General features: G+C 54.3%; 1 protein-coding gene across 3 annotated transcripts; it reads right to left on the bottom strand.

The window, feature by feature from the left end:
• Window positions 1–2411: 2411 nt before the first annotated feature.
• On the bottom strand, window positions 2412–58565 carry DGKZ (diacylglycerol kinase zeta). Of its 3 annotated transcripts, none has more exons than XM_027705827.1 (32): window positions 57413–58565; window positions 54115–57376; window positions 26597–26705; window positions 25796–25891; window positions 24930–25007; window positions 24553–24609; window positions 22383–22451; window positions 21877–21948; window positions 21453–21569; window positions 21289–21360; window positions 20902–20997; window positions 20540–20622; window positions 20006–20066; window positions 19516–19629; window positions 18990–19130; window positions 18409–18487; window positions 18065–18120; window positions 16979–17041; window positions 16663–16736; window positions 16440–16551; window positions 15936–16135; window positions 15535–15635; window positions 15319–15398; window positions 13847–13916; window positions 9028–9068; window positions 8248–8438; window positions 7683–7714; window positions 6872–6915; window positions 6367–6487; window positions 5805–5841; window positions 5416–5515; window positions 2412–3077 (listed from the first exon to the last, which is right to left on the bottom strand). In XM_027705827.1, the coding sequence occupies exons 2-32, from the start codon at window positions 54462–54464 to the stop codon at window positions 2961–2963; spliced, it is 3033 nt and encodes a 1010-aa protein (XP_027561628.1). In that variant the 5' UTR covers window positions 54465–57376; window positions 57413–58565; the 3' UTR covers window positions 2412–2960. The 3 variants fall into 3 exon arrangements, with proteins under 3 accessions (XP_027561628.1, XP_027561619.1, XP_027561636.1); XM_027705818.1 differs by lacking the exons at window positions 54115–57376; window positions 57413–58565 and adding exons at window positions 14204–14248; window positions 27529–28508; XM_027705835.1 differs by lacking the exons at window positions 54115–57376; window positions 57413–58565 and adding an exon at window positions 46913–47136.
• Window positions 58566–59222: the final 657 nt, after the last annotated feature.

Below are 59222 nucleotides of genomic sequence, written 5' to 3' on the forward strand. Positions count from 1 at the left end.
CTGGCCACAGTCATCCTTGTGAGTCTGGGGCTGGAAGCAGAAGTGTCCCTAATCCTCTGCTTTTGTAATTGGAGAGCAGTCCTCCCACCAGAGTGGCAGAGATAATCCCTGCCCTCAGTGCTCAGCACCAGCCACAGGACCAGCAGGAAAACAATAGAAATAGCCCCTGGCAGGCTCATCTCCTGCAGAGCAGCATGGCTAGGGACAGCTCACCACAAAAAAAGGCCAACAAATGGTTTTAAATTGGAGGCTGGATGCCACTGTATTTACCCACCACCCACTGATTGCTGTGGGTTGCACAGGGCAGGGCAGGGCAGCTGCTGGGGCTGCTGCCTTTGCCCCGGGGAGCAAGAGCAGGCTGCCATCTCCTAACTCACAATTCCAAGCCCTTCTGGATCACTTAGGATGGCAGTGCGCTTTCTCCCCCTTCCATGTTACACTGAGTATACAGCGTTACACAGAATGGGGGAGAAGGTCCCTAGGGACAAAGACCCCATATCCAGCAGAGTTCCAGAGGGATGCTGTGCAGGGAAGTGGACAAGGACCTGGGCCCACAGGGAACGCCCAAGAGTACCCCCAGGTTAGGATGGGGGTAGGGGCCTTGGGGTATGACCTTGTTTGAGCTGTGCAGAGCATCACTGGTGCAGTACCCACTGCATTCTTGTGGATGCAGCAGGAGACAGGAACTAAAACATCAATCTCTTTATTTCAATGGCAAGAAACAACAACATCCAAACAGTCAAAGTTGAAAAGCAATAGGAACACAGGCTCATGCCAGGCCCTGGGCCTGCTGGAGCCAGCATCCTCACAGAGTTACAAAAATACAATCCTACAACAGCGTCTAGGAAACACAGACCCAGGTATTGCACAGAACCCCTGCCCTCAGTGAGCAGGGCAACCAACGCCCCCTCCGTCTTCAAAATACCAGCAGGCTTGGAATTGCACAGCAACTCAGCTCACGCATGCACGGAGGGGCCAGGCGGGGAGGGGGACAGTGTGTCTCTCAACTACCTGTACAAAAACTATAAGGGAGAAAGGGAGAAGCTGGCGCTGTAGATGCCTCTGAGCCAAGCTGGGCGTCCCATCTGGGGGAGCAGTAGTGTGGACCTCTGAGAAGATGACAGTGCCTTGTTTGTCACTGGCCTGCCAGCAGTGCTGATAGGAACTCTGGGCACTGCTGGAGCATCCCAACTCTGAACGCATTAAGATGCTATCGTTATTAACTGCCAGTACTGCCACAAGCCCCTGCCACTCTGCACTGCCCTCTGCCTCTGTTCCCCACTACAGTATCCCCCATCCTCAAAGGGAACTCTGCCCCTGGCCAAAAAACCTGAAGAGTATTTTGGTTCTCTGGGGTATAATTACCTTTTTTTGGTATTGGTATTAGGAGAGATTCAAATGGTGCCATCTGGCACTACCCAGTGGGCGCAGCTGGGTGTAAGCGCAGAGGGACTGTACAGACCCCACGCGGCAGCAGCAGTATCCTCTCCCAGCATCCAAGCTGTGAACAGCAACCCACTTCACTGCTCACCTGAAAGTGCCAAGCAGGTTTGCCAGGCCCAGAGCTATCAGCTTTCCTCCTCTGCTGGCACCTCCTGGTCTCAGAGAATGCCAGTTCTCTAAAAGCCTTGCTGAAGGGCTGGCTTGATGCCTCTGCATCAAGTGTCCACTGCAGGGGAGATGGGTTGTGGTGCCTTATGCTCCACGGCAGGCCCCCCTGCAGGCGTGACTCAGGGCTGGGAGCCCATATGCTTCCCAGGTTCCTTGTTCTGCTAAAACTGGAGATAGTGAGCTGGTGGCCTGCCCAGGGACTTTGTGCCTTGGCTGGGTGAGCTCCAAAGTTTTCCCTGCAAAGTCCTGTGCCCAGTATAGGGAATGGCAGGAGTTAGACTCAGAAGATGCATGTTGCCAGGTTGAGGGGCATGGGGGGGAATCCCTGAGAGCAGCACTGACCCCAGCATTGCCCCTCCAGCCCCATGCACAGACTAGCATTGAAGGGGAAACTGAACCAGGGAGGGCAGCTGAATCCAAGTCAGCATTTGGGAAATATAACAGGCTTCACCACAAGCACTACTCAGGGTCAAGTGCAGCTCTCCACCATGGCTACATGCTGCAGTAGGCTCACAAAGAGATGCCCAGCAGACACTGGGTGTGCAAGCTGTCCCACCCAGCTCTGTGGAGGGAAGGATGGTGTGACGGCTTGGTAGCCTTCCTCTGTGCCATCCATACCCTGAGCCAGACTGCTGACTGGCTGAGCACTAAAGGCAATCAGGAGGGCACCAGCTGCCCTGCTTCCAGCTGCACCAGTCCCAGATGCTCTGAGGAAAGGCTGGGTGTGACTTCCCTCCTGCTGCAGAAGGCTCTGGGTAGGGCAACACAGAGAGCTGGGGCAGACCCAGGAGCAAGGAAGAGGCAGGGGCAGTAAGTTGTGCTGCTTCCCTTGCAGCAAAATCTGAGGCTCATGGCCTCTGCTGTCTGCCTGCAGAACCTGTGCCTCCTGCAGCTGTGCCAGACAGGAGAGGAGGAACAGGACATGAACCTAGCCAAGCACCTAAAAGAGGGGCACTGCCAGCAGAGAGAGGGTCTGAGGAATGATATCCCACAAGGATCATAGGCAGGAGCCTGCAGAGGGGGCACTGGCATTACTCCCGAGCACAAGAGTGACTGGGGGATTCAGCCTGGCTTGCCTCAATATGGCCAGGGGATAGAGCCCATCTAGGGCAGGGAATGTGGTGAATGAGAGGTGAAGGAGTGGACACACAAAGAATCAGGCTTCAAGTCCGAAATACCCACTGTCCTCATAAACAGAGTCCCAGCCCAGCCTGGGGCAGAACTCTGCTGTATCCATCTCCAAGGACCAGGCTGACATCTAGGGAGAGTTGGGCCAGATTCATAGCTCTGCCAGTTGGCATTGTCCTCTTGTCCTGCCCAAGCTGGCTTGGGCTAAGGCACGCCAAGCACTACACAGCTGTCTCCTGGTCCTCCCGCTGGATCATCTGGTAGTGCTGTCGGTTCTCGAGGTAGGCAGCTAAGTCAGGGTCATTGGCTTTCTCAGCACGGTGCTTTGGGGTGTCTCCCTGCATAGGGGAGGCAAGAATTCAGTGCTAAACACTGCCTAAATACTGCCTTGGCACCCAAAGGTGCCCCCATTCCCCCATGCAACTGGGTCCAGCAGAGCCTGCAGCCAAGCCCCAAGGCAGGTGGTAGCCAAATGCCCATGTGCTCACCATGGGATGAGAGTGTGGTCCTGAGGAGCCTGACTGCTGCAGGACTGGAAACTGTCCCCTGAAGGGCCATCAGCTCCAGGCATGGCTAGGACAGAGACTGACCCTGGCCATCACCAGCCACCCAAGAGGAGACAAAGGCTGTTCCCCAGGACCTGCTCTTTCCCTACACTGGGGAGGCAGGAGGGAAAGGGTGAGGAATGAGGGGTATGTCTGGGGAATGCCCAGGAATACCAACCCCCCTTCCCTCTCTCAGCCTGGCTAGCGCTCCTGCTCGCTCCTGCTCCCGGAGGAGGATCACATTTCACCAGCTTATTGCAGCCATCTGGACTGTGTCCACTAATGAACTCCCGCACTCCATAAAAAGCAAATCTGTTAACAGCTCCCAGCTCCATCTCCACTCCCTCCCCTTGCTCCTCCTCACCAAGTGCCCAGGCTCTGCCTCACCACTGAGAAAAGCCACAGAAACCTGGCACTCTGCCACTGCCATTGAAAACCAAGGCTGAAAGGGACACCCGGCCTGCCCCACTCATCCCCTGGTGCCCAGCAGACCACGGGCAGCTGCAGCAGGGTGCTTGGTCCTCCAGAGCAGCCCACAGCCACATTTCTCCATCAGGAACAATGATCAGACATGTGGAACCTCCACTGGGCCTGGATAGGAATGCCCACAGAAGCCCACCCGTGGCTGCAGAGGTGTCATGCACCAAGAAATCCCCTCTTTCGCATGTGCGCCCCAAGACTGGGCACACCCCATGGTCCTGCACACATCCCCCAGCAGCCACACCATCAGGGGGACGGAGACCACTCTGTGCTTCGGTGCTGGCTCTCCTCAGGGACCTCCTCCCCACAGCCCCTGAATGCGATTTTAATCGCTCATTTAACAGAGGAGGAATTGAGCTGCTTTCCTGTCCCCCTGCAGAAGCCCCTCTGCAATGCTGCCTGCAGCCTGAAACCAGAGCTGCCAGGGCCTCTCTGCCCGGCTGGACTCAGGCATGCCAACTGATAAGGCTCAGCCTCCCTCACCACTGCAGGGAGTGGGATCAGCCCACTCTGAACCTGTGCTACAGGTCTCACGCCGGGGTTTCTAATGAGGTGGGTCCTGCCTGTGCAGGCAGGCTGTGACCCAGAGCCCATGTGAGGTCAGTGCAGCGGCGCAGAGGGGTCTCCAGACAGCTACAAACCCTGACATGCACAGGCAGGCAGCATGCCTGAGTGAGGCTCCCTTTTGTGCTGGCAGGCTGGGGGCTGTTCCCCTCCTTCAGGCAAATGAGGGGGCTGGGGACAGAGAGGGGCTGTGGCCCCAGATCTGCTGTCTCCTCATGTCTCTGCCAGCCAAGTCTCCATCCAGCCTAGCCCCACTCTGGGTGCAAAGCCTAAGCCTTAGACAGGACCAAGGAATAGCGATGGGGAGCCAGAGATTATCTGTACAGCATCTCCCTGGCAACTGGCAAACTGGGATTGTCTAAATTTGAACCCCACGCTCCACCAGCTCCAACAAGTTTGCACCCCTCAGCTGGGCTCTGAACCTGTGCCCCAGACCTGTCCAGACTGGACCTTCTTGGCTTGTTCTACATCTCTTCTCTTACAGCCCATCACTACAAGTCTCCATCAGACAGATCTGACCACATTCCCTCTGCTGCATGCCAGCCCTAGGAACCTCCTGTACCAAAATATGGCCTCAAGCCCCCCATTCTGCGGCATCTCTGCCAGGGCTGGCACAATTCTCTGATGCCAAGGCACAGCTCAATTAACACAGCATGTAAGGGAAAGTGCTGCCACTGCCTGCTCCTGCTCCCCATGGGCCAGCTTCACCCGCTGAGAGGAGCTCCCAGCTCTCCCATCATGACTGCCTGTGGGGGAGAGTGGGGGGAGTCCTGCAGCTGGGAAGGAGCCTGCAGAGAGAATGTCCTTGCTCTGACCCCGGAGGGTGGGAAGGGGGAGACAGGGATGAGACATTCCAGCCCCTTGCTTCTAATTTAATAAAACAACAGGGAGAGAAGTGCAGCGAGGAGAGGGATTTAACCCCTCTGTAGCTGGACCCTGCTGGGCAAGCATGTGTGCTCCATGTCAGCTCCTCTCTGGCTGGCAAACACCCACCCAAAGCACCCTTGCTCTGCTCTCCTGCTGGCCCTGCTCCTGCCAGCCCTCTGGTTACCCCAGAAAGCCCCAATGCCACCCCCTCCACTGTCACCTGCAGGTCTGTCTTCATGAGCGAAGCCCCGGCCTCCACGATGTAGTGGCAGATAGTGCGCTGGCGTAAGGCTGCAGCCTGGTGCAAGCTGGTTTCACCGCTGGGGAGGAGAAAGCGGGAGATGTGAGATGTCCCCCCAAATGGGGACAAGCAGCACATGCGGGTGGCAGCGAGAGACAGCAATTCAGCGGCAGCAGAAGCTGATGATGGGTTGTGTGCTTGTCCAGGAAGCCCTTGCAGAAGAGGGGGTGATACACAGGGGCAGTCAGTCCAAAACGGACTGGGAATCGTGGCTGGTAATTAGAGCACGGGCAGCTGAAATGCCCAAATGACTGGTCACCTCGCAGAGGGTCTGGCCAACAGGTAACGCAAGTCGGTCAGCAACTTACTTCTCCTCCTCTGTAGCATCAAGGATTTCTGAAGGGGCTGCGGAAAGAAAGAGTGCAGGGTGAGTGAGACCCGCTGCAGGGCACAGACAGACCTACCTACTCCCTAGTCACATTCTGCATTGTTCCATAGAGGCTGCTATTTTCATGCTGCCTGACAAAGTCCCAACTCCAAAGCACTCAAGTCAGCAACAGCATCCGAGCCCAGCTGATCCCAGGGAAGAAGTGTTGGTTGTGGACTCATTATAGAGAAATATCTAAATAAAGCAGCCTGTATTTCAGTGGGAGCTGAAAAAATTGGGAGCTGCCAAAAACAACAGGTCAGCTGCCCCGATGGCAGAAGCAGGACACTGAGAAATGTTTCTCAGAGACATGCTGGGTCCTGCCAGGATGCAGCAACAACCGTGGGGACACCCCAGTACTGGCAAACAGATGCCAGAAGGGTGATGTAGCAAACTCGGAGGGAAGGGATCTAAGACCAGGAGGACTCCCTCTGAGCAGAGGGTTGGGCTTTTTTGGCTGCCAGGCTCGTTTGCTAAAGGTGGCACTCTTGTCCCCAGCTCACCGTTCTCGATGATGTATCTGACGATGTCCTTGCTCCCTGATTTGACGGCATGGTGGAGGACAGTCTGGCCTGAGGAGTCTCGCACCATCAGGTCTCTTCCAGCTCGATGCAGCTCTTGGAACTACAAGATGCCCAGATTGCTCAGGATGAGTTGCCTTTCCCAGCTCCAAGACCCAAGCCCTGGCACTGTGTCCCTAAAGTGCCTGACAGGTTGTATGGATATTTGAGGCTGGTGGGGAGCTTTGTCCAGCTCAGCAGTGCTGCCAAGTCCCTTCCCTATGCGTCCCCCAGGAACAGAACACAGCTTCTTGCCAGAAGCCTGCCTGTTTTCCAGTCACCACTCCTGAAGGAAGGCCCTTGACAGGAGCTGCTTCAGGGCAACTGGGGTTCGCATGGCTGGTAGGGCTTCCCTTAGCCTGAGAGGCATGCCAGCTGAGACGGCTGCAGGGAGACTGCCCAGAGCCAGCCCTGGCTGCTCATCACAGCAGGCTGTGGGAGCACCTACCTTGCTGAAGTTGCCACCCTTGGCAGCTTCTATTAGAAGATCATCTGCAAAGAAGGGAGATGTGTCAGTGTCAGAAAAGTCAAGCTGTAACACCATTTACCTAATGCTGGAGACAAGGGTTAGGCACCAGAGGTGTGGAGCAGTCTGCTGAGGGTACAGCACAAGATTCTCCAGGTGCTAATCCCTTGGTCAGACATGGCTCCTCCACCTTCAGGAATGTAAGGGACAAGTCAGGGGAAAGAAGGAGAGATCACATAACTGGGGGTGCAGCGAGACTGCAGCCCCTGTGAGGTGTGTGTGCAGGGGGAGTAGTCTCTGCCCATGGGCAGGATAACTTGTGATGGAAGTGGGGAGCAGATCTCCCGGGCATCAGCCAGCGGCCAAGATACTCCTCACCAATGACTCACTCACACTTCCAGGCTCTGATCAAGCTTTGGGAAACTCCTTCCATTTGCTCAGCTTGGTGAGGCCCCTGTCCTAGTGTTCCCACCTCCCCAGTTGCCCCGTGGAGACAGCCTCCCAACCCAGCCTAGAGTGCTCAGCTCTGCAGGTGGGAGATACACCCCTTGCCACACCATTTCCTGCACAGTGGAGCCAGGAAGGTGCCTGGCTGGGCTGCTCCACTAATCACTGTCAGGTGTCTCCTGCCCACCTCTGGGGTCACCTGCCCACAGGGCTCCCTGCTCCCACTAGCACAGGGCAGCAGGGCTCCTACCTGCTCACCAGGGAAAGAACAGGCCAAAAAAAACATGGCAGGAAAACAAAAAAGCACGACCTGAGAGGGTGTGACAGGAGCTGGGACACAACTCACCTCTGTGTGGGAGGCAGCGCTCAGGCTCAGTGCTGGAAGGGAAGAAGGAAAGGTGTAACTAACTCTGCCAGTCTTGGCAGCAGATAACCCAGAAGTACACAACATGGGTGTGGAGAAACCTGCCTGTGGCACTCCTTCAGCAGGTAGGAGGAGAAGCAGACCAAGAGACTGCTCTTTGGCCATGCCATCTACTTCTTCCCTGATCTGGGTTCTTCCCCATCCCCACTCCCATTTCTACTGCTGCTCCTAGCTCCATTGCTCTTCCATACCTGAGGCTGGCCTTAGCTGGACTGAAAGACACCCATGTCTTTTGCCCCATGGGCCAGGTGCTGGAGCTTTACCCCATGCCTCAGCCACCTGGTGATGTTCCACTGCTTATAGCAGCACTGGCAGAAGAACAAGGAAGACAGGATGGCATCTCACCCTTTGGTTTAATTCAGCACTGAATTCCTGCTCATTTCCCAGGAGCCCCTCTGTAATCTGGCCCAGGGATCAATGTTGTGAAGCCAACCCTGCTTCTCTCATCACTGCCCATCCTTCCTGAGGTAACCCATTCCAGACTCACCTGGGGGCAGGAGAAGAGGGTGGAGAGGAGGAAGAGGAGGGGAATGCAAAGTGGTGCCCAGGGGGTGTGGCAGATGAGTCCACGAGGTCGGGCATGGCAGGAGAGGTGCTCACAGTCTGGGTGATCACTAGCTCTGGGTCCAACACATAGAGCTCATCCTGAGAGATCTCTGTCACGTAGTTGAGGTGCTCCTGAAAGACACAAGTCAGGCCTCCTCAGAAGCAAGACCGCATTCTGCATAGCTCCATTCCCTCACATCCCATGCCTTGCAGCCCACCCACTTGCTCAGCAAAGCGGTGGCTTGAAGAGTCCTGTGCCTGGGAACCTTCACATCTCCTTGTCCTTTTCAGGCTTCCTATCGCCTTGCCAACTTATCAACGCTGTAAACCCCATCTCCATATCCTCTTCTCCAGATCACTGGGGAAAGCATCTAATATTGGTGAAGATGACCCCAGTCAGTGAGTTCCCTGACCAGTCTTGCTATGTTTGCTATTCCTTACCCACTCCAATCCAGGGCCCTGTGGGCAGCTTCCAAGCCAAGGCTCTGTGCTACCAGCCACACTTTCTCCCTTTTCTCCAGGAACCTGGAGGTGTTAGGGCTGGTCCTGAACCAGGCATGTCATGCCATCCCTTGGGGGATGCCACAGGGCAGGGCAGCAGTGCAAGACCTGCGTGACCCCAAGTCTATGCCTGCCTGTTGGTCTGCATGAAGGTGGGACACCCAAGCACCTTTCCAGCAGACGCCAGGGGGATGATGGTGGAGGACGAGGCTGCACTCACCTGTGCACGGTCTATCCTGTAGAACCGATTGGCTGTGGTTGCTGTAAGACAGGGACAGAACGAGACAGGGTGATTCTTGGTGTGAGACAAGGGAGACAGCCACTTTCCACCACTGAGTGACAGTGAGCTATCCAGCCACTTCATGGCTTGCACAGAGGGCACAGCAAAGCAAACAGCACTCCCTGACCAGGAGCTAACAACTTCCCTTTGTGACTCTGCTGCTTTCTTTCCCCAAGAGGCAGCTCCTTGGGCCTCTGTGACCATCATGCCCCTGTGAAACATGCCTTTGCTTGCTATGCCCCCCTCAATGACTCCTGGCAGGGAGCCACAGGAAAGGCAAGAACACATCTAGCTGGTACCATGGCCTTTCTGGTGGCTTTTGCGAGCTCCACCATTATCCTAAGCAGATGAAGCTCAGGGCTGTGCAGTGCACATCTCAGCATTCACTTACACCAGGTGAGGAACTGCTCTGATTAACATGGTGCACCTTGTCGCACAGTGCTCAGAAGTGGGGGCACTACGGGGGGCTGGGAGAAGGGGGAGCTCAGCCTCCTGCTGATTTGACTGAGTAAGGTCCCACAGACTTCCATGAGGCCATGCAGAGCATGTGACTGCAGGCACAACCACCAGCTGTAGATCCAAGACCCCGTCTCCTAGGACGGCAGGAGAGCTTCAAACCAGCCTCCAGCCTATCTGAGTGGAGCCCTCTTCCTTAGAGAAGAGATCACCACAGGGGGAGAGGAGGTCCTAGAGAGCAAGTGGCTATGCTAGAGCCAGACGCATGCAGCCACCACTGCTGGGGGAGCAAGGCGGGGTTGGACTCACCAAGGACATCACCAAGGGAGAGCAGGACAGGTAAGAGCACAGTGCCAAGACAACTGGGTTCCCATGCAGGGTGTCAAGCATTTCCCCTATGTCCTGCCAGGCTGCTAGTGTCAGTCCAGGAGAGGTTGCTGCCATGGGACCCTTGGGGCCCCAAGGAAGTCTTTCTGCAAACAGTCAGGATGCACCAGAGCAGATGAGAGAAATGAAAGAGCCCCGTTTATCCTGTCCTCGCTGGAGATTTACAGCCAGGGAGCTACTGTTCAAGGCCTATAATTTAGCCACTCGAATGAGCCTGTGCTGCGTTGAATGAGGCTCTGGCCTCTGACATATCATCCAAAGCTCAGAACCTACTGCTGGGAGACTAGCAGGAGAAGAGGAAGTGGCCCTGGTACAGCAGTCCCGGTAGTCACACGTGGGAGCAGCAGCACCAGCAACCCCACATGCAGGGCTGGAACCTCAAAGGGAGAAATTGCATCCTCTCTGCCTAGTACGAGGCTTACCAGGCCCACCTTTCAACCCATGGCTGTGCTCTGCTGTGCTCTACGCCCTGCTGCTGGGAAGTCAGGGACATGAAGTGCCACCAATGGGCATTTCTCTCAGCCAGCTTCCAGGTACAGAGGGAGCCTCTTGGTCAGTGAAGGCAAAGGGAGAGGAGAAAGCTACTTTCTGGCAGGGAGGAAGAAGCAGCTGGAGCTCAGCAGGGAGCCTGATCCCCTAAAGCACTGGGATGCTGATGGTGAGCCTGGCTCCCAGCATGCAGAGCAGGGGGGCCCCCTGCCTGCATGACACAGGAGAGCAGCCCTAGCAGAACACAGGCTGCCAAGCTGCCTTCAGGTCCGGGGGTAGGAGACCAGCAGACATCCCTTGTTCACTCCTGGTCAGCAGCCAGAGACATGGCTTGGGGCAAAGCACTGCTGTGCTCGACCCCAACATCCATAGGTTCCAAGCATCACATGGCTCCCTGTGGCTTGTCACTGAGTATCTGTCCTCTCATCCCCCAGATTCACAGAATCATCAAATTGTTTAGGTTGGAAAAGACCCTTAAGATCATTGAGTCCCACTGTTAAACCAACACTGCCAAGTCCACCACTAAACCATGTCCCTAAGTGCCACATTTACACATCTTTTAAATACCTTTAGGGATGGTGACTCATCTACTTTCCTGGGCAGACTGTTCCAATGCTTGACCACCCTTTCAGTGAAAAAATTCCTCCTAATATCCAATCTAAACCTCCCCTGGCACAACTTGAGGCCATTTCCTTTTACCCTGTCACTTGTTACTTGGGAGAACAGGCTGAACCCCAACTGGCTACAACCTCCTTTCAGGCAGTTGAAGAGAGAGATAAGCCTTAGCCTCCTTTTTTCCAGGCTAAACAACCCTAGTTCCCTCAGCCATTCCTCCTATGGCTTGTGCTCCAGAACCTTCACAAGCTCCATTGCCCCTCTCTGGACATGTTCCAGCACCTCAATGTTCTTCTTGTAGCAAAGGACCCAAAACTGAACACAGGATTCAAGGTGTGCCCTCACAGTGCTAAGTACAGGAAGACAATCACTGCCCAAGTCCTGCTGGCCACACTATTTCTGACACAAGACAGGATGCCATTGGCCTTCTTGGCCACCTGGACACAATGCTGGCCCATATTCAGCCAACTGTTGAAACAGCACCCCCAGATCCTTTTGGCTGGGCACTTTTCCAGCCACTCTTCCCCCAGCCTGTAGCAATCCCTGAAGTTGTTGTGACCCAAATGCAGGACCTGGCACTTTGCCTTGTAGAACCTCATATTGCTGGCCTCGATCCATCAATCCAGCCTGTCTAGATCTCTCTGCAGAGCCTTCCTATCCCCCAGATCAACACTCCTGCCCAACTTGGTGTTGTCTGCAAACTGACTGAGGGGGCACTTGATCCCCTTGTTCAAATAATTGATAAAGCTAATAAACAGGACTGACCCCAATACTGAGCCCAGGGACTGGCCACCAGCTGTGTTTAACTCCATCCACCCCCACTCTCTGGGCCTGGCCATCTGGCCAGTTTTCTACCCAGTGAACAGTGCAGCTGTCCAAGCCACGAGCAGCCAGTTTCCTCAGGAGAATGCTGTGGGAAACGGTGTCAAAGGCTTTACTGAAGTCTAAGTAGACAACATCCACAACCTTTCCTTCTTCCACTAAGCAGGTCAACTTGACAAAGGAAGAGATCAGGTTAGTCAAGGAGGGCCTGCCTTTTGTAAACCCATGCTGGTTGGGCCTGATCCCCTGTGTTGCATGATGACACTCAGGATGATCTGCTCCATGACTTTTCATGGCATGAAAAAGGCCTGTTGGGCTGACAGGCCTGTAGCTCCCCAGATCCTGCTTCTGGCCCTTCTTATAGATGGGCATCATATTTGCTAACTTTCAGTCAACTGGGACCTCGTTAGCCAGGACTCCTGGTAATTGATTGAAAGTGGCTCAGTAAGCACTTCTGCCAGCTCCCTCAGTACCCCTGGGTGGACCCACCCAGTCCCACAGACTTGTGTGTGTCTAAATGGTGTAGCAGGTCACTAACCACTTCCCCTTGGGTTATAGGGATTTCATTCTAGTCCCTGTGTCTGTGTTCCAGCTCAGGGGGCTGTGTATCCTGAGAACAACTGGTCTTACTATTAAAGACTGACGCAAAGCAGGCATTAAGTACCTGAGCCTTTTCCTCATCCTTTATAACTATGTCTCCCCCTTCATCCAAAAAAGGATGGAGATTCTCCTTAGCCCTCCTTTTGTTGTGTATGTATTTGTAAAAACATTTTTTGTTGTCTTTCATGGCAGTAGCCGGATTAAGTTCTCATTGGGCTTTGGTCTTTCTAATTTTCTCCCTGCATAAGCTCATGACATCCTTGTAATCCTCCAGAGTTGTCTGCCCCCTTTCCCTTCTCCTGAGTTCCAACCAAAGCTCTGTCTTCAGCCAGCTTGGTCTTCTTCCCTGCCAGCTCATCTTTTGGTACATGGGGATGTACTTCTACTGAGCCTCTAGAATTTCCTTCTCAAAGCATGTTCAGCCTTCCTTGACTCCTTTGCCCCTTTAGGACTGACTCCCAAGAGACTCCATCAGCCGTCTCCTAAACAGGCCAAAATCTGCCCTGCAGAAGTTCAAGATGGCAGTTCTGTTGGCACCCCTCCTTAAGTCGCCACAAATCAAAAACTATCGTTTTGTGATCATGATGCCCAAGGTGGCTTCCAACTGTCACATCACCCACCAGCCCTTTCCTGTTCACAAACAGCAAGTTCAGCAGGCCACCTTCCCTAGTTGGGAAGGTATGTCAGGAAGCTACCTTCCACACACTCCAAAAACTTCCTAGACTGCTTCATCTCTGCTGTGTTGTATTTCCAGCAATCATATGGTAAGTTGAAGTCTCCCACAAGAACAAGGGCTGGTGATGGTGAGACTTCTCCCAGATGCTTACAGAATACTTCATCTGTCTCTTTATCCTGGCTGGAGTCTATAACAGATTCCCACCAGGATATCTGCCCTGTTGGTCCTTCCCCTGATTTTTACCCATAAATACTTAACCCTACTGTCACCATCACTAAGCCCTAGACAACTGAAACACTCCCTAAGATGCAGGGCTACCCCACTGCCTCCTTTCTTGCCTGTCTCTTCTGAAGAGTTTATAGCCATCCATTGCAGCCTGGTTGCGTGACTTGTCCCACCATGTCTCCATGATGGCAACTATGGCAGTTTCCTGCTGCACCATGTCTTTTCAGATCCTCCTGTTTTCTGCCCATGCTGCATGCACTAGTGGAGATGCACTTCAGTTGGGCTACTGATTCCACCACCTTTTCCACCACCCTAATTCCTATGCCCTAATTCTCAGGTGCCTCTGTGATTTCTAACCCACCAATAACCTTTGCATCTTTGCTGCCACATGGATCTCCCTCCTCTACTTCCACTGAGATGGCAGACCAAAGGACCTTGCTAATGCATCATCAGACACAGTCAACACTCCCAGGGAAGGATGATACTCACAGTCCAGGAAGCACCACTTGGGTGAAAGCTTCTGGAATGACAGTGTCTTCGGCTTGGCTCCATCTCCCTCCTGCATAAAAAAAGAGAGGACGAAGTTGTATCTTTTGGCCTCCCCATTTCTCTTCACAGCATCCCTCCTGCTTTGGGAGGTTCCTGCAGACACAGAGGACCACAGGTGCTTGGATGTAAAGGAGAACTTGAACACAGGCACAGCACAGAGCGACGGGGAGCAGAACGGGACAGAATGGAGCCAACGTGCACCAGCCCGCTGTGGAGAGGTGTCACAAGACGAGCCCATGAGACTGGCACAGTGGACATAACAGATGGGCCCAGTGGACAGAGTGAGGCCATACACACCTGAAAGAGCAGGCGCTCTAAAGCAGAGGGCTGTGTAGGGAAATCCTGCAGAAAGGCAAGGTGTGCTGTTACAGCCTGTGTCTGGCTGGCCCCCCAGCCCCTCTCTCATCCCATTGGAATTGCTTAATGTGCTGACATTCTGGCTTTACACACTGCCTGGCCAAGGTGCCTGGTCCCTGCCTGGCTTTAAGGTCAGAGCACAGTGGATGTCCAAGGAGAGAGAAGAGGTAAACCGTGAGGTGACCAAGGAACACCACCCTCAGTGCACAGTTTTAGAGATGCAGGAGGTTGCAGAGGCATCAGTCTACCACATTGACACTATAGGAAAGTGTTACCCTCTGAGCCCAGGAGCCATGTGCCTGCCTGTGTGTCTTCACCAGTGCCTGTGCACATGGTGGGCAGGGGACAGACATGCAGAGCAGGCAGAAAAAGAGGCAGATGACAGCGTGCCAGCCCAGGCAAGCAGCTCCACAACTCAGCCCTGCAGGACACTACGTACACGCTGGACAGGATTCCCTCAGGCACAAGAGCCAGCTAACTGGGGACTGAGCAATGTCCCTTCAATCTTCTGGGTGAGAATCAGATTGAGCAGTGCAGCATCAGAAGCCACACTATGGACTCAGAAGGCATTGCTCACCAGGAGCAAGAGTTACACAGTCTGTGTACAGGTCATGGACATGTGCTAGTGCATTGGCAAGACCACAAAAGTTAGCACTTTCAAATGAAAAGAGTTGGAGGGGTTAGAAACCTAATCCAGGCACCTGGAGAGGGCAGAGCTGTGCCAGGAAGCACAGAACCTGCAGAGGATTGAAGGGTGATAGGCCCCCACAGGATGGGTGTCTTTCCACTACTCCATAAATTTTCTGTGTCACTGACACTGGGCTTGGAGAACACAGTCAGAAGAGCAATGTCGAGAAAGAAGCTGCCAAACAGCAGGGAGCTACAAGCCATCCAGCTTGGGATCCTGCCTCCACCACATGGTGAAGGCAAACCACGACCTGAAGCAAGAGTGTGTGTGTGTGGGTGCATGAAAGTCAAGAAAGTTTAAAAATCCTTTCCCTGAACCCCTCCATTCTTGGCATCCAGCCACAACCACTTCCCACACAGAGACTCACCTCCTGCAGCTTCTCGATTTGTGTCCGGCACAACTCCAGGTCACTGTCTCCTGGAACCACGATGATCCCCAGTGGCACAGCTGCATGACAGGGCACAGACACAACTCAGGGAGCAGCCCGTGCCCCATCCCCAGCACCTCGTGCAATTTAACTACAGGCTTTGCCAGATTCGGGTACTGAAGCTCCCGCCCCTTGGTCACTCAGCTGGTCACTCACAGGCTTCCTTGAGCTTTTCCTTGTCATAGTTCAGTGCCTCATAGTCACGCATGCTGATTCGGCTCACCCGGATCCGCAGCCGCTCGGGCACTGGCTGCTGGCTGTGTGCAGGGGAGAAGGAGACGGAAGAGATCAGGAGGTGACAGACCACTCTCTCCTTATCTCCCTCATTCCTCCAAAACAAGCAAGAGCACAGTGTTCTACAGACTGGGTGGGGAGCTTGGCATCAGCAGCTTCTCCACCACCACGGTCTGGCCATATTTCTGTGACTTGATCCCTTCCCAGACCCTCTACAAAAAAGAGGATTGAAACACCTCCATGAGCCATGGACCAGTCCATCCCTTCCCCCTCCAACCCTTCTTCCCTGGAGAGAAGCTGGCAGATCGATCTGAGGAACCTACTCATTGAGCAGAGGCATGGAGTTGCGCCGCTTGGTCTTCTGCACCATGTTTGCTTGGTTGCGCAGGGAGATGTGGATGCAGGAAGCTGCCAGCTTGCAAGGTTCTCCATCCACCTGCATGGGGATGGCCTTGGATGTGGTGAGAACCACCTGCCGGCACTGACAGAGCCGCTCCCCATGGCCACCGACCTGCAAGGCAGCCTGTGAAAGGGTCCATTGTGAGAGCAGAGCATGGACTGAGGGGTGGATGAGGGGAGCACCCACTAGGAGCTAGATGTTTTAAGTGAACCAAGTTCTGAGGGTCTCAGGCCTGATTTCAGAGAGAAGGGACCCACAGAGGCCAGGGCATGACAGCACCTCACCTAAATGTCAGAGAGCAGACGCTGTCACACAGGCCAGCACCACAGCTTCTCCAGAGAGGATCTGTGGAGCTGGCTGACACCTGGTCAATGGGACCAGTCACTTCCTTAGTTGTTAGCTACAACTGGCAAAAGCACTGACTTACCAGGGATGTCATGGTGAAGCCAATAACTTCAATGCAACCATCATCATGGCGCTGAGGCTCGAAGTCGTGGTGCTCTCCAGGGTTGCCCCAGGGCATGGTGCCTGCACAGTACCTGTGAAAAGATGGTAAGAGATGCACAGACAGGCACCCCAAACCCAGGCAGGGATCTGCAGCACATGGGTGAGAAGGCCAGCATATGAAGACAGGTCCTGGGACTGCTCACCTTGGGATATTCAGGAAGACCAGGCACTGGGGCTTCAGGTCCTGAATCTTGGAGGTCAGGTCTGTCCCATCACACTGGAGACAATACAGAGGTGTTCAGGCTGCTTTAAGGGGGAGCCTGGTCCATCCTACCCACTTTGGAAGAAATGGCCTCCCTCCTCTGCTCCCTACAGTGACTGTCCTCCAAGTCAGAGGAAGCTGATGTCCCAGGAACATATCCACTCCCCAACACTGAGATACTCAGTGTGCCAAGGGACCTCTCCTCACATCTCCACAGCTCACCCCTTCACTGCACCAGAGCACCCCAGCATACTCACAACCAGCCTGACATGCTTTGCCAAGTCCTTGGAACTCCCAGTGAGGAAGTCAGAGAAGGCTGTCTGCCAAGGTAAGAGCCAGTGTTAGTGTCCAGATATTCACCGAAAAGGGCAGCCAGGAAGCCTGCCACTGACCTGCAGATCTCAGCTGCTGAAAACCACAAATCCCCTTTTCATGCACTGGCAGAAGCCCTCTGCTCTTCCTGTCCCAAAATGACCCGATACATTCCACTTGCTGTATTGCCTTCCAGAAACCCTGGGGCACCTTCAGTAACATGCCTCAGTATTCCCTTGCCAGCCCAGTCCTGGCTTCAGGGAAGAGCTGGCAAGGTGGGTCTCTGCTAGTGAAAGGCTCAAGTCACAAGAGACAAATTCAGTCTCAAGTTGTAAGGAAGCATCACAAACCAGAGCTGATGTGACACCATCTAGAGATACCAGGAGGGACAGTATGGGTCCCCTTTGGGTTTAACTGTACAGACAGGAAGAGAGATGCAAGCAGGCCAGATGTGAGATGATACAGAGCAGCATTTGGCCTTTAGTATGCTCAAGTACCAGCCACCCAGACACCTGGGTGGAAGGTATATTGAGGATGGGGAGACAGAGGAATAAAGGCAATGCTGAGACGCAATCTAGAGGTGAGATACAAGAAGGTGGTATAATTAGCCAGGGAGCTGTAACTGGCCCAAGATATAAAATAAAAGAACGAAGTAGTGTGGGGACTCTATGGAAAGGCTTCCTGTTCCTCTGCAGGGGGGACAGCCTGCCTCCCCACAGCTCTGGGGAGGTCCTGCCTGGGTGACCAACTGTCAGCCAGAGAACAAGAACAATAGTGGCAGGAGATCAAGACAGCAACTGTACTGCAGGCCATAGAGCAAGCTGTACTGCCAGCAGCACTCACAGCCAAAGAGGAGCTGTGACTCCCAGCGCTGCAGCCTTTCTCCAGCAATTCTCCAGCTTCAGGATGGGTGAAGGTCCATGTAACTTGGATGAGTGAGTTTAGGGGGCAGACAGGAGGCAGGTCCATGCCTGTGCTCCAGATGTTAAGGCTGCTATGAAGGCATGCTCAGATATCCTCCACACACTCACCCCAGCATAGAACATTTTATTCCGAAACCGGCTGTTGAACTTCTCTGGGTTGGCCTCTAGGGAAAGGAGAAAAAAGTTCAGGTCATTGGCCTGCACATGGAAATATTTCACTTGCCAGCTCTCCCCAGACATAGTTCTCCAGGCAGCCTTGGCCAGGAGTCAGACCCCAGCTCTCTTCCTGTGCAGGCAACCCCTCTTGCCGCTCTGCAGCCTCGAACTGCTCCTCATGTTTAACGTTCAGGCCTGTCTCTGGGGAAATCCTCTTGTTCACTTTCCTGAGGAACCCAAAAACAAGAACGGGTCCATCCCACAGACCCTGCCCAAGCCCTGCCACTGCCCTGTACCTCGGGATTCGTGAAACTCCAGCGTCACCCGTGCATCAAAGCCAAGGCTGAAGTAGTTATTAAAGACATCCAAAGGGAGCTGAAATGGAAAGGAGGAATAAGGATGAGACTGCCACTGTGTGGCCGTGGCAAAGATGAGGTCAGGTTACAGCAGAGCCACGTACAGTGCTCATGAGGCTGAGGGAGCCTGCTTGTCTTCTCCCCAGGAAAATACAGAGGTCACCAGCATGAGATGATGGATTGGTCCCTGGCTCCTAGGCCCAAGGGAACACACTCTGCTGTCTGAGATATCTGCAAATACCCATGTATCTGCTAAAGAAACAGTCTCAGAGGGGACTGGGTTTATACTTGTTGCAAGCTATGGTTAAAAACCTCTGGTAGACATTTAGTTCTGAACTCTACATGCCTTGCCATGAGCGCTGTGACTCAGAGCCATGATGAGAGCAGTGAAATTGCAGGAGGGAGAGAGAAACACCAACCCAACACTCTAGCCACAGGTGCTAGGGCTGCCTGAGCCAGTGGGAGAAAGGAGAATGCAGACCCCCAGCACAGGAAACAAATATGGAGAGGAGGTGTCCCACCTTGTCAGTGGCTGCCTCATCCTTTTCCTCAGGGTTTGTGTCAGGGTTTGGCTCCACATGGAGGTTCCAGCGATCAAGCTGCACTATGTTCCCATCTTCTACGTGAGATAGGATCTTGGACAGAGGCTCATCCGTGTAACCCTAGTGAAGAGAAGGACTTGCTGAGTCTCATGCCTGCCTCTCACAGAGATGCCCCAGAGACAGCAGGCTTTGGTAAGACATCAACTCTACTTGAATGCACAACAAAGTGGGACTTTAAATTTAAAACAATATATCTTCCTTCTAAAAATCTCCTGAAGTTTGAAATAGTGATTGCTTTTGTTAACATTCTACTAGACTATTATCTAATGCAGAACAATTCAAATGTTGGAAGAATGGTAACATCCAAATGGCACTTATTTGTTGATCTGTTTTTAAGGGAAGTCAAAACAGTAGCCCATGCAAAATCCCACCCATGTGTCTGGAAGAGGAGTTGAAGTGCTCAGCCCTTCTCTGTCAGCAGCGGGCTATTGTGCCCGTCACTTACCCCACCCCAATTCAGTGTTCTGGCCAAGTCATTCCCTGTTCCCAAAGGTAGAATGGCCACAGGAGGAGGTGGGTTGATCCGTAACTGGTCCAGAATGGAGAGTATCCAGCCCACCTGCTCAAGCAAGAGAGTGCAAAGAAGCGGTTACTTCAGGGACCAGCAAGCAGGCAGAGGTGGCTCAGAGCACTAGCGATGGCAGAGATGGGGTCCCCTTAGCCACCACCAAGGCTATTCACAGTCTTTAATGCTCCAAACAGGTGATGTAGGAGATACTAGTAACCCCAGTGAAGATATTGGCTTCCCAAAGGGCTACAAATCCAGATGTTACAGACTATCACTCCCTGAAGCAGTGCATGAGGGTACCCACAGTATCCAGTGCCAGAGTGCAGAGTTTGCCCCATTCTGGATTACAATAAGGAAGGGCTGCTTCCTGCACTGGAAGGGCATGAGGCAAAGGGCACCACAGGCACCAAGGGCCTGGGGGACTCACCGTGCCATCTCCCCCACACGCCAGGATCCGGAGGTTGTGGACTTTGCGGTACAGCTCCAGCCTGCAGGGAACGGGGAGGTTAAGGAGGGAGGGAAGAAGTACTGAAGGTGTTATGCAGCAGCTGCCTCACAGAGCCCTTGGCATTCGCAAAGTGTCTCCCTTCCCATTGCCACAGGTGTTCTCAACAGTGGGCAAAGCCACAGTAACTTTGGTTTCACCAGCTCTTGCATAGGAAGAGTGGGGTGTCCACAGGCTGCACACACATAGATAACCCAAGCAAGGAGACAAGACTCACACAATGTTAATTAAATATAAGGAACTAAATCTGGGAACCTCACCCCATAGATAGTCTCTTTGCCACTAGCCTTAAGACTAGACCAGCCCTCCAGCAGGAATCACCGACGGACCACAAGCTATCCTAGAGAGGCCTCTCAAAATATTGGAGGTCTCTTTGCAGGTGGGAGCTATGGAGCATCAAGCAATCTCTGGGGCAGGGATGGAGGAGAGAAAGATGCTGCCTCCATCAGTACTCACGCCTCCTTGGGTCCACCTTGGCTGAGGTCAAAAACTTGCCGTGGATTGAGATACCACATGAAGGACTGGATGATCTTGGCTCCCTATGGGGAGAAGAAAGACAGCAGGTAACAGAGAGTTCCCAGTGGACAGTGGAAGAAGGCATCTGGTCCTGGGGACAGCCCAAGACAACATCATTCTGAGAGGCACAGAGGCAAAGCCTGGCCTAGGTAGGAGCTGCTGGGCAGAAAACTGGCATTGTGATGATTGCCGTGCCTTTTCTGCAGCTGAGACATCACCAAAACCATGATGAGACCTTGGCAGTCAAATGGCAATGCCCTCACGGAGGTGCCTTCTCAGGGAGATACTGGGCAAGGCCATACCTGATTCCCACCGCTCTTGGGGTTCACAAACACCAGTAAGGGCTTCATAAGAGGAGCTGGCATGGGCTTGATGACAAAGGGTTTCCACCTCCCTTCCTGCAAGAGACACCATAGGTCCTTCAACAAACCTGGGAAAATGCAAACTCCCACCTCCAGCTGAGCCCTAACATCACACAGGTCAGAAGGGTGAGGAAGAGAACATCCCAGTCACCCCATAAGCCTCATAGCTGGAATATACCCTACCAGGAGGCATCCTCCCTCCAGCTCAACTTCCTTAACCTCAGCACAGACGCAGCAAAGCCCCCTTTGTTTCCCAGCCCTGCTCCTCACTGTTCAATCCCTCTGCCCTTCCAAGACAAGGTTATTCCTTGTCCCCTGATCTCTTACCTCGGCCCCCTTTTTGCTGGATTTCCGCTTGAATGATGTCCTCTTCTTCTTCTTACTAGATTTTAGTGGATTCTAGAGACAAAAGAAATAAACATAGCAACTCTGTAAGGAGCCACTGGGCAAGTGGGAGTTGTGAGAGAGCCACAAGAGCCAAGATGACTTACCTGGGGCCGTCGGACCCGCAGAATCCAGGTGGGAGGAACGACGACAGCAGCATGAGCCCCCAGCGAGCAGGGCTCTTCAATGTGTTGCAGCATGAAACATGACACTTTGCTGTGATACTGGGGAATGAGAAGACAGAGAGAAAACTCAGCTGCTCAGTTTTCTGGGGACAGCCACTATCTCCTCCCAGCTCCCACAAGCCAATACAAGGAGTGCTGAAGGAAACCATACAGAAATTTTGTAATGGGAAGGCAATGAAGAGAAAGTTTCTAGAAGGAGTTCACAAATACCACAGTACAGCCTCAGTCAGCAGGAGGAGCTGTTAAGGGTAGGCTGCAGAGAAGCAGCCTGGGGAGTCTCAGCAGAAAGCAGAGGTCATTAGGTGCAGAACAAGCTGGTCAGGCATTCTATGGGGGCTTTGCTCACCGCTTGCTTGCACCAGGAACAGCTGATGGCTACAATCTCTTTACTGTGGAAGGCAAACTTCTGCTGAAAACCCTGTGGAAGAAAGGATAAGAGGCTTAGGGAATTCCCTCAGGGTTTTCTACCTTCCAACAGGACTTTCCCACCACTAAGAGAGACATTAACAAAGAGAGCATGTCTGCAGCTGGAGCCCTCTAGATCCCTGTCAGATAGCCCCAACCACCACTATGGCACCAGGGAGGTCACTGTGCTCCGCAGGGGTGTCCTTAATGCTCAAAGAAAGCATGACAGGAAGACAGTCTCCTCCAGGATTGATTGGGCCCAGGGGGAAAACTACTCTATGTGGGAAGCACTTATGTAGTGCTTCACTGAGCAAAACAGAGCACGTGCCTTGGTTTTACTGCCAAACAAGAATGGTGGGATGTCCCTGGTTCCCAGCCCTGTTCTTGTCTCTCATTTGACCTTAGATTTCCTGAGGCTGAGAAAAACACCCCAAGATACCCTCTCACCTTGCCACACTGCCGGCATTTCCCTTCCTGCCGCCTCCGGTGCACCCAGTGATGCCGGACAACGATGGGCTAAAAGGGAAAACAAAAAAAGAAAAGAAAAAAAAAGGGGAATGAAAGGCCCAGCATGTGAAGGAATGCAGGAACAGGCAGAAATAATGAATCCAAGCCACCCAGGACCACTGGTCTTGCAGCAAACCCACTGCTTACAGGCACCAGCCCCAACCCTCTGAGAAAAGGCAAAGCCAAAGAATTGGGGGCATGAGGCCAAATTAAGATGCTCAGAGAAAAGGGAATCAAACCAAGAAGAAACAGGAAGGAGGAGAGGGAAATTGAAGACTGAGAATCACAGAAAGCAGACCCAAGAGACAGGGGGCAAGCAGTAGCACATCTCAGTCCCTTAATGTCTCTGTCAAGATGCCCCTAGTGCCAGGTGAAAAACCTGCTGGTGGAAGGTGTGAAAATCCCCAGGGAGACACAGTTTGTTGCCATAGAAAGACAGAAGTGCTTGGAGCTAAGCAGAGAACCTATCTTCCTCTAGGACAGCGGCAGACCCAAAGCCCCCCACACCCACTTCTCCCTGCTCTTTGCCCCAGGGCAATCCTGCAGCCTGCCTCAGCCCCAGGGTGGGCAGCAAGCAGGCACCTCCACCCTGCCTGCAGGCTCATGGTGGGAGAGGGCTGGGACTTGCAGGAGTCACTTGCAGTGAGGGACTCAGAAGTTTTGTAAGGAAGCACCACATATCCTAAATCCCACCCTACTCTTCCAGCCCTGGATTAGGAATGGCACTGCAGAGAGTAGCAAAAACAGAAGAGGGAGTGAAAATTCACAGGCTGTGGCAGGGCCCAACATCCTGCTCCTGACAGCTTTTGGGATCATGATGATAGAGGTACAAACTGGCAGGAGATTTGGGTCAGCTCCAGTGTTGCCTGCTCTGAGTGCAGCACACTGGAGAGGACAGAGAGACCTGTTGGCTTTAGCAGACATGAATCTAGTAGGAGCAGAAGGGGGGCTATGCCTTGAGCTCAACTTTAAGTCCCAGCAGGCACATCTAGGGGAAGGGCTGACCCCGAATGAGATCCCTGGCACCACAAAGGCCAGAAGAGCACACTTCTAGGGAAATGGGAAGGAAGAGGCCTTGAAGGAACTGAGAAGCATTAGAAAGACAGGATGGAGAAGCAGAGTTTGAGAGAAAAAAAGAAAAACCAAGAAAGGGGAGAGAAAATTTGTAGTGTTTGGACAGAAGAAAAATAGAGACAGAAGATCGAGCAGAGGCAGACAGCTGTCAGCAGAGCCCCACAAATAAGTGAAGCACAAATAGGTGAGCTAGGCTAAGAGTGATATGGGAAGGAGATACGGCAGGAAGAGCAAAGCAAGAAAGGAAGGTTTAAAGTGATGCTGAAAGCTTTGCTTTCTGATGTCACACTGGCATTTGAAAGCAGGCAGCCCTGTGTTTGAATACTCTTCCCCTACTGCATCTGCTGTGCCAGCACAAACACAGTGTGGGGGCAGCTGTGTTACCATTATGGGCCATGACTGAGCCATCCACACCCACTCCAGAGCACTGCATGGGCTACACTGGCTCCATAGGCTGGAGGGTGAAACATGAAGGCTGACAGTTGCTTCCATCAGTGCAGCTCAGCAGACAGGTCCCAGGCCACCTCTTACACCCAGTACCTTAAAACATGGGCTAAAGTGGTCTGATAGCACCACTGCAGGCATCTTCCACTGCTACCTGCAGTACCTGTGACACTCCAGTCAGGGCTGAGTGACAAAGCAAGAAATGAGCCCACACTGCTTCCTTCCAAATTGCAGACTTGGGAACCTGCTCTTTGCAATAGCCCTGTCTATTGTGCCTGGGGACCAACATGAGGGCGAAAGTTTATTCCAGAAAACAGTCTGCAGGTTCTCCCCATGCAGGTTCAGGAACTTCAGAACATGCAAGTCATCATATGCTTTACATTCGTTGTCTGCAAGCTCCCCACTCCTCACACTCAGTCTGCACTGCTGCCTTGCAAAGAAACATTCCTTTTACTGCACCACCCCCATGGAGCAGGAGGCAGCATGATGCCTGAACTCTGATGGGCAAGATGCTGGCAGCATCTGGTGTCTTTGTCACCACACTGGAAAGGGCAGAGGTAGAAGTGGGCAGTGTCCGAGGCACATCTCTCACCTCTCGTATGTTCCGGGATCCTGACTCCCTGAAGGAAGGTTTGCAGCGGAAATTTATCTGTAGATTGAACACACATGAGAGGAATCAGTAAAACCATCATACCTCTGGCAATCTACTGGAGTTTACTATACTACAGCAAGGCCCAGAACTTCTAGAGCTGTTTGGTACTTGCTGCAAAACCCTCACATATCTCTGTTACTGAACAAAATGGGGCCAAGGGTCCCAATCGTGTCACTCCTTTTGGTACTGTCTCCTCAGAAGACCCCTCTTTGCAATTACACACTGCAGTTTCCCAATCTTCTTGTGTTTTATTGCCAAAAAGGAAGGGCTGTTACAGTTTTGTGAGCTGCAGAGAGGGCTCAACAGGCTCTACTCACTTTCTCCAGCTGTTCGATGCAGGGTGTATGCACTACAATCTTGCAGGCTGCGCACTTACGCCTGGAGAGCGGTTTTTGCTGCAGGATAAGAAAAGGGGAAGAAAAACATGCATGTGAGTGAAAACACGCAGTGTTCTGAGGCTGGCAAACTCAGCCTCCCATCATACCTCCTTCATATATATTGGGATACAGAACACTCCCCATAGTAAAGTTAGACACAGCCTAGACTCCTTGCAAGTGAAGGGATCTAAGCACGTGCCTACAGAAGATGCTCTCAAGCCTGGCACAGAACAGAGAGGTATTTTCCCCACTGTCCTGTCCTGCAGTTCTTGGCCTCTTCTGACACTGCCTGAGAGCACCATGGCAGCTGGTTTGGGAGGCACCTGCAGGGCTCCCCCAGTAAACCCCATGGGCAGGCACAGTCACATCACCGCTCCATCCTACATCATAAGTAGGACTGAACCTGCAAGCTGGGAGGGAGGACTGCAGCAACCCTGTAAGAACAGCGCTGCCTGCAGGGGCCTGGGTCTCCAGCACACATTTTTCTCCTCTATTGAAAGGTCTTGGATTCAGATTATCCTTATAAGGGTGTGGGATCCTAACACCCTCTCCCTGGAATACTCTGGGCAAGTGGCAGCCCTGCATCAGGTTCCTATTGCAAACTGAGCACCAGCACTGGCAGAAACTACAGACTCAGCCCTCCAGTGTGCAGAGGCAGGAGGGCACACTGCCTGCCTTGGCAGCTCCCCAGACCTCTGCATGTCCCCCAGCAGCAGCAGTACAGACTCTATTGTCACTCATCACACGACAGCCCAGCCTGCATCTTCAGCCTTTACTGGGGAGGTGGGTGATCCCAGGTGACTCACCAACAGCTTTGCCATGCAGTTCTGCTCCCCAACGTAGCAGAAGTCCCCAGAGACACTGGTCTCAAACCAGATGTGCTCCCCATATATCGCAGTCTCCTGAAAGGCACAAGACAACACATTTCTCTGAGAGCACCCCCAGACAGGCAACCGAGCCCCTAAAATGCTTTATGCAAGGGACAAGATACTAGACAATGCTAGGGGGTAGGAGGTTGGAGCTAGGGGTAGGCCAGGAGACAAGATGCACACAACAGAGAGGGACACCATCTGGACAGAGGAAACCTCACAAAGCTGCTGCCATGGCCAATTTGTTGGAAATGAGAGGGCCCCAGGAAACTAACTCCTACATCCCGGTTGCAGTGTCCTGCACAGGGGAGCTGATTCATCACCCCCTGAGAGGAGGCATCGAGACAAATTCAGTGCAGGGAACTCTCCTGAACCAGCTTCTGCTCTACAACCTCAGGATGCAGCTTAAAGCCAGCCGGGCTTTGCCTGCAAAGGAGCAGGGACTTGCTCCTTGTTGCTTGGCCCCAGCCATCAGATCTCAGCTGTCAGAAGCAGAAGAACTGGCAGTGGAGTAATTATGTCATACTCCCAGGAACCACTTGTGTCTGCACAGCTTCTCCTTGCAGCATCAAGCAGTGCTGCCAGCAGCACAGACATCGGCACCAGCTGGTGGCAATGGCAGAGGCCACAAATGTGTCAAAGTCAGTCACCTGGGAAGCCTCAACCTGGGAAGAGCCTTCTGCTTCTTGGCTGGGAGCCTATTCCATGCAATGCCCAGCAAGACGAGCTACAACTTACGCTCCAGTCCACAGTGCTGCGTATCTGCCTCTCCGAGTCGCTCCTCAGGGCTAGTGCAGGGTTTGGCTGGGCTATCATGTGCTGGAGGCTGGATTTGGCAATAGCTTTCCTGGAAGACACAAGGAGGCTGGCTATTAAATCAAGGTAGGAGGAATAACAATCTGCTTCTAAGATGCAATGTCAGGCTGGAGCAGACAAGCTTCCTCAAGACCAAGTGGCAGGAAATGAGGCGCATCTTGAGCACAGCTGGCTGAGGAGTGCCTGTTCCTATGAGACAGCTCTGTGGGATGAAGAGGTGCTGCCCACGTTGCTGACAGCTCAGCTAAAGACACCTTGTACCCAGCAAAAGGCACAGCCCGGGCCTGCTGGGTCAATGCCCTTGGGGATGACAGTTCCATTGCAAAACACCCTGGGAGTCTCCAACAAGCTGTGGTGGTAAGGCTGCCTTTGCAGGGACAATCCAGAGCCCCTGGCCCACAGAGGCTCCCCGTAGCTCTCCCATACTAAGGCACCTCAGAGTCTGGGGTTCTTGCCTGGACCAGCACAACCAGCCAGAATAAAAGCTGCTGTTTGTTTGGGGCTAGCGAGCTTCTCCCAGATGCGCTACGGTGGAGGAAAGGAGCAGGTGATCCAGCTAGCAGGAGAAAGTGTGCACCTCCAGCCCACAATCAGGCCTGCCATCTCCCTCTGGCCCCAGTCTGGCAGGAGAGGACAACTGCAAGCTCCAGGGGCTGCACTGAAAGCATCAGCAGCAGCACTGGCCCGAGTGGAAGATGCTCAAGGTATGCCAGCAGCACTGCAAAACACCAGTGGTAACCAGGGCCAAAGGCACTGAGTCCCTTCCCTCCTTCCCCACCAAGCCTGAGTCTGCATCCAATTTCTCCCCTCCCCAAGGCACTGATTGCCCACTTGCACGCTGTCGCCATACATACAGCAACCGGGGGCTCCAGCCATCCGGGGCAGCGTAGCAGGTGGACTCCGGTCCCAAGCCCTCGGGGAAGGTGGCAGAGGGGCACCCGGCTCTGGCCACCCCTGCACAGTGTTGGGCCAGCAGCCGTGGGTGGTTGGAGGGGAGCAGCCCAGGTCGGAGGGCATCGCTGGAGCGCCGGCGCTGGCTGAGGCGGCGGTAGCGGCCTGGCAGGCCGTAGGCAGCCCGGCTGTACACAACCTCGGTGGGCAGGTAGTGGGAGGAGGAGCGCCGCAGGCAGCGGGGGCCTCGTGACAGCAGCCCCCCCTGGAGCGGCCGCAGCTGGGGCAGCATGGCCAGCCATGTCTCCTCAGCCCAACGCTCATGCTGGCCCTGCTCAGCTTCTGCTGCTGTGCCACCATCCTCCAGAGACTCGGATCTGGAGCTGTCAGCATGGGGAGCCCTGTTCTCCTCCTCTCCCATGGGAATGAGGCTGGCCAGGAGGACAGAGGGACCCAGCAGTTGGGCATCAATGGCTTGTGCCTGGCCCCCGTGCTTTGCCTGCACAGCAAACCTGGGGCTGAGGCAGGGTGGTGTGGTGCTGGAGCGTCGGCGGGTGCCAGGACGCCGGACCAGGCCCAGGCAGGAGAGGGATGCCTCTGGAGTGCCTGAGCCGCGGCGGCGCTGGGCCAGCACGGTGGAAGGCAGCCCCACCTGGGAGCGACGCCTGGCCTTGCCTGTGGGCACGGCCACCACGCTGGTGTGCCGCGGCCTCTTCCGTCCAAAGTGCCGCCTAAAAAAGGTTTCCATTGCAACTGGATGGTGGCTGTTCAAAGAGAGACCAGGAATTAAGTAGGCTCCCCCATGGGTCCCCAGGCCAGGCTGTGGGGTTCAGGGCAAGGAGTCAAGAGAAAGCAGGGAACAGAGGGCTGAAGCGGGGAGTGGGGGACATGGCAATGCTTCCTGGGGCACGTAGCAGGGTCCTGCTCCCCACAGCTCTACTGCTCCCTGAGTTTCACTGCTCAGCCCAGGGGGCTGCGATGGCAGGGCAAGTGTTCCCACCTAACTGGGACCCTCTGCATTCCCTGCTCTCTACTGTGGGATCAGCAGAGACCCTGCACCCCAAGGTGCCAATCAGCCCTGGCACCTCAACTACCCCCACTGCTTTCCTGATGCTGGTCCATCTGGTTTCCCCATAGGAACCATTCTGGCTAAGCACCAGTCCCACCAAATTTGCAGCAAACTGAAATTAAGCCCTTGTGAATCCTACAGAAGAAAATGATCCAGGCAAGTAAAAGCAATGCAGGTAGATTTCGTAGATCTGGCTAGCTCCAGTGCTTCCCTCTTCCAGAGCTAGTGCTTCGCTTCCCACCTTCTAGCTGCCATCTCTCTTCAACTGCTAGAGAGGATTTATTCAAAGCCAATTCAAAAAAACCCCACAGTTTGGTAGAAGCAAACTTCTGGCTCTTCAGCTGCTCCCAAGGCAGGGGACTCTGGATCATGGCAGCCTGCAAGCACACATAAGCCACCACCACCACTCTCAAGGATTTCAGTTCTGTACAAGGCATTTCCTCTACCCACCACAGGGTATGGGCATGCTGCTCACCACTACGCTAAGACTGACATCTGCTCCACTTGCTTCTATCTTCCTCCCTTCTTATGCTTTTTTACACACTCACTTGCAGGTCAGCAATACCAGAGAATCTTCAGGAGAACACCCTGGCCCAAACTTTTAAAAGTCCCAAGGCCTACACAAACAGGCAACCTTGTCAGAAGCTTCTTCCCTTTTTATTTGGGAAATGCTGTAAGATGGGACATATTTTATTTTCTGGACAAACTAGAGTTTTTGATAGTGCTTGTAGCACTAGAGGCTGTACATTTTTTTTTTTTTAAATGAGTACAAAGCCGACTTTATATTTTTGGAAAAGACTAGGCTTTGTTTGGATTCCTCCAGCCTGGTGGGCAAGGAAATCGGCTCTTTAGTTTGTACAATCTCATCACCATGCCTGTACTCAGTAATGTAGCACAAAGAGAGAAGGAAGGAAGGACAGCAATGGCCTCCAGAGAGCAGCATCAGGGCAGCTAAAGCCTAGCTGAACTGAAAGCAAAACCAAAGCGTCACCTCTTCAGAAGTATTTCCTCAAGTCCCACCACCGCAAGCAATGCAGGCAGGCACTTGGTCACCAGAAGGTTCAATCCACTGAGGCCCACGCAGCTTTGCAGATGGCAAAAGCACATTTCACTGATGACCCTGATTCCAGCCTGTCCCCAACACTATAGTGCTTCATTCCTGTCTGCTCCCCCCATTGTCTGCAGGACGATGCACAGTAAATTGCATAGAATCTAAGAATCCAGACTTCCCCCGTACAACTTGAGGCCATTTCCTCTTGTTCTATCACTTGTTACTTGGGAGAAGAGACAGACACCACACGTTGCTACAACCTCCTTTCAGGTAGCTATAGAGAGCAATAAGGTCTCCCCTGAGCCTCCTTTTCCCCAGGCTAAACAACCCCAGCTCCTTCAGCCGCTCTTCCTATGATTTGTCCTCTAGACCCTTCATCAGCTTCATTACCTTTCTCTGGACATGCTCCAGCACCCCAATGTCCTTCTTGCAGTGAGGAGCTGAAAACTGGACACAGGATTTGAGGCGCTGCCTTACCAGTGCTGCAGCATACAGGAAGACAATCACTTCCTTAGTCTTGCTGGCCACACTATTTCTGATACAGGTCAGGATGCAGTTGGCCCTCTTGGCCACCTGGGCACACTGCTGGCTCATGTTCAGCCGGCTGTTGACCAGCATCATTACCAACAGGTGTTAAAAGTTGTCTGAACAAATAAAACATTAAAAAACGCAAGTGAGAATGCTGCTTGGATGTGGCACACTGCAACAGATCCTTTTTGGCTGGCTTTAGCTGCTAGGGGAGACATAATGACCAACTGCACCCCTGTTCCAGATACTCCACTAGCATGAAGCTGCTGTGGGCAGGAAGATCTCTCAACACAGCTTCCTTCCTTTTTGCACCACAGTCTCGTGAGGAAATCTGCTAGAACAACCTTGGCTTGACATTTATGTTTGAGTACTAGCTGATTACCAGCCTTTTTATCTTCAGGGCTGTCTGTAAGTGGCACACGGCCTCAAGCTCCAACCACCAATGGTGAAGGTTATTACAAGACAACCCTCTGACAGCCCATGACAGCAGGACACGGCAACTCAGATATGTTGGGTGAACATATCCCCACCTCTTGCATCTTACTTCCAACCTGAGCTCCAAATGGTGTACTGCAGGTGTTGAGAGCTGCTGCTGGCAGAGCAGATGGACAGACTGTCAGGGGTGCTCAGGGTTGATATGCATCAGCAGAGCTGCATGCAGAGCAGCCAGGGAACCACGCACTGGGCAGAGAGGAGCCTGAGAGGAGCTAAGCCCTGGAAGCCGCTGGCCAAACAGCAGCACACTTCTGGGATCTGCACTTTTTGCCACTGAGAAAAAGATGGAGAAGAACTAGCACCTGTGGCTGCTCTGCAGACTGCATTGCTCAGCTCAGTTAGGTAAGGAGGCTGGATGGAGGCAGCCTGGCATTTGCAGGGTACAAAGGAAAGGAAGTACTGCTGCGTACACTAGGATATCAAATCTACTTATGAGCAGATACGCACTGCCATTTCAATCTCCTCCTGTGAATTAGGAAAGAGACAGCAGCTCTAGTCTGCTCATGATTTTCAATCAGAGCTCTTGGGAGGTGTTTTTTTTTTTTTTGATAACGAGAGCCCTCAAAGTCTCCTACACTCCCATCCTGGTCTCAGTGGGCAGAGACACTGCTGAAGCAGGAACATGTCCTCACAGGATCTAAATGCCCTTGGAAAGTACAGCAGGGATTGAAGAGGAAAAACTTGCATCTTGTAACTTCAGTGGACACGGAGCTCATGGATCAGCTGATTCAGAGACATCTCTCCAGACATCCAGCAGCCATCCCTCATGTGGTGGTGGTAGTCCTAAAATCAGACAGGCTCACTCTAGGGCTAAACATGCAGTGTCCATCATGGTGTAACCTCTTGTCCCCATCAGCAGGAGCACCTGGATATCCAGCTCCATTATTCTGCTTTGCTTCACTAGCCTCAAGCAAACTCCCATATACTAAACTGAACAGGCCCTCTGTGCCCGTAGATACATAGAGTGATCTTGTGCCATATGCCTGCTTGGCCCTTTCTCCACATTATTGTTCCCTCTGTCCCTCTAGCAACCTGGTCTATTCCTGCCAGTGCTCAGAAGCAAGAGAGATCTCAGGTTACCTTCATACAGTGACATATCTGGCACCTGTCCCCTGGCACCAAAGGTGGCAAGAGGACCCTACTGCAGGACACTGCTGGCAGCAAATACACAAGCCTTGAGTCATAGAGAAGCCTGGACATGAAAAACACCATTAGCTCCTCCTGACCTTTCAGCAAATCTCCAGTTAGTCGACTGGAAAGCATTTTTTCCAACCACGGGACTACAAGGAAAACGAGTCAGAGTGCTTTACTCTGTTCCATGACGAGCACCTGTCCTGATGGCAGCTGGTTGGGTTCCTGCATCCTGGCTTGCTGTGAGTGCTGGGGACCTGCTGTGGCACTGGAGCTGGCGGCATGTGTGCAGGAGCCCGTTTCAGTTTACAAGCTGTCTTCGCCTGTCAAGGACGCTTGACTTGTACAGATCAACCATAAGGAAAGTATAACTGTTATTCATAGCCACCCCTGCATGACAGCCAGATACCCTGGGCTTCTGCCTCTCTGTCTCCTCCCTGCTAGGACATCAGAGGGACTGAGGGACAAGAGCCTGGGAGCCCATCCAGAGAGCTGCTGCTCATCTCCACCCACCACTTGCCTTCAGCCTCGGTTTCTATCACAAGCTTGTGCAGCCCACATCCCCCTTTCAGTGCTCTGATATTCAATCTTCCCAAGTATGTTGCTGTCCTCACATCACCCTTCCTGAGATCCCGTCCCTGCTCTCCCATGCTGCTTCCCACGTATCAGTCACCAGCCTCTCCCCTTAGGGCTCCCTGGCCAACCCTCTCTGAAGGGCCACAAAGAGCAACCTGCACAGATGAGCTCTGCTGAGGAAGGTGCCACCATGCCAGACAGGGAAGAGAAAACACTGGACAAGATGTAGTGCAACCTTCAGGCTTTCGTTGCAGCAATCAGCAAGTTCCCAAACTGTGCAGTTTGCTTCTACTCAGAATTTCCATTCCAGCTGTCATCTCTCCTACCATCATGCAAATAAAAGAGTCAGGAACTCCCCCATGTTGGGTCCGGTAGGAGCAAGGAGACGGGGCTCCCCCAGCACAGGGGCAGGGAGGCTCCATCCAAACCATGAGCCTTTCAAAGTGTCACGAGGGGTGAACTATGGGCTATGCTAAACTGTTTGGGGATTCATACATTTGATCTACTGCAACAAGTGCCACTACCTATAGGGGCCACAGCACCTCACTCCCAGGCTTCTGAGCTGCAGGAGCATGGCATTCCCAGGACAAACCATGGCTAAGGACATCCTTGGTTGCACTGTCACCCTTCAGAGGAAGAGATTACTGCTACAACCTTAAGGCTGCCCCTCCAGGCTGCAGAAGCCCATTTCTGGTCCTAGCAGGGCACTCAGAGGGGAACAGGTCTCCATCTATCTCTCAGTGAGCCCTGGATTTGATCAAGACAAATTCAGACCTCTCTTCTAGTGAGAAAGGAAGGAAAGTGCTTAGAAACCAGTTGGTGGTCAGATGCATGCAGCTGCAGAGAACCTCCTCCCAGTCCTGAGGTCCTTGGGGTCTCTGCACGTGCTGCACAGAGGACCCTGCAAGGGCTACTGGACATGGACAGTGAAAGCAAGGCACCCCTGGCAATACCTAAGCAAGTTTGCTAACTTGTTCAGAAGCCTGCCAGTGTCACTGGGCACTATGGTTGACCATCCTGGAGGCCCTGGGACAGCACTGCTTCACAGGGGATGGGCAGCTACATCAATTTGGCCTCTGCACCCATCTTGCACGTGGCTCAGCAAGAGCACAACTCACAGCCTCCTGCTCTCACACATAGACACCTCTGTTCACAGTGTCACAGCACTGCCAGCACTGTGGACTTGACACAAATATCCTATCACCCCAGACATGAAAGGCTAACAGGATACCTGCACAAGGTGACCAGAAGCAAAACCTGTCCACAGGCTTTATTTCAGGCGACAAAAACTTCACAGCACACCTCAGCATCACCATTTCAGCATCACTTCTGACTGTTGGTGCCCTGGGCAGATCACCATGCAGTTCACACCAGGGATGAGACACAGGCACTAACCCCACACCATTTTTGGGTATTCATAGTCAGTCAGAAGCTGGGGACACATGGAGGAGATGCAGCCACTAAGCTTCCTTCTTTGAACTAGCAAGGCAGGGGGATGGATGCAGCACCAGGGACCAGCAGCTGCCTTGCAGGGGGATTGTAGCATGGTAAAGAAATGAAACACCACAGCTTTGCAGTTTGCCATGGAAGGCTTTTCCAAGTGGCAAATCCAGGTGGAAGGCCACTGCCTGGCCTTGCCTCAATCAGTGCAAGGCAAAAGCCATCCCACCTTCATGCCTGGCCCTTCAAAAGACAATGTTCTCAAGTTTGGTTTTCCATGAAGAGTACAGGCTGGGAGCAAAAGGGTCTGAGATTTTTTTTTACAGTTCCTACCTAGCATTATCCCAACATCCTTCTTGTGGCAACTCCATCCTGCCTCACTCCAAACTCTGTATGATGCTCTGGTGCCACTTCCCCTTCACCACCTTCTCAGGGCAAACCTGAGATGTCCTTTATGGTATATCTGCCAGACTAGCTCAGATCCTCCACTTACACTTCATAAAGTCAAGAGTTCACCAGTCCTAGGTTCAGAGTAACGTGACTTCTTTCCCAAAATCCATGGAAGACAGTGTTTTGTCTTAATTTAAATCAAAGCCATTCCCTTTGAGTCTCCTGGGCTGATTCTGGGCATTCATATATCTTGACAACTTTCCACCATCATAATGTTATGAAGTTTATATGCCACTACAGTAAATAATCTGCCTCCTGGCAATCAAAAAACCTGACAGCACTGATATAAACAATCTGTTGCTGCATTTGGCTAAGGAGCCAAACAGCAAGACTGATAGCCTCGAGCTGCGAATTAACCAGGAATGAAAGCAGAGGATGAGCCACCACTATCAGTGATGCAGGGGTCGACGGAGAGGCCAGCCATGCAGTTTCTATTTTGGTCCCATCAGCAGGACCAGCGATGCAGGCTGGGAAGGACTTGGAGTCAGTTTCTTTTCTCTCTCTCTCTCTCTCTCTCTCTCTCTCTCTCTCTGAGCTCCTTTCCAAAGTGACATGCACAAAGTAAATCAGCAGGGGGGGGCTTAGCAGGGTGTCCTGGTGGTTTGGGTGCCCAGCCCGTGGTTTCTTTGCAGATTCCCATTATCCTCCCCAGTGCTGGTCCCCTCCTTCAGTATGCACAGCTTTGTGCCTCACAAGGCAGGACATGCTACTTAAAGGGTGGACAGTCCCACAGCCCAGCTGTCAGATCCAGGCCCCTTCCCATCCCCCACCCAGCACAAACAAAAGCAGCAAACGAGGGGACGAGAAAGAAGAAGAGGAGAAGAGAAGGGGAGTGCGTGGGGAGAAGCCCCTGTGACCTGATCCGGAGTGGCGCAGGGGTCCTGCAGGTGCCAAGCGGGTGGCGGTGGCGGCGCAGCAGCTGTGGGCCAGCCCTCCCCTACCGGGCCAGCCCTCCCCTACCAAGTCCTAGTTTGGAGAGTGAGTGCTTGGCTTCTCCCTCTGCTCCTCCCCGCACTGCAAACCCTGACAGCGCTCGTTAAAATAACCAACTGCACTTCCTCTCACAGCAGCCCCAAGGCCGGCTCGCCCCCGGTCGCAGGCGCAGGCACCAAAGGGGGGCCAAAAAGAGAGGGGTCCCCCCGGTGCCCAGCTGCCCTCCAAACACCCAGCTGCGGCTCGAGGATGGCACTGCTTCCCTGGGAGCGGCAGGAGGAGGACAAGGGGAAGAACCTGCCTAAGAGGCGATTCTCTCCCGCCTCCTTGGGACCTGGATAAAGGGGTTTGCACAGCTGATGAGACCAAAGCCGCCTGCCATGGAGAGCCTGCCTTCGTGCACAGGAGGTAACTTGCTCCTGAGTTATAGACAGTCTTTGCTCCAGGGAGGCTCCACAGACATCTCAGGAGCTTTTTGTCTTCCCTTGTTGCTAAAACCCTCCATGGGACCCTCTTGTAGCCAGGCTGGGGACTTCCCCATCAAGCTTCACCACTCTCGGGGTCCCCCAGCTGTCCCTAGAGACCTGCTCCCAGCCAAACACAACCCAGCTCCCTTTTGGGGCCACAAAACCCACGTCCGCTTTGGTCTTTGTAGAGAGGGGAGGGAAGGTCATGCCACAGGCCAGCTCACTCCAGGATGCGTCATCAACTATTGTTATTTCGGTCACTTACCCGGCGATGGGAACCGATAGCCACACACACACACACACTCGCAGCTGTAGTGACTGAGTCAGCCCGAGTGGATGCAGCTCGGACCTCATCCTTTCACACTCTGCCCCCTCCCGCCTGCTCCTTTCCCTTGCCTACATGTCATGGCTAAAATTAGGCAGGGAGTTCTTCTCCTCTGTGTGTAGGAATGTGCATATATTTGGACCGTGCCCAGTGCTCCTTGGGGCCCGGAGAGAGACTACAGTAACAGGATCATAACAAAACGTCATGGAGGCTGCAGCCAGTGTGCCAAAGGTGGCCAGCCGCCTTCCCCGATGGATGTCTGGAAAGCAGTTCACAGGAAACCATTAACCAGGGGGAGCCAGGCCTGAAGGTTGAGCTACCACCACTGCTGCTACCTCCATCACAGCAGAAGGAGCGAGTAGCCTTTGAGAAGCAGGGGGAGACAGGGGTAGGAGAGGACACATGAACACCACCAAAGCTGCTGTGGGGATTGCATTCAGCCCTTTTCTCACAACGCCAGAGGGGAAAGGGAGCTGGAGATAGCCAGGGCAGGCAGGAGATGTTCACGCCTGTTCAGTCCTCTCTCCCCTCAAACCTGGCAGCTGATGAAGGACGGAGGGCCCTTTCCCTGCACAGGGTATCTACACATCCTTTGGACTTCCCCTTCCAGGAAAGAGCCAGCTGCCACTAGCAGTCAAGCAGGTCCCAGCATCCTTGCAGCCTCAGAGTGGCCACATTGCCAGCTGCAGAAGGGCCTCTAGGAACAGTCCCCTGTCCATTAATAAGACCCACTGACTGGGACTGCCAGGATGTTTTATCAAAGGGGAAATTAAAAATGTCCTATAACTAATCAATCATTCAGAACAAAGTAGCCTGGTAAGAGATATGTGCAGTTCCTCCCCAGCCCCATCTCCAGCCAAGGGAGCTTACAGAATCACAGAATGGTGTGGGTTGGAAGAGAGTTTAAAGAGCATCTTGTTCCAACCTCCTGCCACAGGCAAGGACACCTTCCACTAGACCAGGTTACTCAAAGCCCCATCCAACCTGGCCTTGAACACTTGGAGGGAGGGTTCAAGCTTCTAGCTTGTCTCCAACTGCCCTGTACCCATCCTGCTCTCCCTGTTCCCCATGGTCTGTGCACAGCAGACACCCCTGCTGACATCACCTGCTGCTCCTCACCCCCACCACAGTCCTACCTCCCTCCTGGGCTGGCAGGATCTGGACATGCAAATGGAAACAGCCTGGAGGGGTGACAATGGAAGATTCCAGCTGGCCCCAAAATCCCTTCCCGGTCAACCAGACCAGCAAAAGACCAGGTCACTAATTCTCCAAGTCCCTTTCCCTGAAGGCAGCAGGAGTAGAAAGCCTAAGAGCCCATTCCTCAAGCCAGCCACGCAAACCTTCTTGTTGCCATTCTCCTTCTTCCCCCATGACTTACTCACTCTGTAAACATGCACATGGGAGAATGGGTCATGACAGAGACCTTTGGCTCCCTGTGCTGCTGTCACAGTTTCAGTCTGCTGTGTTCAAGCAGAAACCACTGCTCCTAGCTGAGAGGCTCCCCAGGCCCACGCAGCCCTGAGCAAGACTTTACAAGTGAGGGGACCTTGGTCCCACGCACTTGAAACCACACCACAAGTGGCAGCCCCTGCAGGTGTCTGGAAGGGGCAAAACTGCTCAGCATCCCTGAGAAACCTGGTCCCCAGTGATCTCTCCACACCACAAAGCCAGAGACAGGAAAGACACCTCCCAAGCCTTCATTGTGACCCCGTGACTAAGCAAAGTACATGCTGATTTGCCACACAAATGCCATTTGTTGGTTTAACTATGAACTTGTTACTGATATCAAGTCTAACCTTTAGTTTCACTTTTTCACCTTGCGGTAGTGACTGTCTTTTTATTCCGCACCTCACATCAAAACTATGCACCTCACATCAAAATTAAATTCCTCTTAACAATGTTAAATCTATCTTTTTTTGGTTTTGCTGAATGTTAGCTTCTCTCTCTGCAACAAATGGGAGAGCAGGAGGAAAAGCTGATTTTTTTTCTCCTCCACCCTTTTTTTTCTACATGCCCTCAGCATATCTGCTCTTATGTGCTTCGTTTTCTTCTCTCGCCTTAATATCCCCACATCTGTCAGCTTCTGCAGCAACCATTGTCCTTCAGAGAGGAGATCCCAGGCGAAGAGGCGATGCTGGTGCAGAAAGCAGACCACTGTCCTCCTCCTGGAATGGACTAACAATTTAGCATGGACCTTTAACACAGGGCTGCCTTGCTTTGCTCCCTGAGTTTCTCTGCTCCTCCTCCCATGTCCACAGAGCAGCACCGAGTGCTCCGGAGACCTCCAGTGTTGGGGGAAGCAACCCAGGCTTCAGGTGCAGAGGTAGTGTGGTTGCTGCTGTGTGACTCTGAGTGCTACCAGGACACGCCAACCCGTGCAGCGGGGAGCTGGCTAACGGCTGTCTTGGCTGGAGGCTTGCCTCTGAGCATCAGCTAGCCTGCGGCAGCAGCTGAGCACTTTAAGCCATCAAGCTCACCAGCCACTTCAGCCATGGCAGCACAAAAAAAACTCCATGCAGATGCTTTGCCAAGCCCTTCCTTGCAGAAGAGAGGAAAGCAAAACCAGGAGCAATGAGTCAAGTGACCCTGCAGAGGGGACATGTCACAACACCCAGCTGAAGCCAGCTGCAGGGAAAGGGCTAGAGTTGCACAGCAGAGCAACAAAGAGCTCTAAAGACCGACCGTGCCCTCTGGTGTTCAACCCATGACTCTTTGGACCTCTCCAAAACCCCTCCGCCTCCCCTCTGCATGGGCCACACTGCCTCTTGATCCCAACACCTCCAACCACTCCCAAGCAGCCCTGGGACACAAGTCTTTTGTGTCTACAAGGTCAGGCAAACTGGAGACCGAGTAGCAAGGTCAGAAAGGCCCAGGATGCCAAGGAGACAGGGTGATACCCAGAGAAACCGTACAGCAGAAGCCACGAAGCAGCAGTTCTTACTGACAATCTTCTACTGCAGCACTTGCACATGTGCGGCCAAATCCTGACCAGGCTGATGTGCTGCTCTGCAAAGACCATGGTGTAGGGAGCCTGGGAATGGACCTGGGACTTGTCTCTACTTGCTGATCTCCTCGGAAGCACATGTGAGTGAGGTGTTGGCTAGTCCAGGAATTGGCTCCCACACAGCAACTACGTTCCAACAATGGTGATTGTCTCCCAGGCCCTGATTTTCCACCATTCCTAGCAGTCACAGTCCTACCGAACTTCAGGCTGCTTCAGCCATTTTACTAAACCACCCTCAGTGCTGTCACCTTAGGTCTTCCGAGCACTCAGCATGCACTGGGTATAGGTGCTCATGCCCACAATGGCTAGGACACAGAGGAGGAAGACCTCACTGACCTTCAATCCAAACACCAGCAAAACAGGAGCTGAAATGTTAATCAATGAAAGTCCAGCCGCGAGCTGCCCTCTAGAACACGGTTAGTGACACAGGCAGCAGGCAGGCAGCCTGGCTTTCAGTGGCCTTGGTTAGTACAGACACAAGAAGGTGAGGCAGGGTGAGACGGGGGTGGCAGCGAGGAGAGCTCTTGAGAAGAAACACTGTGGCAGCTGCTGGGACTGCACAGCCTGTGCAAGCCAATAAAAATACCACATACTTATGTACTGCTGGCCAGTGCTTTATCCTCCTGGATCCCCATCAGGCGGGCTGGCTGCCCTGGAGACAAGGGAAGACAATTTTGTGGGGCAGGCGGAGTCTGGGGACACAAAGAGACTGGTCAGCAAGCACTCCCCAGGAACATGCCTGGCTACCTGGCACACAGCACTATCCTCCCCCTCCACAGTTTTGCTGCCCCAATGTCATCCCTCCACCACACACGCTCTCCCCTTGCCTTGGCATTTGCAGATCCCAGGGGCTCCAATGGCACTTGTGCCATCATCCATGCTGTCAGCCATAGAGGTCAATGCAGGCAACATGCCCATGGAGCTGGAGTCAGCAAGGCCATTTCTCCTTTACAAGCCAGTCAGCAAACATCAAGCATTACACTCCTGCTTCTGGGATACTAACTCAGTTCAGAGTTCCTCTGGGAGTAACCTCTAGCCCTGTGCCCTGTGCAAGAGGGCACACGACTCAGGGACCAGGGCTAGGTTAGCACAGAGAGGAAGCTCTCTTTCCCTTCCTCATCCCCTTTGCTGGCCTGGCTCCTGACAGCCTTCATTCACCTCAACTGCTGGGTCCAGGCATGGATTTGAATTTCAAATAAATCATGAAGGCACTCTCCAAGCCTTGCACAGAGATGCATTGTTTGGGCAGGGCAGAGCAGCTCACCTGCCCTCAACCCTCTGGCTAGGCGCACAGGCACCAAGCCCTAGGAGCGCTGACCCACCACCAGCCAGGGGCTAGGGAGCAAAGCTCTTAGTGACCCAGTGCAGGTGGAAAGCATTTTTTTGAGACCTCTCTGATACCTGCCCCCACCATATCTGCTTCCTCCCTTGTTCATGCAACAAGAAAACCTGTGGGTGGGTAACATTGCTTGAGTCCAGGTGGGGGATCCTCACCAGCAGCCTGTGCTGGAGCATCTCCTGGCCTTACGCCAAGCTGTAACCCTGCCGGGAGCTGCACTGGGGAGTGGGGTACCTCCTTCCATGCACCCTGGCAGCTCTCAAGGGACAGGAGCCCCATAGCTTCTTAATCCTGCCATCTGCCAGCCTCCAATGGGTGCAAAATCCCTGCAGAAAACACTCCTCCCCCTCACCCCCCGCCACATTTCAGCAGCAGTAGCTGCCATGCGCCTGCTGCCAGAGTGCCCCACGCCATGTTCCCTTGTGTGGTGACCTCAGGCTTGGGCGGTAAGAGGCTTAGTGCTGGATCTGAGAGGCTCCTGGCCAGGGCCAGGGTGTCAAGGCAGGACGAGATACAAATAATCTGACCGAGTGGGAACTTTCCCATGGAGGGGCAAGCATGTGGCCGGCTGCATGGCCCCCTCCTCCCTCTCTGGGATGGCTACAGGCCATGCCTGGAGGCTGGGAGCTCAGGAGGAGACTGAGCTGTCTTAGGTACTCCGTGACTCTCTATCCTCATCCTGTTGTTAAGTCCTGCCCTAGAGTGGAGGTGGGACCCTCCACAGCCGGGGGGAGCAGGCAGCAAGGAGTTTCCCTGCTCTCTGGCTCCAGATCCACACCTGGGTTGCCAACGGCAAGCGAGGGACGGACTGTTCCGGCACCCACATTTTCTGTGGAAGCCAAGCTGCATCCAAATGAGAGGAAAACTTTCTGCAAGAAGGCTCTGTGTTAGTTGCCCTAACTTCTGGACCAGCCAGCCAGTGGGACACGTGACTCTCCACAAAGCCATAGCATGTGTTGGAGCCGTGGCTGTTCCAGCCCTACAAAGAGCCAAGATGCAGCTGGCAAGCAGGGAAAGGGAGATGGTGTGAGCAGAGTGATGGAAAGTGTGAACACCAAGCTCTTTCCTATTGGCGCTGCGTGGGATTTTCATGCCTCTCTGGCTGGGTGCCCCTCTGTGGGGCTGGGACTGCAGCCTGCCATGAGCCAGCATCCTGCAGTACTGCCTGGGCAGCCCTCCCAGAGTAGGGTTTCCCACACCAGTGTCACATAACTACCACCCCGTACCCACATCTTGGGCAGCAACCCCCAGTCTCCCCAGAGACAGGTTCCCAGTTCTCACAGCTGGGCAGAGCTTCTCCAAGATGGGGCATGCTTAGCTCATTTCCCCAGGCCCTGAGCCACTGGGAAGGGCTGACAGCCATGAGATGGGCAAAGCTCAGGCAGGCACTTTCCAAGTGTGGGAGCAATGGTCACAGGCAGAAACTGGAACTGGCAGTCTAACCTAGACAGAACAACCTGCCCGGCAGGCAGGGCTGAGGCAGGAGGCCCATTAACTCTTACTGTCTGGGACAGCAAGGACTGGGAAGAGATCCTCTCAGTTCCTCATCCTGGCACAATAAGGAAGAGTTTCTTCTGGGGGAAGACCTCACAGTTAAATACAAAACTAACACCCTCAGGCATCAACCCCTAAACCGAAGGCAGCAGGAGAACAGTACCGTGTCTAATTCACATCCAGTGTGGACAGGAGGACTCCATCCCCACTGGGCACTGGCCTGGCCAGCGCAGCCTCCTTGCTTGCCTTGGCAGAGCTTCACTCTCCACTTGGTGTCCTGATGGGAAGGAGAAGAAAGCCTCCCAACTCTCAGAGAGACTGCAGCTGCTGCCGGCTCTGCAAGTTGCACCAGAAACACAGGCTATTACTTTCATAATACTGGAGAGCTGGTCAAGGGAAAGCTCTCAAATTCGGGATCGCAAAGAAAAAGCCACTTATTCCACCGGAGCCTGGTGCCAGCTCAAGAACCAGCAGGACAGGTTTCCCCTATTTCTCCATCTTCTCCATGACCCTGAGTCAGACCTGCACCAGAGTCCCTACCTCTAAATGTCTCCAGCAGAAGCCATTCACCTCCTGCCAGCCCTCATCTCTTCCAAAAAAAGACTGTTTATGGGCCCAAGGGTCAAGGGTCCTCAGCCTGCAGCCCTAGCTCTGCTCTTGAGCTCAGCATCTCAAAGTCAGCACTGGTTTAAAGAACCAACAAGCAAGCAAATGAGTGGCTGAGAGATAACTCAGGAGCTTCAGCTCACGGACTCACCTGAGCTCCACCAAGACCAGAGCTGCAAGTTCAATTTAAAGGCTTTGCCAAGTCTCTGGGAAGACTGTCTGCTCCCCAGGCACAGCACGATGATGAGTGAAAGAAATCCTACACTGTATCTCCCACTACCTGCCAGAGCTCAGGCTGCCTGGCTGCCTTTCATGACAGCATCGCCCCCATAGCAGTGGGCTGGCCTCCCCTTACGAGCATCTCCTTATTCTCCAAGGGGACCCACACAAAAAAACAGCTCCCAGACTCTCCCTGCTTGCCTCTCATGGCTTTGCCGCTCCTCTCTCAACACTGTCTCCTTGCAAAGACCTGTGCCTGCTTCCCAGTGCCTGACTCTCTTCCCACTGTTTTCGCTCAAAGTAGGAAAGAGGTCCATCATCCTCCCTTCTCTCAGCCCCTTGAGGAGATTACCGGGTTTCCTGGAAAGGATGGTCCAACTCCTAAGAAGATTAGTGGAAGGTGTCCCTGCCTATGGGGGGGGGAATTGGATGATCTTAAAAGTCCCTTCCAACGTAAACCATTCTATGATTCTATGATTAAAGGTCCTGACACCTTCTCCAGCGCAGGCACACGTCACTGTGGCAGCCCCCGCTCTGATCTTGGGAGGGCAGCAAAGCTGCCAGTGGTTGCCAGAAACTGGTGAGACAAGGCAGGTGGCAGGCAGGGACCACAGCAGGGAGGATCCGAGTCTCTGGAAGCAGCCAGACCCACCACACTCTGATCCTTCCCTGCCCTATCCCACAGCCCCACTATGAGCTGGTGGCCGCCCCAGCCTGACTCCACTGGGAGGCTGCATTGGCTGCCAACAGCCACAGCTGCTCAGGGTGCCTAGTGCTTTACTTTTTCCCCCCCCAGTGAGATAAAAAGTCCCTGAGGTGCCCCACAGGAGGTCAGGCCCTGAGCAGAGATCACAGAGCAAACACAGCAGCGGAAACAACTCTCCCAGCACATCCCATCTGCCCGGCAAACAAGCCCAAGTGTCACTGCAGGAGACAGCTGGGGATTCCCACAGGTGACACTGGCCTGGGCCCAACTAAATGCTACTCAACACCTGTAAACAGGACAGAGAGTAGGAGGGTTTCAGAACTAGAGACAAAATCTGCATGCATGGAGGAGGAGCAGGAAGATGATTGCTCAACAGCTAGCTGGCAGCAAGGTAAGTTGTGAAAAAGCCTATCCCGAGGGAAGCACTGCTCTCAGCCTGACAGCATGCAGAGCACAAACTTCAGGACTCTCCCCATGTCTGGTCTTCCCCCAGGGTGCCTAGTGCTTACCCCACTGCACAGTCCCTCTACTGCACCTGCACAGAGGAAAGCAGGCCCACAGGCCAGCAAGTTTGAGGGTACCCCCACACGGTAGGGATGGGGAAGGCTGCACTGCTGTCTCAGTGGCACATCATCCCCAGCTTTCACACAGGCACAAGCATCAAGCTGCAAGAAAGACAGCGACAAGCAACGCCCCAGAAACATGTAGGCGGGTGCTCGGTTCAGTTTCTTGAGTGCCGTTTAGCCACAGGCTGTGCCACCCACAGACCTTCCCTGGGGCAATGGCAGGCACCCCCAAGCTCACGTGCAGGCCCCAGCACCAAGCCTGCCAAAGGGTCACAGCCAAAATCTTGGTCCCCTGCTCCCTGCTGGACAACCATCTGCCAATTTGCCCCACTGATGGCTACACTCCCTGCTTATGCTGTCACGCCAGACCCAGCCATTACACATACCTCCTTTGAAGGGGAATGTGTTACAGGAAGCCCACAGGAAAGACCCATTTCAGTATCCCACCTCTCCGGGATGGGGGAGAACAAGAAACAGGCTTTGTTCCCAGTATTCACACTCCTTCCCCAGTTCCCCCCTGGAAAGGGTAAACTGTGCTGTTCACTCACAGCACAAGAAATGGGGCACCTACAAAGGCAATTTAATCCTAACCACCTATTATCTGATCAGCCTCAATCTCTTTATCAGCCCAATTAAAAGAATTACCCATCCATGGCCCGGATGCATGTATTGTGCACTTGTCTCTGTCGGCTCTAGAGCCAATTACTCCACCCTCCTGTAAGGCAATTACAAGGTACAGAAATAAGCCTTCTTGCAAAACACGGGACTAACGTACCACCAGAGGCCAGAGCTTGGGGGCTCACTCCTCTGTTGCTTCAAATCCCCTCAGGGCTCATCTGCCCTCAGGATGAGACAGGCTCTCTTGCCATTTTGTGGACCCCTGTCCTCCCGGTCATGCCTCCCAGTGTAGCTGCAGGCAGAGCCCAGTAGTGCATGCCCACCTCGGGAGACTTCTCTCCTTGAAGCCAGCGCTCTCCAGAGACCCATCACTGCCAGGGAGCAAGTTCCTGCCCATCGCCAAAGCTTCCTCTAGACCCAGCTACATATGTTCGAGGTAAAGCTCAGAATAGAAAGGGGTGCAAAATTCCTCACTGATGGCTGTTGGAAAACATTTGAGGGTTAGGGGGTGGTTGTACTTCTTGACAAAAGGAAGTGCAGCACAGCCTTCCCCAGTAATTCCCTCAGAGGAAGTGAAGAAACTTCAAGCCATTGTCTGCTCCAATGCTTAGGTGGGTATGAATTTAGTGGCGTGCAGCCAATTATCCTGCATGAGTTCCCATCGAGTCTACCTCCCACAGGCATGCGTAGGAGCCCCTTCAATCTCAGAGGTCCGTGAGAATCTCTCCTCACTACCCTGCAGCTCCAGGTGCTGCATTCATCACCCTGAGCCAGAAGGAACTGGGTCCCTCCATCAGCAGTAGAAGAGCAAGAGAAGTATCACCAAACAACCCAATGGGCATTTCCAGCCATCTTGGAGGGCCTGCTGCCTCCTCCAGCTCAGCACCTCCTGCCTGTCCCACTTTGCATCTCTCCCATCTGTCCACACTGCCAAAGGTTGTTCACATGTGGAGAACTTCCCCTCAGCTCTGATATACGTGGTAACGGCAGCCTGAACCCCTGGGAGTCAGAAAGAGATGCCATGCAGTATTGGGGACAGGCCAGAGACTGCCAGGAGCTCAAGGAAGCCACTGCCAATAGCTCTGAAACCAGTTCAGAGGAGAACACTGCTCTGTGGCAGAGTGACCTTGCAAGCCATCCACTCCCAGTTCCAGCTTGGCTGTGGAGGTTCAAATTGGGGCCTTCCCCTCCATTCAGCACCTGTGACAACACCCAGGTGCACTGCATCCTGCTTCAGCTGTTCCGGCAAGTTTGTCACAGGGCCACCAAGATGGCTTAGGGTAGGAGTTATCAGATACAAAGAGAAGAAGAAATAATGGGGGCGGTTTGGCCTGCAGAAGAGAAGTTCAAGGGGGAATATTAATACCGTCTTCAGCAACCTGATGGGAAGATACAGAGAAGACTGAGCCAGATGCTGCCCAGAGGTGAACAGTGACAACCTGAGAGAGAAGAGACACAGGCTGTAACAAGGGAAACTGAATATTTACCAGAGGAATTAAATTCCCAAGGAGCTGAACCATGGGAGCAGGTGTCCACAGAAGCTGTGCTCCCTCCACGCTGGCGACATTCAAAACTCAAGATCAGCAGCCTGATCAAATTTGACCCTGCTTCGAGGCGGCAGGGTAGACCAGGTGATCTCCAGAGGGCCCTTCAGACCTCAGTTATTCAGTGTTTTCACAGATTGGCAGGGGCACCCCTTCGCTTACACGGTCCAAGAATCCCCCAAATCCCATGAGGCCAACAGTGAGGCTGAGGGAGGCGCGTGGAGCCCAGCTGGCTCTGGGAAGGAAGCATGCGAAGCCGGGATCCCAGCCGGCAGCACGGGACCAGCACAGCCATCGCGCGGCGCGGCAGGACTGCCACTCAGGCGAAACACGGGACGGGCGCGCGGGGATGGAGACAGGCAGATCTGGGCGAGGGGAAGCGAATCACGCGGAGATGAGGCTCCGACTCCACGGGGAGGACAGCAAGCGCAGCGAGGGGGATGCTCCCCAACTTCTCATTGCTCATGCCAAGAGCTCGAAAGGAGGAAAACGCAACCTCGTCCCGCTCCATCCCCACACCGTGCGCCGCATCCCCCGCGTGCGCTCGGCCGGGCCTGGTGCGGCGGCTGCTCACGGCAGTCCGGCGGCGGGAGGCTCGCCGGGAGCCGCTGCTCCGCCGCCTCCGTTCCGGATGCTCCAGCCGCCCGCAGCCAGCCCTTGCCCGGGAGCTTGGCCCGCTCCGGCCCCGCTCCGCCGCCAGGTGCCGGGGCGCGAGTTAGGCGCCACCCGGAGCCCGCCCGCCCGGCGGCACCCACGGTCCCGCAGCTCGCCCCGCCCGGTGCTCACCTGCGTCCGAAGAGTTTGAGGCCAGTGAAGCGCTTGTTGCTGTGCCGGCGGCCCAGCGGAGCCGGCGGCGGCGGCCCCCACTCGGGCTCGGCGCCGCCCGACGCTCCGGAGGAGGCGGCTGTGGCGGCGGCGGCGGTCTCGGAGGAGGCGGCGGCGGAGGGCGAACCGCCGGGCGGCGGGGGCCGAGCCGCCTCCATGGCCGGGCTCGGGGCTCGGCGCCGCCGCTACCGCGGTGCCGCGCCAGGGGAGGGCAGCGGGGGCGGGCAGGGGGCGCGGCCGGCCCGGCTCCCGCCCCGCCGGGGCCGCGGGAGGGCGGCCGGGCAGGAAGTGTCGCCGTGTACCGGCGATCGCGCCGTCAGCGCCGCCTGCCGGGAGCGGGGCTGGCGGCGGGGTCCGTCCCCGTGGCTCCGCGCCCGGCGCCGCCAGCTCAGGAAGCCGCGTGTCGGCCCCGCCACCGCCCCGCGCTCGGGAAAAGGCTTGGCGGCAGGAGCGGAGCCTCCCTCCGTCTCCGCCTCCCATTGTTCACCACCGGACGGGGGGACGGAGCCAACAGCCCCGCCACCGCCCTCTCCGGGGACGGGGAGCCACCGCCGGCCTTGCTCTTACTCAGCCCGGCGAGCGCCTGCCCCTCTTCTCCCTGAATCCAGGGGCACCTTGGCCATCCAGCCGCCGGCTCGGTGGGCAGGGGCTGGCCTGCTCGACATGGCTGTCAGTCTAGGCAAGGAGCGGCTCTCCCAGCCCTCCTTTGCATGGAAAATGTGCCGGCCGCAATGGCAGCTTCACCGCTTCCCAGGGGTGTGGAGCCAGGCTGAAAGCCAGGGCTGCGGGAGCTGCCTGGGCAGGGCCCTGTCTGCCCGCCGCACGGTGCTTCTGCTGACCATCAGTACCCTGGGGCAGGTCCCACTGGAAACTTCGAGCACCAGCTGTTCCCAGGAGGGCTGGTGGGGATGGGGACACACTTTCCAGCTCCCCAGGAGCCTGACGGCCCAAGCAAAGTCCCACTGGCTCAGTGCTCACAGACTGGGCGTCGAAAGCACCCGCACGGCTCTCAGACATCCTGGCTAGGAGGTTGTGCTGCGCAAGCCCAGCGCTGGCACTAGGAGAGGAGGAGGGGATTGCTGGTGAGGCACCAGGCAAGCACGGGAAGCCTTTCCCCCAACCCCTGAAGCATGGGCTGTCAGCGCCAGCCACAGCACCTCAGTCCCCCAAGAGTAAGAGGAAGACGGTAGAGCCCAGCTCGGTGGGTACCTCGTATCTACGTCCCCCGGAGGGCTCTGGGGAACGTCCCAGGAGCGATGCCGCCACATCTGCCGCACCACGAGCTGATGCACTCAGCCAGCCCGGGGTTCACTCTCGCTCTTCCTCCCCCGGCAGCTGCTTTCCGGAGTCATCCCGAGGGCAGGTCCCTGACTGTGCTCCGCTACGGCCGCCCGCCTGGGGCCTCGGCTTTGTTTGCACCCTCCACCTCGTTCCTCTCTCTGCACTTCCTGGAAGTGTGAGGGCGGCTGTCATCGTAGCCGACTGCGCCGCACTCTTCCCACGGCGCCGGCCACCTCCTCTGCTGGGTCCTCTCCAGTGAAGCTTTGCGCGCACCCTCAGCAAGCAGGAGCACGCCCTGGCACGCCAGGCTGCGTGCTGAGGAGCCGCACCTCCCTTGCTGGGTGGCTCTTTGAATGCCCCCATACTTGAGACAGCCCGCTCTCCTAAAGCTGCACCAGCACCACCATGCAAACTGGGCCATGGCAGTGGCAAGTCCTCCGACCACCCACCCTGTGCCATGCACAACCCTTCACCGCACCACAGCACTCACAACCCCTGGGTGTGTGCATCCTCTCTACGCAGTGGGTCTGAAAACACCCTCCAGCCATGAGCATCGGCTCACTTTGCACTGGAGTTTGTTGAAAAAACACCTGGGTAAACCAGGGATGGGCACTGTGGAAAGCAGAACCATCCAGGAGGCTCCCAGCCAGCCTTCAGAGAGAGGAGAGACGCCCTGACATCCATCATCCATCCCCCAGTCTGAGGGGACACAGCATGAGCCTGCAGACCCAGCCTGTCCCCACCCCCAAGAACTCCGGCTCTTCACAACCAGATGCTACTTGATCTAATCTGGCCCCAGGAGAGCTTCAAGGGGGTCTGTGGACAGCTTCGGTGAGCCAGAGAAAAACACACAAGCAAAGCTGGTCCTGGCAGCCTGCACGGATGGCGTTTCTAAAGGGGCACGTGGTCTTGCTTTAACCTCTATCATCAAAAGAAAAAAAAGAAACATCAGCAGACCTTGATCTCACCAGGCAAGCTCTGAAACTGAACACAATCTGTGCTAATTGGTGTACAGAGAGAGGAAAAGACAGGTCCTGGATGCCTAACTCCAGCTCAGAGATCAGGGAGGGGTTTTGTTATCACGGAAAGGGTTCATCATCCCCTCTGTTTGCATGCCGTGATGGGTTAGGTGCATTTGCTCCCTGCCTGCGGACTTTTCCGCTTTATGTTCTGTGCTTTGTCTCATGGCATTGACATCTAGCCCTCTTACCCAGGAGCACCAGCGCTTGGTGAGGCTGTCTGAGAAGTAACATGCCCTGCCCTGGGACTTGCACCATCCTCTCTGTGCTGTATCTGTATGTCCTTCCACAGTTCTGTCCCTTGGGCTTGGTGCAAAACTGTGGAGGATCCCCTACAAAGGCCAGTTCTGGCTGTTCTTGGGATGGAGGTCACTGTGCTGGGTGATTTTGTGAACCAGCACCCTTGTCTCTGTACTAGTCGTGCAGCCCCTGGTACAGAAAAGATTAAGCTGCCTGCTTCACCCAAACTCAACAGGATACCTGCCTGTGGGATTTATCGTTAACTGGGATCAAGGGGTGGCCAAGGGAAGGGATGTCCCTTGGTTCAGGGATCCCAGCTCTCCCCATGTAGGAGTGTTTGGATGCAGTCTGGCATTGCCCCTAACCTCCTGACTGGCCTGCTCTTGGGGAGTCCCACTCCACAGCCCCTCTGCACACCCCCACTGTATGGAAAGCTGCAGCTGTGGCTATGGGGACAACCAGGGGAGGCTAACTTGGTGTCATCTTCTGCCTCAGGGAGCTAACCTGGCTTGCCTGATGTGGAAAAACCACAGCAGGAGAGAGGACAGAAGTATCCCCTCTGGCAGCAGCAGGGTCTTGGGTTAGCTTAAATCAGCACTTTCCTCCAACTGTGCCAGCCATCTCCTTTCCCCGACTGCACAGAGGGATGCAGAGACAGATGTCTCTGTCAGAGCGGAGCAGGCTCGGCTTGCTGGAAATGAATGGGAATTTGATTATGCTGCTCTGCAGAGCCAGGCTAACACGATTAAAAGGCCAGCAGGCAGGACTTAGAGGAAGGAGATCCCCTCTCTGCCCCTTTCTCCCTGCAGAAGGAGAAGGCTCTCCTTTCCTTCCTCCCCAACCCCTGCCCTGCCCAGGCTGTTCTGGGACTTCACAAATACCCGAGTCCAGGCAGATATGAAGGCAGACAGAAGAGAAGACAGCAGAGAGTTGCAACTGGCTTCCCCTGGGCCCCTCAGTGCTCCTACCTCCCTTTCTCCAGCAGCCCCTGCCAGCTCTCCCCTCTGTCCTTGCCTGCCCTCTGACCAAGCTCCCTTGCTATTTACATTACAAAGTAGCCCCCTCTGCTCTGCTCTCCGGGCTATATTTAGCTCCCTGGCACAGAACAGCCTGTGAGCTGTGTCCTATCTGCCAGCCCGGGGACTGTGCCGAGCAGCCGAGGTGCCCCACATCTCCCTAGTAGGGATGAGAGCTGGCAAGTTGATACCCCTCTTTGCTCTTCAGGGGCTAATGCTAGGCTGGGGGGCACAGAGGGACACAGGACCCCCTCTTCCTCCTGCCAGAGATGCCCAGCCCACGCCATGAGGAGCCCTGTGTGGCGTGGGCCGGTCCAGATTCTACCTTTGGAGGTGGCTAAGAGCAGAAGGGCACTTGTCTGACACCCTGCATATCTATGGGGCAGGGGACGTGCAGCGTAGCCTGCGGGGAGCCCGTGCAGGAGCTTTTGTGCGCTTGTGATTTCCTTTCTGGGTAAACACCCCTTTGGTCCTGGTTGCTGGGAGCAGTGGCGGTGACAAAGGATACTGCTGCAAGCATCACCCTGAAAGCAGCTGAGAAAGTAAGGAAATTGAGAGAGAGCTCAGAACTGCTTAGGAGAGGTTGGAGGGTGCTGCTGCGGCCCACCAGCACCTGTCCCGGGCCTCCCTGGACCCACGTCACAGGGTTTTCCCTTCAGCAAAGTTCTTCCAGCCTGTAACTTGCCTTATTGCCACCAAAGCTGCCTCGCTCTCAAGCTAGAGATGATCCTGCCCCATGACAAAACCTTGGTGGAGACACTCAAGGGAAGGAGGAGCTGACTTTGGAATCCCATTGGCAGAAGTTACTCTCCAAGGGGTGAGGCACAAAGCCTTGGTGCTTGCTCCGGGTTTGCTGCAGTGACAGAGGGCATTGGGTCCTTCTGGTGTAGCAGAAGCACCTCCCTATTGGGAACATTGTCCCAGAATGTGCAAATCTGGTGCACAAGCCAGCATCATTAATAAGTTTGGCACGAAACTGCTACTCAAAGCCCTAAATATAACCTGAGTGCTGAGCTCTCTTCTACCCGCCCAAGGCGCCTCCATACACCGTGGTAGCTATTTATGGAAGGAACTTTATTTCCATGGGATTAATATCATTTCTGCTCATTTCAAAACCTTTATATAGCAGCTTATGCCGCCTGCCCCTTGTGATGACTAATGGGTCCCAGCAGGAGCAGGCAGGTTGGCAGCAAGAGGACTGAGGCCTCCAACCTTCTCTTAACATTGAGGACACCTGTAATGCCCGCAGCCCACAGAGGAGCTCCTCCAAAGTCTGTACCAGGGTTCAGTAAGTGTCTCCAGATCCAGAGAGCACAGCAAAGGGATTTCTGTCAGCCCCCCAAAGCTTCTCATGCTGCAGGAGGGGCACCTGATGGAAAGTTGGCCAGACCCAAACCTCCATGGGTTTCACAGGACAGCACAAGCAGATCTTCCACCCCAGACTCTTCCTCTCCCATTTCTCCTTCCCTTCACTTGGCTGCCCAAAACACAGGGTAGAGGAAGCAACTCATCCCAAGCACCATTTCCTCCTTCGCTGATGGCCTGCAGATAGCTGCAGCATTCCCTCCAACCCCCCAGAATCCTCTCTTCTGCAAAGCCTGCACTGAATGGAGCAAAGTCTCTTGCAAAGAGATCCCTAGTGAGGGTTGAGTAGAACAGAGGTGCTTTGTGTAAGGGCAGCGCAGGCTGGAGCATGTCAACAGAGCCACCTGCTTTGGGTGGCTGGGGTGGCATGGGTAGGATGTAAACAATCCCCAGCAACCTTAGACAATTCTGGAGCATATTCAGGCTGATCAAATTAGGTTGCAATATGGTCCCTTTCCTCCCCTGGGGAGGCTGGAAAATTGCAGCTGGCTAATCCATTCGCAAAACTGTGCACATCTGGAGGAAGACAGCTAAGAGAAGAAAAGCCTGCTCTGCCCTCTCTGCTTGGCACAGTAATTTCTCGTCCTTGGTGGCATCAGGGCAGAGCCTCAGTGAGCAGCTCTAAGTACAGAATGAGGACTATGAGAGCTGCATGTTGCCCCAGCTCATGGCAAGGACTGGGGAGCCAGGGCACCTCAAGGAGATCTCTGCCACCCCAGCTCCTGCTCGTCACCCACAGCAGGAATAACAAGTGCTGGAGATGAGTCAGCTCAGGGGCCCCTCCTGCTCTGCAGGCACTAATACAGTTTCCTATTAGTTCCCATTACTGCAGTATTAGAGAGCAATTTCTTCACAGCTTGCACCACAGCCCTTGCAAAGGAGAAAAAGGGCTACTGTACACATGGGAGTGCGGATGGGGGTGACTGACAGCTCCTGCCCAAAATCTGCCTCCCCAGAGGAACTTTGCACCCCAGGGTCCCCAAGTCCCAGACTAGAGGCAGGAGAGCCCATCCGGCCTCCGTCCGCCATGGCAGTGAGCGTGGCACCAAGATCCTCCATGTCAGTTTTCCACCTGCTTGTAAACCACGTGGCACTTGCTAAGCATGGCATGACATGGTGACATGGAGCTCAGAAGGACACAGAGAGATCCCTCGGCCAAGCCAGCTCAGGAGAACTGTAAGGAGGCAGCTCCTGCCTTCTCCCGGCTACTCAGTCCCAGACTCTCACAGTAACCCAGGGTCAGTCCTGCAAGTGCTCATATTTACTCTGGGCAGATACAGGATCGAATTATTTCTCCTCAATTACACCTAAAAGCCATTCTGCTAAGATTGGGGGTAGTAAATAGTAGAAGGGCTTAAACGCCCTCCTAGTGAAAAAAAGGGGAGGGTGGGACACTGGGCCTTTCTCACTGTGACAGAAAGAGTAGAGCTGAGGTCCTGGAGATGCTGACCAAGCAGGATTATGACATTATGGTTGGAATTTGGAATAGGAGCTCACCTGAGTGTCACCAGGCAGTGGCTCCCACAAGCTGTAAGCTCTCTGAGAGCTATGAAACCCACTCTTTGCCTTCACCAGCTTTGCTTGGCTATAGCAGAGGTGGGTAAGCAGAGCAGTCCTGGCAGAAGAGTCACACCAAAAAGCAGGACAGATCTCCTCTTGCTGCAAGGTGCCCCCAAACAACACATTTATAGCCTAAGCCCTAATCTCAGGCCCTTCATCTCTGTATCACTGCTCAGTTTCCCCAGGTGGGATCAAGGTTTCTGGACCTGGGAATCAAGTAAGGGGACATTTGCCTTGGGGAAGAGGAGGAAAAGGAGAACAGGTGCTATGAGAAGTCCCTTGTATTCAATACACTGAACAATAAAAAGCTGGTGCTGCAGAGAAAGAGGAAAACTTCCAGCCTATGGCCCCATGACAGAGCTCATGGAAGGCTCTTGAGCACAGACTGCTCCTGGGAGACATCACAGCCCCAGAATGGGAACAGGGAGTTGGATAGAAGGAAAATAAGGGGACCTGCAAAAGTGACAATGGGACTGCCACTGCAGAGGGGGTTGTTGCATGGATGGGGAGAGATGGGACTAACTGGTTCCCTTGTCTTTGTGCTGAGATGGTTTCTGGTGAGAGGGTGCTGGTGGTTAGTGGGAAGAGCCAACCCTGACCCCATAGGAGGGAGATGTCCCAGGGACAGGGCACTCCTGTGCCCCAGCCCAGCCATGACACTTAGGGACCAAGGTGTTCTTACCTGTAAGAGGCTTGCTTTCTGATGGCCAATTGCAGGAACTGCTCCTCCACCTCTGCCACGGCCACTGCCCCTCTCATCTCCTCCCAAGCTGGATCCATGCTGTGGAGGCCCAAGCGCTGTGCTTGCCCAGTGCTCTCTGCATCTACTGCTCCTTGGAGACTTGCTGTGGCCCCCCTGGCCACCTCACCATTGTTCCTGGCAGGGGAGAAGTCTCTCCAGCTCCCGGGACCTTCAGCCATGGTGAAGTGAGGTGTCTCTCTAGGCGAGGAGTCCTCCAAAACTTCTTGGGCAGCCTGGTCTTGCCCCACAGAGTCCCACGGCGCTGCTCTGCTTTGCCTCCCCAGGGCCATGGGACGATCCCAGTGAGGCTTAACTCCCTGAGGAAGCACAAGCACGAGAAAAAGCAGCGTTCAACTTTTTGCAGTGGTATTTATCAGCCTCTTGATAGTAGCTTGGGCAGCTCAGGCACAGCAGCTCAGCCTTACGCTGTCTCTGCTGCCCTGCCACTCCGAAGCGGAGGAATATCTGAGAGAAACACGGAGTCGCTGGTGCTGCTTCTCGGAGGTGCCGGCACTGAGGGGAGCGGGGAGGGAGTGGGAAACACAGCGCTCGCCGGAGAAGGGGTCTTAGGAGAGAGCACGGTCCAGGGATAGCGATGCTTGCAGCAAGCGGAAGAGAGCTTGGGTTGCCTTCTTGCGAGGGTCCCTCTCCAGGCACGCACCTCAGCGTCCCCAGCAGCAGCAGCCGAGCAGGAGCAGCAGGCAGAGATAGGCAGCGAGTAAGGTGCCTGTGCACTGCAGCAGCTCGCAAAAGACAAAGCAGAAAGTGAGCGTGAGTGTGTGCTGTGTGCATGGGGAGGGGGCTGCGGGGAGCTGCACGGTGCAGGCAGCCTGGTGTCACCTTAGAGACACTCGAAACTGGCACTTAACCCTTCGGAGTCTGGGGAGGCAGAGGAGGGTGACCACTCAGCCACCCCTCTCTGCTCACAGTCTAGCTGGCATCTGCCTGCCTGCAAGGGCTGCTCAGGGAGCTGGGTCTCAGCCACTTGTCTTAACGTGACCTGCCATCAGGTGAAGTCAGGCAGCCTGGAAAACTGCATGACAGCAGCCCCAGCAGAGCAAAGTACCTGTTGTTTTGTCCAATTATCCAACATGGATGAGACCTCTCTGGGCACAGGGTACCTGACAATGGGCAGTGGTACTCAACCAAGCAGAGGTATGGCTGTAGCATGGCCTCCCTCCTCCCAGCTGGCTCAGCTCCTTGCCATTTAGGAGGCCACATTATCCCTGATTTTTCCTAATTCAAGGCATTTTTTTCTCCAGTCTTGGCATCCAGAGGTAGAAAGGCCCTTCAGTTCTCTGCCCACATCCATCAGGAGAGTTGCATTGTCTGTTTGTCCTGGGCTGGGACTGAACTTTGTGATCACAGTCCCAGTTATGGCCTGCCTCAGCCTTGCCCACTCTAGTGCTGTGGATGCCAGCTGGGGTGAGAAATCCCCACAGAGCTCCCATATGTGCCTGATTTGTTCTGCCCCAGATTCACATGCTGAGGCTTTACCTGCTAGGCACTGGAAAATTTGAACTTCAGGTCTATAAGAGCTAGCCCCTGCATCATGACAGGGCCCGACAGTCATGTATTACACCAAGAACCCATTGCCATCACCCCTAATCCCAGTGTCATCCCATGAAGGTCTGGCACGACTGGAGCTGGAACCCATCCTCAATGTGCTCTGACTGTTGTATTACCTTGGGAGTTGTCAGAAGCAGCTCATTCATCTTGCCAGCACTCCCCATCACCTCCATGTGGCCCTGTGACATCTCTGCTGCAGGGTGCTGTGGCACAGCACGTTCCCATGCCATTCCTGATCCCAAACTCGGAAGCAGCAGAGGCTGGAGAAGGGCTGTGGCTTTCCCTGGGAACCACAGCCCAGTGGCACCTTCAATTCAAGTTACCTAACCTTTTTCTGGTCCTAAATGAAACTATGACATCTCCCCCTCTCTATTCCTGCCGGAGGATTTGCGCCTCCCAAGGGACACAGCAGCCCCCGATTCCACTCCTCCACAGAACCGTGACTGGCAGGGAGCCCCACACCCTCCTTGCTGCGTGACTCAGCCCCTGCAGCCCCCACAGGGCTTTTGTTCCCCATTAAAGCTGGAGTGCTGCTGGCTGAACCCTCCCTGATGAGCAGAGCTGGCCCTGGGGAAGCAGCTTCACCCACTCTTGCTGGGACAGAGACCTGCCCGGGAGCTTGCCAGTGCTCCCTGCATGGATGCATGGCTGGCTCCATGTCCTCTTGCTGCCCATGGGCACTGCAGAGGCTGGGAGCAGGCTGTGGAAAGGGAGAAGCAGCAGGTGCCCAGCTGGTGCAGAGGGACATGTGGCACCTCAGTTCTTTTCACCACCCATGGGGCAATGCCTCCCTGCCTGCCCCTGGGGCGGTGCCCCTTTTGCCATGGACTTATGAGAGCCACCTTCACCTGTGCTGGCCAAGCTGCCAGGGTAGGACAGAGCTAGGCTGCCCAGAGGAGCTACTGGGGATGCAGGTCCACTCATGTGCTCAAGAGATTTTGGCAAACATCTGTCTTATCCCTTATGGTTAAAGGCCACCAAGCTGAGGAAGGGGATGGCCAGTAAGGGATGAATGCAAGTTGAAAGCTGGGGGAGAGCAGGCTCCAGACTTCCAGGTGGGAAGGACTGGAGAGCATTTCTCACTGGTGGATGTGTTGGTGCCATAAGAAAGGAGCTTCAGAGTGGGAAGCAGAGGCCCTTATTGCAGGACATGTCCCAAGAGTCAGGCACAGCAGAGCTCTGGGGTCACAGCGCCTTTGATCAAGGCTGAGAGAGGGCCTGGACAGTGGGTATCTCCTGCCTTCCCAGGGGGGCTGATCCTGTGCTACAGAAACCTCCTCTGCAGGGAGGAGCTGGCCCTTTCTACCCGCATGCCAAACTGTACAGCTGTCACGCAGGCAGGGCAGGCCAGATTTTGTGTGTCTGGAGCAGACATCGCAGGATATGCCTGCATGAGGGGATGTAAAGGATTGCTCAGGCTTCTGCATCTGTCTCTGCCCACCTGTCTCAACAGGACGTTTCACATGTCTGTCACAAATGGGGTCACCCTTCACTTGGAGCTCCTTCAGGACCTGGGAAGAGCAGGCAGATGCTGCCTGGGGACGATGTGGCTGGGCAGTTGTGTTGGGTCAGTCCTGTCCTCCTGGCACCCAAGGCACCCTTCAGCTGAGCCAGGTCACCTGTTTACATGGCACTCACCTGCTTACCTGGGGCACAGGCAGGAGGGCACCTCTCCTGTGCCCTGGGTAGGGGTTTCCTTCTGTGTTGGCACATGGAACAGTGCAAGGGTATATTGGTATTACAATACAGACCCCTTCCTTTTTGCAGGCAGACCGTGAGCCTTCTAGGAAGCAGCATTTCTAGTAAGTACAGCTCTGGGAAGGTACAGTCTCCTCCCCTGGGCAGAAGAAGAGGAACCTCTGCCCTGCTCACCTCTAAGCCCCATTCCAGCCACCAGGTTAGAAAATCAACACAGATTTGTTGAGGCAGGCTGGGTCAGTGTCCATCCAGGCGCCACTGCTATTAACAAGCCTTCAGTACCTGTGGAGTATCAGGAGGTGTGACCTCCCCATTCTCCCCAGAAGGCATCCAAAGCCCAGGCTCCTTGCCAGGCAGCGGGACCAAAGCCTGCTGATCACATGATGGGTCCGTGTGAGTCCCTAGCACACTCCCAAATGGGAACAGCAAGAGGGACCGTGCCAGGCTTGGAGAGCGGGGATGCTCTCCTGAGATCCCTAACAGGACTTGTACTTCTGTAATGAACAAAACATACCCACCAGGCTGCTACTATGCACTGCCAGTGACCTGCTTGGCAGTGGCGTGCCTCAAAAACCAATTATTTTCTCTCTCCTTTTTTTTTTCTTTTTTCAATTGGCCTGGTAACAGAGAACAGTCAGGAATAATTTGTCTCTGAAAAACGAAGTCCGTGTTCCGTTAGTGCTCCTTTGCTCAGGGGTTGTAAGTGTTGAGAGTGCGTAGGCTTCCTAGAAATGTGACCCTAAATGGGCAAAAGCCCATCTTGGCATGGCAAAGCTTGACTGGAGGCACTTGGAGCAGACCAAGCACAACTGAGTGAGGCTGAAGGTGACTTGTAAAGAAGGTGACTCTTGCTTTGCTAATTCTCTTGTTCTGCTCTAATTATCTGCTGTAGCCAAACTGGTAGATGTGATTGGCTGGCTGCATTTCAAGAGGCATAGCAGGGATCAAAAGATCCTAATGTGCCTGCTTTGAGCAGCTCAGAATTATCTAGTAGACTGCAGAATTAGGAGGATTTGTCAAGATGAAGGTGAATTTTCTCCTGATGGAAGGTGGTTCTGGTTGCTCTGGCCACGTCAGTGATAAGGCACCAAAGCCTGAGAACTCATCCTTTTAAGAATTTCCCTCTTGCACCTGTTTTCCAGTGTGCATGAAGGGTGCACGCCAGAATCTCCCTGGAAGGCAATTCCTAAAGAGCTGTGTGAAGTTTCACAGGGGTGAGCAAAGCAGGAGCCACTCCCTCCGATGAAATCTGGTGAGTGCAGAGAGCAGCCCCACCCCACAGTGGGGGAAGGTGCATCATGCTGATGCAGGAATAGGAGGCTGCTTTTGGACAAGGTGTAACAGGGAAAACATCAAAACTGGTTCTGGCCCAGGACACAAACTGCAGGGCAAGGCCAGGCATTTTCTTGCCTCAGTGGGTGTGCAGGGGAAGGGAGCTCTACAGGAGTCTGCAGTCAGTCTAACCCGCCACTCTTCAATGACCTGTCACGACAGCGTGGCATCAGCTTTACTCTCTCCACAAAGAAATTGTAATCCACAAAAAGAGACCTTTGCAAGCCCCAAGCCTCACATCCTTCTGCTGTGGCAGAGTCAGTCCTGCAGTACCATCCCAGCCAGAGGTGAGAGACAGAGCCACCTTGTAGCATCCCTGAAAGGGGCTACTGCTTGGGCTGCCTTCCAGATACGGAGGGCCTGACTGCAAGAAAGAGTTGTTTCAATACCCAAGTTCTAATGTACCCACTTGGAGCTTTCTAGAAAATGAAGATTTGTTTTCTAGACCC

Source organism: Neopelma chrysocephalum, unplaced genomic scaffold (genome assembly GCF_003984885.1).
Source record: "Neopelma chrysocephalum unplaced genomic scaffold, ASM398488v2 Primary Assembly neopelma1_24, whole genome shotgun sequence".
In the NCBI taxonomy this organism is placed as follows: Eukaryota; Metazoa; Chordata; class Aves; order Passeriformes; family Pipridae; genus Neopelma; species Neopelma chrysocephalum.

Coding starts and splice junctions, on each gene's coding strand:
- DGKZ (XM_027705818.1), bottom strand. CDS start 28,313: ATGGAAACCTTTTTTAGGCGGCACTTTGGACGGAAGAGGCCGCGGCAC. Junction 25,008..25,795: donor ACTGCATGGCAAAGCTGTTG/GTGAGTCACCTG, acceptor CTTATCCTGCAG/CAAAAACCGCTCTCCAGGCG. Junction 21,361..21,452: donor TGCGGGTCCGACGGCCCCAG/GTAAGTCATCTT, acceptor TTTTGTCTCTAG/AATCCACTAAAATCTAGTAA.